The sequence below is a fragment of the Opisthocomus hoazin genome, chromosome 3 (assembly GCF_030867145.1).
Source record: "Opisthocomus hoazin isolate bOpiHoa1 chromosome 3, bOpiHoa1.hap1, whole genome shotgun sequence".
NCBI classification, from domain to species: domain Eukaryota; kingdom Metazoa; phylum Chordata; class Aves; order Opisthocomiformes; family Opisthocomidae; genus Opisthocomus; species Opisthocomus hoazin.
In genome coordinates, this window is record NC_134416.1 from 32,219,795 (window position 1) to 32,291,883 (window position 72,089).

Genomic DNA, 72,089 nt, shown 5'->3' on the forward strand with positions numbered 1-72,089 from the left:
TTATTGCAGAAACAGATGTGATTAATTAATAACTGACTCAAGCTAGCTGCCCCATCCTAGATAAGATGCTTGAAAATTAATCACAAGGTTCTGAAGAACTCTTTTGTTTTTTTAGCTGACCTCTTGTGAGATTTCCACCATGTGGGAGGAATATCAGGACTGGGATATGCCAAGAAACTGCATGGGGAGTATCTCACTGCCACCCTGAAGTGTTTGGTGCTGGGACTGGTAATGTTGAGGGGTCAAAGTGGCTCAAAAACAGATCTGTACACAAAAAAGTCTGTTCATGGACAGATCTAATGGGGAAAAATCAAGAGTTAAATAATTGTCTAATGAGGTCCAACATGTGAATTAGTAATAGTGCTACTAATTGGTTCCAGGCAGCTTTATGCATGCCCAAAACTCTCAGCTCCTCATTCAGGTCTATCTTGTTTTCCTTGGGGTCTCCATCAGATAAGTATTCTCGGAATTCACATGAAGCAGCATTGTGAGCTAATATACAGCTGTTCATCTATGGCTGAATGTCGATGACCACAAAAGAAAAAAAACCCATTGCATCCTTCACTCATCTATGTAAGTGTAGATCCTCTGAAATCACTCCAGCTGAAACAGAGCTACAACAGCCAAGTATTTAACCGACAAAGCAGATTTGCATCATTGGGATGCAACATGGTCCTTAAAGATAATTCATTATCAGTACATTGCAGTGCTCCTGGCCTGGATACTGTTAGGTACCTCTAAAAGTAAATTAGTGTCATAGAATTTACAGTATTCCCTTTTGTACGTGTTTTAAAAATATAGTGAAAGAGGGTTGAAATTTCTCTATTACCGTGGCTTGTTCTGTTGTCCTGGGAATTTTACATTAGTCCAAGATGACTTCTGTTCTGTTCTAAACTTTACAGTCTCCATAAACCTTACAGGTTCATCAGATGAATTTTTTATTGTGGAAAAGAATCCTGTTATCAGTCACGAGCAAAATCTTGCAATTAGGTACACACCTGCAGTCACAACATTCGTCATGACCCCTAAGCCCCAGACAGGAGAAAGGCAAAGTGCTGAAGAGTGTTATTCTTACTAACATTGCTCCTTACTTATCTGCTTTCATGAACATTTGTTGAGATATCTGCCCCCAGGTGCCAATACTTTTGCACGTTTAATAAGATTCCATTAAAACTTCCATTAAATGAGTGGTGAGGCTGCAAGGTCAAGCACTCACTAGTATATGGTGTCAAAGGTAGGTTTGCCCATGCAGTAAGAGCTTTGCGCTTTGCATTTGAGTGGCTGGACTACAGTCCTTCAGGTAATGGTGTAATCACGTGCCAGGTTTCTTTCACAGCCTTAACGAGCACAAGAGCAAAAGTGCCTGTGCTCAGTGACCAAAGCAGTATTCAACAGTCAGTTTTTATCCCCTGTGTCCAATATCCAGTGGCACAACTCTCCAACATGTGCAGAGGTGGGAAAATTGGGGAAAGCTGGGGAAAACCCCTAGCAAGCTAGATGGGGAGTGCTGCTTCATTTACCTGCGAGGGCCCACACTAAGCAAAATAAACCCCTGTCGGTGTTTCAGTCAGGGCAAACCATCCACCACCCGTGGTGATGGTGCAGCAGAAATACCAATATACCATTTCAGTCGCTCCCCACTCTCTAGCGGACTAAGCTAATTAACTCCTTGGAGAAGTGTCTCTTAGGCCTTACACACAGAAGAAAGCAACAGTCCGCCTATTTGTGGCTGGCCCACCACTTCATGTCCGCAGCCTCCCAACCCGAGAGCCGCTGGTGTGCTCAGCCCCCCTGAGGAAGGGGGCCGTGCGATTTGGGAGAGTGCTGGCACTGGGGCTGTGCCTGCACCCTTCCTTCTCTCGTGCAGCAGCATCCTTCTGCAGGCTGCACAGGGAGAGTTGGGGGGGTGCAAGGACAGCATAGGACACACTTTGGGGATCCTGTTGCTATACTGCTGTGTAACTGCATTCCATATTATCCAAAGCCCGCAGTGGTGAAGTAACACCATCCTGCCTTTCATAATTGCCAAGAGTTTCTGGGAATCGCTCTCTCTTCAGAGTAGAGGCATGATAGCTCTCACCACAGGTGGCTGCAAGTTTAAACCATTTATTTGTATTACACTCTGGAGATACCTGAATCCGACTTCAGACACTCTGATCCTGCTGATCTAATCTTTGAATGTAAGTATAATGAAGTGTAGGATCCAGACAGTCTGTTGGACTGGTTTTGGCTGTGAAGGAGTTAATTTCTTCATAGGAGCTGGTATGGTGTCACGCTTCGGAGTTGTGACCAAACCAGTGTTGATGACACAGGGATGTTTTAGCTGTGGCTGAGCAGTGCTTTCCAGTTGTCTGTGCGACACATCACTGGGAGCTTCCAAGCAGCGGTTTTCAGACTAGCTGAGGCAGCACCAGGATAAGGTGCACCAGTGGTTCCCTCTGTCTCCGTGTGTAAGGAAGGGACACTGGATCCCGTCTGCATGACTGTCCTTCCAGCCAGCCCAGAGAGCTGAGCCTGCTCTGCCCCGCTGCTGGGTTTTCCTTAGGAGTTTTGAATGTATCAGGCAAGTGAGAACTATTGCCTTTTCTTTCTCCTGCTCCACCTTCAGATCCAACTACAACAGATGCCTGCTGATCATCCAAGGGAATTCAGTCCTCCAACTTGCATGTTGTTATAATTATGAGTTTGGATGTCCCTGCCTACCTCCGTCTCTTCCTCCATCTCAAGATACAGGATCTATAAATTAGAAAGGAAGGCAGGTGTAGCTGTTGCTCAATAGTTTGCTGCATGTCTGTGACTTTAAATAAGTAAATACAATTATTATAAACAATACTAGAGAACTTCTCTTAAAAATTTCAGGAATTTCAATAAGAATACTTATGTGCTTTAATATACGTTTGTGTTTATATATATGTGTATTAACTTTAAAAATTGCAATCCACGTGACCCATATGAAATGAGATGATAAATGTGGCCATACCAATGTGGTAATTCTGCGGGGCACAACATGATCTCTCATTGCTATGTTGATAAGTGTCTGAGAAGAAAATTTATGTCTGGGGTTTGTTATGCCGTGCACTACATAAATCACTGTACCTGTCAGTGCCAGGTGAAAAAAAAGACTGAATTATAGTTAAACATTTATTTGATCTCATTCTTTTCCATCTGGTGATCACATAAATGCTGTTCTGCATAAATTTTTTTTTTTGAATGAACGCAAGCAATATATAACCAGCACCATGCATTTGTTAACCCTACTGTTCTCCCTAGCCCTGTGCTCTGGAGCACTTTGTGTTCTATCTATTGGTGAAATTTTGCACCCCGTGTTTCTGATCCATCCATCTGGTCCATCCTTACTAACACTGAACAGATGCAAGTTCCTACACATCTTTAAGAACATGTGCCTACCTTATCTATGTTATTTTCAGAAAGTGTATAAATTACTTAGAGCAAGGGAGATACATAAGTATTCCATAAAGAGAGTTAACCATTTTTAGGTACCAAATATTACAGAAACTGTCTAATCCTGTGTCCTCAGTTTTTGCCTAGGAATCTCTTATCTGAAAATTTACCTTCTCCCAGCAGTACAGATATTGGGTTTCTCATGTTTTGCAGATTGCACTCATCAGCATTTTCTAAAAGAAAAGAACACTGATGGGACAAGAGGTGAAATGGGCTGTGTGGAGCAGAAATACATAAGAACAAGACAGGGTGGAGTCATCTAGAGCTAAACACAGTTTAGTCAGGAGGCAACTGTGTGCAGCTCACAACAGCGGAAGCCCATATCCTGAGGAGCCCTGAGGTACTTATGCATTTTCCTCCACTGTTTTATTGCATCTACAGCCTCTGCCCATGGATGAGTCTCTCTGGGGTACTTTACCAGGAAAGCAAAGAATGCAAATTGAGAAAAACATTTCCTCAAAGATGATACACTTTATGAAATGCTTAATATACACTTAAAAAACTTACTGTTCATAGATTTTGAGGAGAAGCAAAGATCAGATAGAGTGTCAGTGATCCCCAGACTTTCTATAAAAGCAGTGTTGCGCTTCATTTGTAACTGCTTCCTTTAAAACCAAAGCATGCAGAGCTCGTGCACAGCACATACTCTCTCTCTCCTTGGGTGATTATCACCAAGCTCTCACATGAACTCACTTGAATGGTGTGCTTGCTGAAACTCAAGGCGCCCGTCGAGAATGAAAATCTGATCCGAGCTGTCTGCACAAGTGTGCTCTGGGGCAGCCTGCTTGGAGCAATCCAGGAATGGAAGCTTCACCTAAGCTTACTTGGTTTTGTCAACTCCAGACTCACTCACTGTGAAATTCCAACAGGTTGGTGACTCTTCTCCCAAGGCAAAGCTCAAGTTTGACAGATACTGACCTTCAGTTGTAGTCTGAAGGGAATGCAGAGTCACACTGGAAGAGCTCAAAGGAAAAAAATAGAAAATGAGGGACACAAAGAACTGGAATGAAACTTCAAGGCTAGGAGCACAAGCAAGGCTATCACTCCTTTACAATCCTTAGCACCAACCAATTTGTCAAACCAGGCTTAAGACCATGATGCTTACTGAGACCAATAGAAAAAAAAACCTTTTCTAAACTTAAGAAATGATCACAAATTCTAATCTATTTCTATAACTTGCGAGTATCCATATTTTCTGTCAGAGGGAGTGTATCTGGTAATCTTCAGTGCAACATCTGTTAGGAGGCACATAGAATTTATATCTAAACATAAAAGTAACCTTTATCAGAATAGTATGCCAGTTCCTGTGTCCTCATTACCTTTTTGAATCCAGAAGGCTGAACTATATCAGAACTGAGACAGTTCTAGCATAGCTGGTAATGAGAAAGTGAATCCGTGTTCCCTACTTGCTGTGGAAAGCCACTCAATAATGTAGTGCACTCCTGAAGAACCTAGGAACAGAAGAGCTAAAAACCAGTATTTCTACAGGTGAAACTATCCACAGTTTGTGTTATTGTTACAGAGAAACCATTTTAGACAAGTGATCACAGGGTGGATATGCTGGAAATTCATTGCATGTTCATCACTGGAGACTGGAGGAGATCACTCCTAGAAACCCTGGAGTAGCTACACTGCGTAAAGGCTTTCACTTGGACTGTGCTCAGGAGAGAGGGGTTATAGTCCACTAAGCAATCGGGTAATAACATCTAGATTTTATTCATGATGCAAACAATTATAAATGCACATCTCGCCTAGACATATAGAACATAACATGCGTTAACTACGGGCTTGAAGTAGCTTGAAACACACGCAATTGCAATTCTAGTGTGTAAGGAGAGAGAATATGCTATCAGATCCAAGATAAGTTTTCTTCTTGTTTGTTTGTTGTTTATACCTAAACACCAAGCAAAACTTAGTCAAATATAGGTGCCCAAGTTCAAAACCTGAATAAAGAGAATTCTTCAGAGCAAATAGAGGCCTTCACATCCAGACTGACTGTTACCCTGGCACCTAAAATTTCAACAGTGTGCAGATGGATATATGTACCCTAGGCTCAGAATTTTGTCATGTTTCTTGCTAGACTCAAGAGGAATAGTGGCATGTTTTTCATCAAACCTAACACAAGGTGCAGAACAAAACCTTTTCCAAATGCAGATTTTGCCACTGTTCTTTAAAAGGATTGCTGGGACACTGTGTGTGTATGAGACCTTGCAGTTGTCCAGCCAGAAGGTGTTCAGGCTTAAAACTTTTGCCAGCCAAGGTTAATATGCTGATAGCTAGGTCCTGGGAGATTCTTTATTATTGAAGAACTGAAGCTGCAGAGTTCCTGAAGAAAAATTTGAAGTACTCAGAGGTCCAGAGAGAGGACACAAAAGGAAGCTCAACTCCCCTACCAGGACAGTTGTGAATTTCATGTGGATATGAGGAGTTCCGTGTCCCAGCTCCCAGAGATACTCTGTTCATTACGCTCAGTGACTGCTTACCATACGTCATTCTGTGGGTCAAGCGTTGGCATGGCTCTACATGCCTTTGCCTGGGACAAATTTCTGTGTTCCAGCTTCCAGATGAAAAGAAGAACCTGCCAAAGGCCATGAGGTACCTCAGCGGTTTGAGCTATTGGGCTCCACTCATAGGCTGAAAAATTTTGCAATGCAAGGCCAATATCAATGTCTGGCAGCTATCTTACACTCTGTAAAGATGCTGTGGGAAACATCCTGGCCTGACTGGACAGAGCAAGATACTGGGAGACACTGAAGTATCTGAGGTGAAACCCATCTGTATCTCTTTGTGGGTCTGGGTCTGCCAGAATAAACAAAGGAATGTATGTCAGTTATGTGGCTTATATGTAGAGCAGACATACACTTAATCTTCTAGGGAATCACCTTTTTCACACAATGATCATCAGTGATCCCTAGCAGAACAGCTGCTCAGACACATTCGGCTCTGGCCTCAGAAACCTCCCACACCAATGTCATGAGTTAAAAGCTATAAAAGATCTGATCTGCCAGGCCTCAGGGTCAAATAGCAGCCTGTAAGTGCTTGTAATAGGGGAGAGTGTGACTACTGATATTCATTCCTCTTGCTTAATGGCCTTATGCGGAAGCACATAGTTAGGAGACAAGGTTTTATAAGAAAATAAAAAATAGTTGACCTTCACAAGAAATGAATTTTTTGCATCACACTTTCTCTTTTGTATTGCTGGAGTATATGTCTCAGTTAAGAATTTGCCTTGGTTTTATCATTTTTTATTATTAAAAAAATACATATAGGAAAGTGTCAGCTCCTGAAACACTGATCTAGAAAGATCTGCCTATTATCAGAGTCTTTTCTGAAAAATCTCATTATTTTTATTTCCTTATGAGAGAACCAGGCAGGGTCAAAATGAGAGTGATATAAAAATCTCCATAACAAAGAACAGGACCTTACAGTTTCAAACAAGAATCATTAACTAAAACAAGCTCACTCTTTATCACATGCTGTCGATTAAATACATTATCTCATGCTTTTCTTCAGCTCATATCTACAGAAGTTATATTGTTACAATTTTAATTCATAAATTTTAGCAAAACAGTACGTCCACAAAAATAGTGTCTTTATCACCTTATAAGAGATGGAAACATTTCTGTGATTATGAAATTTCATGTGGACTGGCTCACGTTTTTCTGCTCTTTATAGTGGCCATTTTGATCTTTAAGGCCTGACAGGTCAAGTTGATTTGTTTACCGAAACAAAATGTTCTTATGTGTATCCATACATGTATGTATCTGGTGGTCAGCCCCTCCTAGACGTGTTTGAATTTATTGGCCAAATTTGATAAAGGAAGAAGTTGTCTCAAAGTTTTTATTTCCTGCAGGTTACATGGAGCAGTCAAGAAGAAGGGAGGGGAACCATGCATGTCCCCTCTGGGGAAGGGCTGCATCCTTTCTTGGAGTCGAGGGAATCCACCTAGGGACTGCATCTCCAGGCGCAGCTGTGGAGGACATTAAGCTTCAGTGGTTTTGCTGCTCAGTCATTTCTTTGAAAGACAGGCCAGAGCAATTATTTCCACTGACAATTCTCACAGGTCACAGAGGCTTCTAAAATTTGTGCATAGTGGATTTTACCCTGATTCACTACCAAATGAATTATTCACGAATGGCCCAATAGTGTTGTCTTTCACCTGAGATGTACAGAAACCTAATCAGTATCAAAGCACTAAGGAAGTGTGTAAGGGTTGGTTGGTCACCACTGGGCAGCACTGACAGAGTGTTTGTCTGTTTGCCTGTCTCTCTGGTTTTGCCTTTATCATGAAATGGGCAAAATAAAGTGTATATACACTTTTAACTGTATACACAGATATCTACAATATTTTTCCTAGGGTATCTCAGCAAGTGTCTCTTCAGATACTTTTTCAGAAGCTTATTATAAATCAATTTTGAACTGAGACCTACTTTACCCACTTTTGATGAAGACTATTAGGAATACCGACATGCATGCCTGCTTACTGCAGGAGCTACCATTAGCTGAGTGATCGAACCAGTCAATTTAAGTAGAAACTAGATAGGTCAAGAGTTTACAGTTACTTTGCAGCCCTTTGCTTGTTTCATTAAATCCATCAAGGATTCAAAGCAGCAAGTTATCTAGTAAGACAACTTACAGAAGAAACTTGATAGCGAAGGTCGGAGCACTTCAGGCAGGAAGAGGACCACTGCTGAAAGGTTCATGAACTTTCACCGAAGTGACTGACTGACCTCCCAATATTTCAGGTCCAAACACATCACAGTTGTTAAAGAAAGGAGCCCCTTCTCATCTAACTGCATTTCTATGTCCTTCTCAGCATCTGAATGGCAAGGAAGGCAGGAATAATTTTGAGGTGAGATCTGCAGAAAACTTGTGATTTTAAATATCTGTCCTACATGTGATTTGCGTGGGGATAGAAAAGAAAGCAGTGGAACAGGGAAGAAAGGAAGAGTAAGGATTTATGCCTAGAACAGAAGATGATGCCTAAGAACACGATCCCATACAATAATGCCAGGTGGTAACACTCCAATAAATGTGGTTTGAAGGTGTGATAAGATTCAGTTTGAGAGAACAATAAAATCTAATTGAAGGACCAGTTGGGACTGCTAGAAGAGAAGCTAAAATTGAAAAAAAAACAGAAAAAAGTAAGAAGGGCAGTGCTGAGCTATTTGGATCTGAAAATATTGGATATTTGGATATTCCTTTTCTGCTCTTGGTTTTAAAATTAAAACCCAACATGTTAATCAGTTGGTCACAACCAGGCTAGATTCAATAAGGGTTAAATATAAAGTTTTACTTCCCATAAACTCTATTTGAATAATGATCATAAAGTACAGGTTTTGATGCTATAACACAAAACATGATTTGAGAAGTCTTTTTTGCCTTACAGATTTATGTGGAAGTATTATAAACACATAAGTGGCATGAAAAATTAGGTGACATTGCTAATGTGATATCTTGTCTCTGAAGAAATGACGTTTGGAGATCTTCACCTACTCTCTGCACATGCAATATAACAAAGAGGCTGTGAGTGTCAGGCATGTTAAATGCTGGAAATAGCTCTTGCGCTTACCTGCAGCACAGAGCAACGTCATCCATGTGTAGGGCAATCATAAACAGCATTTCTGTGACTTTGAAAAGGAAACTGTTTAGCCAGAGTTGAGAATTGCTCACACACTCTGCTTCTGTGAATATTCTTGCCTGATATTAGCTAACAAAGAAGCAAATTCAGAACTACTTAGTATTTCATGGGTTATGTTGAACAAACACATAGCATCCTCCCCAGATGCTTAGCTGGCTGATCTCTCCAAGCCTTACGCTGATCTTGATGGCTTTTCTCTGCGTATCTGTTCAGATGTAGCAAGATAATGTTGTACTGCCTCATCTGATGTGTTTATCTTTAAAGATCAGGTAATGTTCTAATGAAATATAACACAAGCAAAAACATAAGCAATATTTTAAGTATTAATGGGGTGTAACACCTTCCTACATCACAATATTTAAATGTCATTAGCCCTGCTGAAGATAATGGGGCGTCTCACTTGAATGAGACAAGGAGCATACGGACTTACGAATTTTACTTAAACATCACGGCCCAGAAAACAATAGAATCATAGAATCATAGAAAGTTTTGGGTCGGAAGGGACCCCTAGAGGTCATCTAGTCCAACCGCCCTGCAGCGAGCAGGGACACCACTAACTAGATCAGGTTGCTCAGAGCCCTGTCCAACCTGGTCTTCAATGTTTCCAGGGATGGGGCCTCCACTACCTCTCTGGGCAACCCGTTCCAGTGTTTCACCACCCTCATTGTAAACAATTTCTTCCTTATATCCAGCCTAAACCTACCCTGTTTTAGTTTAAAACCATTACCCCTCGTCCTGTCACTGCTGTCTCTACTAAAAAGATTGTCCCCATCTTTTCTATAGGCTCCCTTTAAGTACTGAAAGGCTGCAATCAGGTCTCCCTGCAGCCTTCTCTTCTCCAGGCTGAACAAGCCCAACTCTCTCAGCCTGTCCTCATAGGCGAGGTGCTCCAGCCCTTGGATCATTTTTGTAGCCCTCCTTTGAAACCACTCCAACAGTTCCATGTCCTTCTTGTGCTGAGGGCTCCAGAGCTGAACGCAGTACTCCAGGTGAGGTCTCACCAGAGCAGAGTAGAGGGGCAGAATCACCTCTCTCGACCTGCTGGCCACGCTTCTCCTGATGCAGCCCAGGACACGGTTGGCCCTCTGGGCTGCCAGCGCACATTGCCGGCTCATGTCCAGCCTTTCGTCTATCAGTACCCGCAAGTCCCTCTCAGCAGGGCTGCTCTTGATCCTTTCATCCCTCAGCCTGTATTGATATCGGGGATTACCCGACCCAGGTGTAGGACCTTGCACTTGGCCTTGTTGAACCTCATGAGGTTCACACAGGCCCACCTCTCCAGCTTGTCCAGGTCCCTCTGGATGGCATCCCGTCCTTCTGGTGTGTCAACCGTACCACTCAGCTTGGTGTCATCTGCAAACTTGCTAAGGGTACACTTGATGTTGCTGTCCATGTCATTGATAAATATATTGAACAGCACCGGTCCCAGTACGGACCCCTGAGGGACTCCACTCGTCACTGGTCTCCATCCGGACATTGAGCCATTGACCACTACCCTTTGGCTGCGACCACCCAACCAATTCCTTATCCACCAAACAGTCCACCCATCAAATCCATGGCTCTCCAATTTAGAGAGAATGATGTTGTGGGGACCGTGTCAAAGGCTTTACAAAAATCCAAATAGATGACATCCACTGGTTTTCCCTTGTCCACTCTTGTTGTTACACCATCACAGAAAGCCACTAGGATGGTGAGGCAGGACTTGCCCTTGATGAAGCCATGCTGGCTGTCTCGAATCATCTCCCTGGCCTCCATGTGTCTTAGCATATCTGCTAGGAGGACCTGTTCCATGATCTTCCCAGGCACAGAGGTGAGGCTGACAGGTCGGTAGTTCCCAGGGTCTTCCTTTCTACCCTTTTTGAAAAAGGGCACAATGTTTCCCTTTTTCCAGTCACTGGGGACTTCCCCTGACTGCCATGACTTTTCAAATATCATGGAGAGTGGCTTGGCAACTACATCAGCCAGTTCCCTCGGGACTCTGGGATGCATCTCATCAGGTCCCATGGACTTCTGTATGTTTAGGTTCTTCAGGAGGTCCCGAACCTGGTCTTCACTTACAGCTGGAGGGATTTTACATTGCTGCTATACATAAGAGGAAATCTACAACTTTTTGTTGTTTAAGATACCTAGCATGTATATGAGGTATGTCACACTGTGTCAGACTGTGCAATGCCATCGCCAAGTTATCAGGTAATAGCAAAAAACTCAGATATGTGCCAAACTATGGAAAATATCACTGACGTATGGAAACCCTAGCAACAGCCAAATACCTTCTGGAATATCTGCCTGAGCAGAAAGAGCTTGTCTGGTTCTGCAGGGCCTGTCCGCAAAAGTGTTGTTAGCTTTCCACCATAGCTACCTAGGAAATGTCCGACTGCGTATTTCCTTGCTTGTTGCTCCTTCCTGTGTCATGGTGAGAGGTACCCTAATGCCCAAAAGCTGTGGAATAGGCCTCTTAATACTATAAGCCTAGTGAGATCTAAAAGATGCTGTTAGTATGGATGCTGTGACATTAATATACGTGGTCATTGACGAGACTACTCTCTAAACACAGTGCCAGTGATCCATATTCACCTGTAAAAGGAATCAGTTCAATACATTGTAGGACTTCTGCAGTACAACCATTACACACACATAAAACATAATAACATTTAATGTCAGAAACATCAAGACTATTACAGCTTTATTGAAGAAATTCTCTTGCACTGAAATTCAAATCTTCACCCAGGAATGGGAATCAGAGTCGGTATCTCTTTTTAAATATTCAGACACAGCCTAATTGGAAAATAAAAAACCAAAAACCACCAAGAATGGAAATTTTACCTGAACTATTTGATTACAAAAAATCTGGATACATCTGTGATGAGCTTTCACCAGACTGACATTTTTTCTCTCCTGAGATATGTTTGAGCTTGGCCTTGGAAGCCTAGAGCTGATGTTCAACCTTGAGCCCAGAACAGAAGAGTATTCAAACACCTGTATTTAGTTGTAATAAAAACAAAGAAAAGTTGTGATAAGCAAGTCCAATAAGATCTAGAGAACCAGAGCTGCTGTGAGAAGACAGTATTAGCATGGATAATCTTTATGCAGAGAAGTCTTCTGGCCAAACAAAAATCTTGACCTGTTGCCAGATCTCTGACTATTAACTTCAAGGTCATCATGAGAGAGTGATCTTTTAACACCCTGAATTGCTTGGGTAAGAGGGCTAATACCACCTCACAGTAACAACTCAGGCCTATGGTCCAGGCCTCACCCAAGCTACCTGTAACTCTTTCCAGTCCCTCCTGTTAAGATACCCGGGGGCAGCGCCTATTCATCCAACCAGCTGAAAGTCAGTTGGGGCTCTCCACGTCTCACACCCTCACTGCTGCAGGGCCCTTTCCTCCAGCACTGGCAAACGCAACCTTTCCACTGTTTGCTAAGATCGTTTTTCTTGTTCTGTCTTCTGCGTTGTGTCACCACCTCTTTGAATCCCAAATGTCTTACCTGTCACATTTAACACACATGACTTGCTTTGACATTCAAGGTCCTTCGCAAACTTCTTTCTCCAGACCTAGTAGCTGAAACTGGGAATCAAAGTGCCAGCTCTTGTCACTGATGAACGAGTGTCAGTTTACTTTTTCAAGCAAGCGTGAATTTAGGCATCTCTTCATGCTTGGGAGGTCTGCAAAAAACACTCAGAAAGCTCCTTAAAACTGGACACCTTCAAAAATGCAGCCAGATAGGCTTCTGTTTTCTGATTCCACAGCCTGCTCTGATGGCTAACACCACCCATTGTCTTCTTCCATGGCTTTTTTTGTCTCTCATTTTAAATGTACCATGATTTGATGGGTTTTTTTTAGATGAGGAATTATCTTCTTTTTTCCATGTGTTTCAACGTGGTTTAACACAACAGCTTTCTGCTCCGTGACTGGGCTTTTACACAATGTCTGCTTTAGGAAGTAGTCTGAACCACTAGCAGCTGATATGGACCTGATTTGAAGTACAGCACTAAGGTAGACACATACTTAATTTCACAGGAACAAAAAAAAAGTACCTGCTACTATTTCTACACTTGGAAAGTTGACTGCTCAGTCATAAGGGTCTATTCTTTTTGGGTGATTATTCTCTCACATATCAATTTGTGCTGCTAAATAATGCACTGAATAAATGGGGGATTTGGGGAAGTCAACAGAAGCTACACTACTCATTAATTCTACAGTAAAATACTTTTGAATATACTGGAAGCATAGTCTACTCACAAATATTGTTCTAATATCTGTATTATTTGAAGACTACCTGCTTTTTATATAGTATCAGCATCTTTTTATTTCAATCATGTCTCATAGCTCCTTCAGGAGCAGAGTTTAAATATTTGTGAAACCGGTAGCCAGCACATCATTGGAAAACTTAATAAAGGAATAGAGTTTTAATGAATAAAAGTATCATTATGTTCTTTGCAGTAGGTTTTTTTGTAATAATGTCAGATCTCAATGAGTAAAAATGACCGTGAGTCTCTCTGGTGCTGATGTTTGGAAGCTGACTTGAGCACTTCTAGGCCTGTGTCAGATGTCGTAACAGAAAATCCTACCCACCCTGCAGAGATCCCAGGTGAGATTGCTACCCTAATCAGTGTCAGGCACCTCTCTTAACAAAAAACAGTGACAGAATGTGTGTTTACACAGCACGTATGTGTTATGTTCACCCAAACCAAGCCAGACTTCAGCACGTTCCGTTAGAGGGGTGACGCGTCCCTCTGACGACCGTGGCCAGGGACCATCTGCGTGTCCCTCTGCAGGGACGGCTTTCCCAGCTGACGTCAGCCCTGGTCAGCCGTCACCGCTGCCACGCGGCCGGCTGGCACGACAGAATGTCTGTGCCAATCAGTTCTCACGATCCCAAACATTCCCCACAGGATACTTTATTACAAGGAGCAAAAAACCGCACAGCAGCCTGATTCTAGCCGTAAGGCTATGTTTTTGATGAAATGATGTCATGGAAACCTTCTCCTTTTTCCTCCAGCAAAACACAAAGCACAGAATTTTGGGAGTGAAGTTAGTGTGTCATATTTTGCAGCATTGCTTCAGGCATTACTGTCTAGTTGCATTTGTTTAAATTTTCAAGATTCCTTCACTGTGAGGGGAAATTTGAACTGTTTTTCTTTTTTCAATTAAATCTGAAAATATGGGCAAAACAATTCAGAATTCTTCTCATGGTCTTAACAGCCATGCACACAGTTTCCAAAATACTGTCTTATTTAACATAAAAGAAGGGGTCTAAAGATCTGTCCATTTTTGTACAGATGACTCTAATGACATTTCCAAGGCATGAATTTGGATATAGAATAAATCACATTTAATCCAGTGTAGTCCTGATCTAAAGCAGACTTGATGAGTCTAAATTCATCAGAAATACCTATCACCTGAATGATTTTGACTCTTCTTCCCCACTAAAATCCATGTCTATTTTTATATAAAATTTTAGATTGGTATCTACATCCACCTCCTCTTGCTTGCCTCAGAGACCTCCATAAAGTGAGACTGCTAGCTGATCCCTTCCCTTCCACAGGTAACCTGAGGGTAGCTCCTCCGACCAGCATGATGCTGGGGCTAGAGCAGAGGTGCCCAACGAGCAACATGAGAAAAGGGACTTCCCACATGTTTATCACAGATATCTTTTAGTCTGACTAAGTTTAGGCAGGATAGATCTTACCTAAAAGTAAGATCCACTGGAAGGGGTCTGTAAAACAGCTGCCAAAACCCATGTTCACACACTTTCTCCTACCTGCAACAGAGTCCACATAGTCCAGAGCCTATATTAGCCTACCTTTTGCTAATGATAAATGGTTAGGAAACCAACAGCATGAAAATGTCAAATGACACCTCTTCAGAGAGGTTACTTCGACTTCAAAAGCTAATAAACGAGGATGAGACTGACTTCAGCTTCATTTCCAAAACCCAGACAGTAACTTTGCAAAGTGGGACTGGGAAACCACCGCATTGTTAACTCCCCCGAGATTACATATCCCAGTTTTGCAATGTCATAAATTGTTAGAAAGATAAAGTCTGCTCTAAGCTCTAAGATATGCAACTTAGTTTAATAAAGAACATTACAAAATAACTTGTGTTCTAATTCACAGCAAATTATGTATTTCAGAAAAAATATTTTTTGCTTCAAAATTCCTTTTTCTAATGAAGAAACATGTAAGCAAACAGATACATACTGCAGAATTGATTGAAGAAAAACAGGTAGAAAGCAGAAAGGTGTTTTGGGTATTTTTTTCTCATATTTTCACGCATCAGGAAATTGCTGTTTTCACCTGAGGGCAGGAAGCACGGGGTATTCTATCAGAACTCTGTTCTGCACGGTCAGTGAAGTTCTGTGACTTGCATTCCTGCTCAGAATAACATCAGTTACCAGATACAGAATACTTCCTGATGTTGTTTTGGATATTTACTTAGAAGTTTCTGAGCTGAAGGAATGCTTATGCATCAAACCTTCCTCTGCAGTACAAAGCACAGCCAGCAGCAGGTTCTTATCCCTACAGTGAACACTGTGTTGGGTACTGGTGGTCAAACAGAAAGCGATACTTTGAACTGGCCTGGAACAACCCAGCTGGGAAGAAATTACCTCTAATCAAGTATTTTAAAAAAAAAAAAGTTTTCAAACATAGGGACCTGCATAGGTTTTACTGGTGTAAGTCATCCATCGAGTAAGTGGAAGTATGTACATGTAAGACAGTCTGTGTCAAAGTCAGCAATACATGCATGCAACCTAAACGGGTGTTTACTCCTCTGAATCATTTCACAAACAAATCATTTTACAAATGAAAAGTGCAATGCAATCCAATTGGGAAATCCGTTGGGAAATACCAACCACCACTAAATTAAGTTTCCCAGCCATAACACTACATATCTGAAGGAAGAAAGCGAAGTGAGGACATGGTCCAGACTCTTTCACAGTGGGCAGCCTTGCGGACAGGGCACAGACTCCCCCCATCTCATCACCAAGTTCAGCAACCTCCTCCTGCCCTCGAGCACAGCAGCTCGGGGTCTGGCCACTGCCAGAGCAGCAGCTGCTTCATACTTCCAGAGCTCAACATAAATTACCACTCCAGTTAATGGATTTAGACACAGACTGAACATGTCCACTGTGCAATCAACTTGCAAAGGAGTCGATTCCTGTAACCTTACAAGAAAGCCATTGTCAGAATAGAGTGATCTCACTAAAACAGATGTGGATGTCTCAAAGATGTAGCACACTGAACATGCTATTTCCTTGCTTGCAGTCACATGAAATATTATCAGTACTCTTGCACTTCAAACAAACATCTGACAAATATACCATCCATCATCAATTTCCGTTAAGGTGTACCGCAGAGGATATTGACAAGTCTTTCTTTAAAATTCTGTTGTTTTTACGTCTCTAAAACTGGAAAAAAACACACAGAACAGAAATTCTTAAGTAAATAAATTTATTATTGTTGGATTTTTTAATGCAGAAATACTGTTATTTCACATACAGGCTTACAATCCTGTTTCATTGTTCTTTACACCAAAACAAGAGACAAGAACAGCCTGGTCAACTGCATTTTGATCAGGAGAGTCAAACTGTGGTTTCAGGTATTCATGCACAAATCTCATTGACAGCAGGATCGATTATATTTCGCCAGCAGGAGCAGGGAGGTGATCATGCGCCTGTACTCAGCACTGGTGAGGCCGCACCTTGAGTACTGTGTTCAGTTTTGGGCTCCTCACTACAAGAAGGACATTGAGGTGCTGGAGCGTGTCCAGAGAAGGGCAACGAGGCTGGTGAGGGGTCTAGAGAACAAGTCTTGTGAGGAGCAGGTGTGGGAAGCTGGGGCTGTTTAGTCTGGAGTAGGCTGAGGGGGACCTTATTGCTGAAAGGAGGTTGTAGTGAGGCAGGTGTTGGTCTCTTTTCCCAGCTAACTAGCAATAGGACAAGCGGCAATGGCCTCAAGTTGCACCAGGGGAGGTTTAGATTAGATACTAGGAAAAATTTCTTTACTGAAAGAGTGCTCAGACATTGGAACAGGCTGCCCAGGGAAGTGGTGGAGTTCCCATCCCTGGAGGTTTTCAAAAAATGTGCAGACGTGGTACTTGAGGACATGGTGGTGTTGGGTTGACTTGATGATCTTAGAATAATAGGTTGGAAAAGACCTCTAAGATTGTATGAATTATATTTGCACACGCAGTGAGAATCTGACTCAAAAAAAACCCTGAAAAGATTAAGAACTCTTGCTGTCTTAACACCCGTTTTACACAGAAAAGCCACTTGCATACATAGAGAAAATATATATTCAAGATACAAAGACCAAGTTCTCAAAATCCATGTCAGTTTGAGTGCTACAATATTAAAATGCAAATTAGTCTTTTAATATGGACAACCAGTTCTGACACAAACAGAAACAGCTCTTCCCCCATTCCACAGTTTTAACTACGTATAACTTGGTGAATACAATTTTCAGAACAGACCTCTGTTTCACCTGTCAATTGTTTTAAGAAGCCAAAAGCCTAGTTCTTTTTCGATGGTTATGATGCAATTTTCTATTTTTTTCACATTTTATGTGACTATCAAATACCAAGAGAGTGCTCTCATTTATTTACAAGAATGCCTTGTGCATTAACTGGTGCAGCTCAGAGCAGCTCAGATACGGATAATGCTGGAAACAACTACTGAAAAATACATTTTTATGCTGAAAACAATTACTTCTCTTAACTGCAACCTCTTTAGCATGGAATAAGGCAAACATCAAGGGACATGTGGGCAATAGGAAATGGTTTTGTAGTTGTTAGTAGCATCTTCTTTATTCCTTTGTACTATTAACAAAAGCTAAGCTTAAAGCAGTTGTGAAGAGCCAAACAGATTCTCTACTTCCACTTTAATGGTAGGATTTGCCTAAGTAAATGTTATCCTCTGAAAGTGAAATTCACATTTCACGACTCAAAGTTTCAGCCTTCGGACCTACAGCTGGAGTTATGTCTAAATGCAACAGACGACACACATCAAAGCCATCTCTTAGTTCTAGAGGTTGCCTCACTCAGGGCCACCAAACCTGAGCCAGGTCCTAGAGGAATGATGCGCTCACCATCCTGAAATACCGAGGCTGAGTTGGGCGCCAGTTATCAACCAGGGGCAGATCAGGTTCATTCTCGGCATTCTTGGATAGACTGCGAAGCTTTGCCATCTGCAGGAGATCAAAAATTGAAGTGTCCTGATGAAAATCCCTTGGAATCAAATCCACACTCCAACAGCTAAACCAGGGAGGCTGGTCCAGCCCAAGAAGCTGGGGTGAAAGCCTCCTTCAAAGTTGTGAAAAGTCCTTCACCCCGTCACCACAAGAACTGTACTCATGCTTTTTTCCTAGCAGTAATAATCTTAGAAATAGTCAGGACAGAAAAAAATGGGTCCTATCTAAACAGGATTGTGAAAAGTACTGTCATTTATGTACTGTCTACAGAACTCTGTACAGCCACAGAAACTGTGAGAAGTCCTCAGAAAATGCAAATAGAACAGCCTATGCCTCAATAAACCTCTCCCGCTCTAACCCTGTTTTGGTGCCTGTTTGTTAAGAAGCCTCCGGAATGGCAAGATGTCAAGGATAAATTATAAACTATGTTCATTTCCGTGGTGGGTCTGTAGCAGAGGATATATTCTGCTGCAGTGACACAAAAAAGTCCATTATTAATAACAGGAATGTAAATCTGGATAATGACTCGGTCAAGGTTTCAAATGGTTTGTAAACAGGATCTGCACCTTGACTCTCCTTGGCCTTTTCTTTCAACTAAGGTATGGGTTTTTTTGAGGGAAAGATAGGAAGAGTTCTCCCCATACTCTTCAAAACTGTATAACGCTCTTCCTCTACTGCTTTCTGATTTTCAAAGGATGCAACACATATACCCACTTACAGATACATTACGTTCTTTTGCTGTCAATGCTGTGCACAACATTAGACAGAAAGCGTATCAGCTGTGATTCAGACACTTGACACTTCCCTGTTTGAACGGCTTACCATGAAAAGAATGCACACATTGTCCCATGTGCACACTTGAAAACGTAGCCCCACGCGTGGCACGCATCAACTTTGTTTGCAATTAGCTTCAATACGCTAATGTATCTACCTTTTACAGCTCTGAGTTCAAGTCCGACAGAAGCAGAACCTCCATCTGGGCTGTAAAAGCTGGGTTCACTGGGACTATACTAAATCCAGTTTACGGACTGAGCTAGCTCAGGCATCTCAACACTGCTCTTCACTACATGGCTCAGAAAAGGCAGCTGTCTCAGTTTGCTTGAACAATGATGAAGTCATATTTATAACCAGAATAATATGCATCAGCTGGATTACTCATCTGAAATCAAATTTCAGATTTCAGATGAAGAATAATTTGGAGATGAAAAATGAGATGAGGAGATGAAAATAGTTCATCAGTTTTTTAATACTGATAAGGTACTATTGGAGAAGAGATTGGTGGCTTTTACTGTTATTTGGGGAAGATCTGCCCTACTCAGTAAAAAAAAGGCATATATTCAGGCTATAGCTACATAAAGGTGAAAAAAATAGGCAGCAACTGGACAGAGTTTTTCCACAGTTGAAATCCCATCCTTTCATTAAAAGCAATCTTTACAGCTAGGCCACCTGCCCTACATCTCACAGGGATTCCTGGTGAACTGATTTTTCCTGCAGAGTACTGACTCACAGCAACTGCGCTTATCCTTGTGGCTAATCTGCTATTACCATCTGCCTGCAAAAGCATCCAAACAATCCACTGTAAATGCACATACACTTAAAATAATTACTATTAATGAGGCTGCCATGGAAGTACACTTTCTAGGATTAGAAATAATTGGTAACACAATCCTCTTTTATGAATACATTATTCAGACTGCAGGCACTCTGGAGTGAGGAAAGTCTTTCTATTGTATTTGCATACAGTGCCTCACACACACTGCCATTTCTGCCTGAAAAGCTCTTATCTCAGGATAAAAGCAAATGCCGCACCTGTATGTAGTAATTTCTTCTTCACCTTATATGCTCCATTTTTTCTACAGTAGGGCCAGTTACCAAACAGTGTGTATGCTTCCCAATACTCACTAAATTTAGATAAGCTGAAAAATAGGCCATGACCTAATCACAGCAGTGATCAGTAAGTCTTTTCATGAAGCTGGATCAATGATGTGATTAGTTATTCCTTCAAAAATGCATTTTATATCAGAGATGCTGAGTAATGACAACACTTATCCCAACAAAATCTGTAGCTGATCTTCTATAATATAAACCTCTAAGCAGATTTATTTTGTGGAAACCAGTCAGACCATTTATGTATTTTACACACTAGTACCAGTTTCAGAATAGCTCACGTATTTTAATGTTTGTATGGGCAAGAAACCAGGAAGCATATCAATTCAATAAGATGCAATAAGAGCCACACGAATACAAAGTACTAGAAAATAGGTTTTTTTTGTGATACATGCATATTAATCAACACAACGAAACACCTCACCACTTTGAGAATATAAATTAAAAAGTTATGTGTCTACATATAATATCCACCTAATATTTCAGTCACCTGATTAATGTTCATGTTCTCACTATCCTGGAGTCTTGAAATTTGTGACATTGTATCATTATAGTCTGCTGAGTAGAGGAATAATGTCAGATAAGAAAACTGACTTGTGTGGTACGAGTAGAATCATAGGCTGAAATGTGATGAAAGAGGGCATTCAAATTTCTATAAATGTGATTGAGAGGGAATACGGATTAACAAGAAACACTTCTTTGTGGTAAGTAACTAGAGAAGGCTTTCAAATTAACAAGAAACTATAGTTATCTGATGCTGCTCCTGTTTGTGAAAATTTAGCTGGTATACCTTCCAGAAACACTGGTCTCAAGAACCTGACACAACACTTCCATAATTTGCTTGGTTACATGATGCCATCTAGAATGTGGGTCAGACTCCATCACCAATGCCATTAAATTTGTATTCTGAAAAAAAGATGGTTTTGAAAGAAACATGCTCTAAGAGACACATTTGCAAAGTAGTATGTTCAAAAAGCTGGAAATGCTCAGCTGCATTCCGTGAGAACACTGGACTCCTGCTTCATTCAGTGTGCAATGTAGTTAAGATACCCAACTGTCCCACTGCATTTAATCACAGATAATCACTTTTTCACAGCAGCGTCATTTCCTGATTTGTCCAGTGACCACCCTCAAACACTCATCATAAGCAATGAACACTTCACGTGAGGAAGCTTGAGACAATATAAATGGTTGAAAAAATCCTGCATAATCAAAGTTGTTGGTACAAACCTAATATAAGCTTTAGCTGAATGTGCCAAAGTTCTGATTTAAATGGTTGCAAATTGGTGTAATGCAGTGTTTTAAGCTCTGTGTAAAATAAAAGGTATGAGCCACACCTAGGTCTATCCCTTCCTGCCAGCAAGAGTTAATATCATGGGAACACAGGGACTGCGCAACAAACAGAGAATTATTCTTTAGTTGATGTCACAAGAGGTCTCCAGCTGACGGGGGCAAGAACTCATATATATTAACTACTGCTTGCTGTCAGTCACACTCCAAACTGTTATAAACTCTTACCATCTACACTGCGTTACGATTTTACTGATTTATAAAGCTCTCTGATGTCTGTGGATTTGAAGCACCACGATGTCTGACATGGGCTACGAAACAATGAGCTGTTCCAAGTACAGAAGGTCATTGTCTCCACTCAATTAGTTAATGTAGGAGTCATACAGAGACAGATAGAGAGACGTGTCTAATAGGTTGAATGCACATACTAGGTTGTAGACTGCAGTCCTTTGAAGATTTTTACAGGTTCCCTATGGAGTCCCAAGGTAGTTTCTAAGGCATTCGGTTCTTCACTGTCCTTTTAATTATGCAATTTCTCACAGAATCCAATGAGCATTTTCCTTGTCAAAAGAGTAATATCAGGTTATCACATGTAACTAAAAAGAAGCGGGTAAAATATTATCTATTTGAAGTTTACCTGGTCTGAACTGACAATGATAGGCTCTCTAAGGACAATCCAGGTGATGCACTCTTCGCAAGGTGGAGTAGTGAAAGACCCATGATATGTCCAGTAGTCATGAGATTTAGGGAAAAGAATTGAAGGATCGAAGTTTGGAAAAGGAGCTTCTTTACCCTTTAAAAAAAACACAGCCAAACCAAATAGGAAGCTCTTCCACAGCTCTAGTCAAGATTAGTTAAAGATGCAGCTCTGGCATTTTAAGAAACAGAGAGTGAAACAGATACTTCAAAGGTATGAACTAAGGAAACTAAGCCCACATCTACACAATACATAATAATGCAGTGTAAAGGTAAGTGGACTGAATAACCCTCACAGATGGACCTAGAGAAGCTTGACACAACATACAACTCCATGAAGCTACTTCCTGTACCTGGGCTACCCCATGTCAAGTGACATCCAGTACCAATGTGCTTCACTCACTCCGGTGAAGAAATACTCTTCCTTCTGGACTCCTTTCTTCTGGAAATTATGCCTATCTATTGAATATTGGATTAGGTCAGCGTATAATGAAGTAAGACAGGTACTCTAGATTTATAATATTTGCACTAATAACAAACAAGACAGCTTATTAAATGTGAGATTCTTATCACCTAATGTTATCTGAGACACAGATGTCTAGTCAATGGCATTTCCACAGCTCCACTGGGCAGCCTATTTCAAGACCAAATGGACCAATTTCCAAAGGTGCCTTTCTTTTGTCACTGACCACTGAAGAAATAAGACCCCATGCCTGGTTTTTAGGTGAGTAAAGTTTGGTGAGATGACTCATTTTCAGCATATTACAAGGCCCATAAAGCCAAAGAAGGCGCATACATAAATGGAAGAAGGACTTTTCTTGTTAATGAAAAGCTACCCATGGTTTTATTCACAAGCAGATTCTGGCAATGCTGTAGATCAGAATTTGAAATCTAGGAAGTCATGCCACTTGGTGTTTTTTTTTTTGTCCTGAAAATTTGCAGCAATCTTCCTATAATGAATAGCCCAACATCATTACCTTTGTTTTGATAGCATTTATTTCTTCAAGAATTCTCTTCATCTCTGGTTTGGGAGTTTTCCCTACCTGTAAAGGAAGAAAGCAAGAGCTAACCCAAGAGTTCTGCTTGATCTGCTTCTTTCTCTTGTTTTTATATATGTGGATCTAAACATTTATCAACTACAAAATGACAATGCACTAACCTAACCTATCACCCCTACCAGCTTAGTAAGCTATGTCTTCTGTCTGTCCCCTCTGTCTGTACCCCCTGTCTCTACCCCAACAGATATTATGTTCCAAATAATGAAATTATATCAGTACAGAAACTCAGCATCATGGGTAATTTCACAATACAGCTACTCCTGTTGACATTGAATTTTAGCCTAACAAAGATAAATAACTCTTCAGACTCTAGTACAGAAATTGGAAAGTTTCATTCCATGGAATGGAATCCAGACTTCATGGTCAGATCTACTGTTTGCAATTGATCTCAACACAGATGGCCATCTTTCTATCTCTAGTGAATATTAATTAAACAAGAGAGAGCAAAGGCCAGTATTTCTGGCTAAGACTGCATGCTCCCAAAAGGATTTCAAAAAAGGATGGATTACATGTATTATCTGTGAGTTAGTTTTGCCTGGGAGAAAGTTCACGAAAAGCCTAGGAGCAGTACCCGTCCTTGAAATCAGTCCATGATCAGCATAGAAGACAGCTGACTGCTACTGGTCAGAGGGCCACTACTGACATCGTGTCCCCAAAGCAGGGGCAAATACATCTGGATTTACAGTTTCCACCAGCCACATAGTGACACAATAGCCACTGGGACAAGTGCGTGTAGTTTCGGATACCATTTGACATAACATGACTCATGCTCTGTAACTTGAAAAGCATGCATTACCAAAAGTCAAGCCCTTCAATGTGGTATGATCCCTAGAAAATATATTCAGAGGGTTTCTCTTTTTAAACCCTGGAAGAATAGAAAACTCTACAGTAGCAGTACAAAGGAGGGTTGCGTGCTTCTACTTACTTGCAAAAATATGGCCAAAACGGCTATTCCATCAGTTCTTCTCACAGCATCAAGGTAATTACTGTATTTGGGATTCCAGTGTAACAAATGTAGCTGGAAACAAAGAAAAACATGCAAAAAACCCCACAATTACTAAATATCAAGCAATCAGACTGAATTTAGAGTTCTTATACATGAGAGAATTTGAGGCAACAAAGGTGAAGGACTAGGCCTTCCAGAAAAAAAAATATTAAAAAAGAGACAGCAATTAATATACAAGTTGTATCAGCCATCTATTGTTATTAGACTACTATTTGCTTTAAAATAAACTACAAACATCTTAATACAGAAATTGCAAAAAAGAACAGAAATCTCATCTTAAAGCTGAAGAACACAGGCTCGTAGACCTGTTGGAGCAGGTCCATAGGAGGGCCACAAAATGATTCGAGGTCTGGAACACCTCTTCTATGATGAAAAGCTGAGAGAATTGGGGCTGTTCAGCCTGGAGATAGGAAGGTTGTGGGGAGACCTTATAGCAGCCTTCCAGTACCTGAAGGGAGCCTATAGGAAGGACAGAGAGGGACTTTTCACAAGAGTGTGTAGTGATAAGACAAGGGGGAATGGCTGTAAACTAAAAGAGGGGAGATTTAGATCAGGTATTAGGAAGAAATTCTTCACCATGAAGGTGGTGAAACACTGGCACAGGTTGCCCAGAGAAGCTGTGGCTGCCCCCTCCCTGGAAGTGTTCAAGGCCAGGCTGGACAGGGCTTTGAGCAGCCTGGTCTAGTGGAAGGTGTCCCTGTCCATGGCGGAGGGGTTGGAACTAGATTACCTTTAAGGTCCCCTCCAATCCAAAACATTCTATGATTCTATGAACATAGAAAACATGCTTAAGTAAGCAGGTCGAACATGAAGTTCAGAAGTCATCTACTGATATGTGATTCATTTCCATCTGGCTTTCGAATTACAGAAATTCTAGCAAAGAATCCATAAGAATGTAAGCTCTGTGTATTATTAGTCTACAGTTCTCATATTCCCTTACAGTCCTGAAGTGGTAGAAAATCAAGGTAATACATTCTTCCTCCGTTCTGTTGCTAATATTTTATAATTATGCTATAATACTGTACTCTTAGAATACTCTTTCAGTAAGTTTGCATTGCTTCTCAGTAATTCAGTCTTGCTGTCCTATGTTTCAAGCTATGTTGGTTTGAGAACATGGAAACTTTTGTTTCACATAGTATTTTTATTTTCTTATGCTGTGAGAATTATTTCAGCCCAATCCACATTTATATGAATCGATGGGAGTGAGAAGAAAATGTCACAGATAAACAGAGTTATAGAAAGAGCTCCTTGAAAAGCAGACAAATGAGAAATCTTGCCCCACCTGAACAATAATGACAAATGTTATTTTACACCCTATTCTAAAGTAAAAACTGGTGAGTCTTACCTCTCCTGCATATCTCACTCCATTCACAACATGCTCAGAGCCATGGTCATCAGATGAACCCCAGTGAAAGTGAAGCTGACGCAGCCTGAAGACTCCTGGAAGTGGCCCACCTCTCAGCACTGCAATTGATAATCTGCATCAGCATTAGACTCGCGTCTCTTCCAATTTTTTTAAAAGAAATATATGTATTTTAAAACATTTACATACATATTTACATATTCACTGCACAGGTGTTCTACATTCTAAGAGTAATGAGTACATCTTGGAAATCTGCATTGACTTTAGCAGTACTTCAGGCAACCACCTGCAGCTATACGCACTTACAGGCACATGAAAATTATCTGTGTCTAGGCTTCCGTTACAGTCAGTAGAGATCACTGTTTTAATTCAGCTGTATAAATGTGCATCTAGTACCTTCTGGGATATTCCAAAGACACCTGGACAGGACTGTAAGGTGTGATACAAGATCTGCACTTTTCTAAAGCAGTATCTGGAGTCAACGTGAAATAGATTAGGTTATCAAAAATGGCGTGAGATGCCTATGTTTGGGTAACTGAAGTAAGACCCTGATTAGAACAGTCAAACTTCTAGCGTAATTCTGCTTGCCTTAAGGTAGATGCTCAACAGACGGTGACCTGGATTGCTCTTTGGACTCCACGGATGAAGTGTGACTCCACCTCTGTTGATGCGAATGGGAGTTTCGAGACATAACTCACCTACGTTTAAAAGCTCACATAAGACACCTAAATTTAGGTGTCAGTCTCCTCCTGAATTCTTTCTAATATCTACCTATATCAAAGCACACAAAAACAGCCGTGATGAAGACCAACTACCGAAGTGCTAGATGATAAACATTCCCATGTCTCTTATTGCAGGCTATGACTTATTTGTTTAAAAACACATGAAATTACTGACGCTGCTTCTGCTATAATGGCTGTTCCATCCAGCTGTGGAAGAGGAGAAAGAAAACAGCCAGAAAAGGAATCACTGAGAATACAAACTATTTTCCTAAAGCAAAGTTCAGCCTGTGATGAACAATACCCTGTATTCTAAACAATCTTACCATTTTTACTTTATATATCAAATGAATGTGGTATATTTGAAAGGATCTCGCAATAGAAAGGGAAGAACTTCTTCATGTTCACCAAATATTAATATCCAATTTTCATTCACTTTATTTGGAGATAGAAGTTATAGCATTCCTAAAAACCATTCAGCAGTTCTCAAGAACAGGTCTTTATATGCTACAGAAAAATATCCCTAAATCTGAAAAGGAATGAAATCCATGATCATCTCAAGAAATAAAGTACTAAGAGTATTCTTTACTGAACATTAAGAGCAAGCTGTTATTCTCAACAAATTCCTTTTACTTACTCCCACAGACATTCAGTACTGTGGCTGATACAGACAGAGTAACAGTAGTAGCTGACAAGGCCATCAATCCTCCATTAAAATAGATCTGTAAGACCAAATAATCCAGTTTAAGGTAAAAATGTGTCATTATTTCCACTGATGGGCCATCAGCAAACATATTCGATTGGGCGTTAAGTGAAGCTCTGCATCACCTCCTGCCAACACATTCCTGGCTTCACTCCTCTATAAATAGACAGTACCTTTTACTTCGCACACTGTAAGCAAACAGAGCGATGCAGGCTAAGATGCCTATAAACCAACACCTCCTGAAGGACAAAAAGGTGTTTTCTTTCTTTTAAGTTCAAGTGTGTAGTAAAAAGAATAGAAATACATGAAATGACAATGTCAGGAAATGAAATTTCCCTATGCTTTAAAAAAGATAAACAAAACAATTACAAGAATGAAGTTCTCCAATATCTAAAACAAAAAAATCCCAAACTACGTCTGCACAGCTCAAAGTCAGTAAAAGAAATCTTTTTTCTTTAAAAAAAACAAAAACATGTGGCTTGGAACCTAAATTCTAAGGGTATCTTTATCCTCTTGGGTTTTTGTTTTTGGAAAATACTAACACAAATAGACATTCATGCACCAGTGAAACAAGGAATATGAGGTAAAAGTTTATAAAAGAAATTACGGTATCTTTAAATTGTTTTCAGTGTTTTCAGTCGTGTTAAAATATAGATTTATTTTTATATATTTACATAATTATATGTAACAGAATTATTCTAACAGTTATTACATAGGAAATGTTCACCTTAAATATCCGAGAATCACAGTTTGAAGGCTGTGATAGCTGTTTTCCTACCACAAAACACTTACGAAAGGATGCTTTTCTAGAAGGCCTCATGACTCAATGAGCTTCTACCTATGACACTGAACGAAACAAAAAGCAAGAGTTTTAAAAAAGGAGCCTGCAGGCTCACTCCCTGATATACAGGCAGCCAGATTTTCTCTTAGTTCTCTGAAATACTGTGTAATCTTTTTCACATGGCTAGCTGAACGGCTGGACATACTTCTGAATATTGGAAATGTGGCATTTCTGTTCCTCTTTCTGCTCTACAGGAAGTAACAGGAAGGCCACAGCACATTTACCAGAATGTAACTCCCTCAAACTTGCTGTCATTAAAGTAACACGGCCCAACAGCAGGAATATACAAACCAACCCGGGAGGAGAAAAGCATTCTCCCAAGGGAGAAAAGTGTTCACTCCTTTTTGGTGCCTTATTGCAAGCTCTCATCCCATTGCTCAGTGACTAACTCTTTCTATACGGATTTGCACATCACCCTACACCAGTGCCTGATATTAGACGTAAAAAAGTCAGTCTGAAGCGCTTGCTCAAATTCCATGTCCCTCCATCCACACTGAAGAATGGTCTGTCACAAAGCAGTCCTACACAGACACACATGTGCACATCACTTCCAGTAAAAAAGCTCACCTCTTATTTGATCCCACATAAACCAAGCAGCGTGAGACAGAACTGGCTCATAAAAGAATGGGTTTTTTCCACTCTCAATGTAATCCCTGAGGCAGACGCTTTCCCCAGAGAGGTCAATTGTTGCACTGGAGGATGTAACTAAGGCAAGAAAACACTCCGTATCTCATTCTGTGTGTTCACACAGCAAAACAAAGTTGTGATGCAGTTTGAGTGGAGATGACCACTCCACTTTACCTTAGCTAGCAGGGTGACCTTAGCAACAGAAATGTGACAAAGAAGGTTTTGAAATAAGTCCATCCACTTGCTGAGCAGCTTAGGAAAGGGTCTGGTTGTTAATCTGCGCTAATGTCAGTCATCATCTAACCTCACCAAAGTAAAACTGGCAAAGTTACGCCTACGCAAATGCCTCCCCTATTTGCTGGGAAGGCATACTGTGAAAGTCAGGTGGAAAACCACAAGAAGCACTAAACAGATTCATGAGGTGAGCTGTGCTTATAAACATGAGAAGAACTAACTGTTCTTATAAGATTTATGATCGTCACATCCTGCCAAATCCATAAAATGAACTGGTAAACCACAACTAAAGTAAATTAGTATGGTATCGCTGCATGACAATTGAAAAATATACATTATCTTTGCTATGCTGCTTTGTAACAGAGTCTAACAGTGCAGTACAAAACCCACAGCTTTTTAATGTCAGTGCCATATTTTAAATGTTATAAAAAAGCCTCTACTTGAAAGAGGATTTCTGTACTGAAACACTCTAACTGCAGGGATAAAATGTATTTCGTAAAAACTTTTCTAATGTTTTAAACAGTTCTCACTGAAATTGTCTTTAAGCAATCACTGAATAGATATGGAGAAGAATTACTTCTTTTATATTTGAACTTTGTATTCTCACGGGGATGGAGGAGTGCCTGCCAGAAGTCTGTCAGCATCCCACCCACCTTCGCCTGCACTGCAACACACCTTTTCCAGTTTTGTGCCTATTGATCAGAGCCTGTTCAGCAGTGAGCTCCCACATCATCTCTGTTTGTGATCCGCGGTAGGGCTGAAATCCCCATCTGCAGGGGCAGAAAACTGACAGTACACTTCGTAACTGTAGCCTCAAACAATCGCATGGAGGTTAAGTTAACAGAAACTCAACACCAAAATCCCCTGTACCCAAGCCCTGCAGTGATCATATTAACACAGAGTACCTTCATGCAGACACTACAGATGATAGATGTGTCAAACAACGAAGGAAGAATTTAACTTTGCTGCCATTTGCAGTATGCAGTACGGCCATCAAGTGGTGTGTACCAACAGCCACACAAGCACTGAGATGTAGCTGTCCTATTCTTGTAACGACAACTGACTTGTTCCAATGTAAATTCAGTACACAAAATGTTCAGGAACTTTTTGCAGGAATCAACCAAAATGTGTCTATTGACAAACTTCCCACAGTTTTAATTAAAGTTACTGGGGTTTGTAATTTTTTAGAACCAGTCAACAAATAAATGTTCATTCACCAGAAGCTGGTAATCAAAATTGCATTTGCAAAGACAGATGAGATTTCCCACAAAGTGGTACTCTAGCAAATGCTGTTCGCAAGCACCAGTTGTGCTGAAAGAGACCGATATGCCACAAGCTTTCTCTACTTACAGTTATGGTCTCTTTATATTATTTTTTTTCATCATCCACTTCCAAAGGCACACATTCCTTCGACAAGAGATCAAAAGATTCTGCAAATAGCATCAAGGTAACCTTGTAATAAAGTGTGCCTGCACTGAGTTACTCCAAGCCCTTAAATGTCATCCATCAGAAAATTAGTAAAAAAGAGAAGCCAACGTTTGGCGGATGAACTTTCACAGAAAGTGTCAAGGAGATAACAGAAACAAAGTAAGGAGATGAAGGAAGGCATCCATTTGACACAGCCTTCATGACCCAACTGCTGCGTCTGGGTTCCAGTACAAGACTTACTTACCTTTACTGTTTCCTAAATATTTGAATGTTTTGATGTCACCATCTATCCACAAGTATTATAAAGAAAGCCAGAGTTGAAAATTGTAAGGAAGTTACAAGCTACAGATCTCACACAACATTATGACAATGATCCCACCAGGTAGGTAGTCTCAGGACACTTCTCTGGCACAAATATTTTTGGAATTTTAAAAGCAAATGAACTCTCCCAGTAGAAATAAGATTGCAGCCCTAATTCGAAACAAAACCAGAGTCACTGCTGGATCTAAAAGAGTATCTGAGTTGCCACTCAGGCCAAAAAACATAGCACTGGTAAGCTGCCAAAGCACCCAAGTTCTGGTATGGGTTTTACTGTGGCCATCACAAGGTGGCACAACGGCCTAGGAGGTTTTGATTTCATCTCCCAGCTCTTTCCTGGATATTGAGACACCAGTCTCCACCTGCAGTGATTTTACAGTGCTTAAGGTCCTTCCTCCACATAGGTATGGTAAGACAGGCAAGTGAGTCCACAACAATCAATTAACTTGTTCAGACAGGCAGCAGAGGCATGACACAGCTCCTAAAGCAAATACCTGTCACTAAAGCCTTCTGCTGTATTGCAGATTCTTAAAGTTAAGCAGACTTTATAAATAGTTGGAGACAAATTTTCCAATTCCTTCCATTAGACTAACTCCAAAGATAACAGCAATAAGGCCTTTTTCAACATAATATATTAATTACATTGGATGGTACTTTTCCCAAAAGCTTATCTGTAATCATTCGAGTTTAAGAAACTGTCCCAATGGTGAAAATTCAAAGTATTCCTGACATAGAAGAGAAAATGGAAGTAAAACTGGGAGACATCCAAAGTAATTCATTTTATCACTCACCTTCTACTTCATCTACCACTAATGAAAATCTAGATATAACTACAGATACAGGTATGACTACTAACTGAAAAAACTACGAAAATAAAGGAAGCCCTTAGTTTTCTGGTTAACTCAGAAATAATTCAGACAGATAGACAGTGATAAACACGTAGACAGATAGATAGATAGACAGATAGAATGTCTTAAAGAAATGTTTCAATGAATAAAAGCTTCATTCCTATATGATTGCTATTACATATGTACGTATTATGGAGCAGGTGGTTCCTTTACACAAAAAAGAAGTCATTGTACATATCCTAAAAAACTTTAAACACGCTCAAGTCAGTAGGAGTATGCACAGTGGAATTCGTCCTGCAATTAGCATTATGCTAGAGAAGGAACACCACCCACAGACTCTGCAGGCAATGGTATAACAAAGGAGACGTAACAATAAACACTGAATGTTGCTTGCCTTCAAAGAGCTGAGAAATACACCTACTTTTTTTCCAGTGAGTCACTTTTTATTTCTGAGATCTGAACACAACAGTTACTGAGCAGTTCATCCGAAAAAAATTCAGAACATTCCAAAACTTTCTGCTCGTTGCAGCCACCATGTTGCATCCAAGCTGCAGATTGCTGTGCCTGAATACTCCCTCCTGTGCAAAATCTGAGTAATTATAACTTTGACGTTTATGCAGAAGATGCAACCATTGATATGTCTGATGCTGTTCCAACAAATACCAGCAATGGCAGAAAACGGTAAGTAATGGTCATAGAGGTCTTCTCACATGCCACAGCTACATCTTTTTACTGATGTATCATGTGATCTGACATTAACAATATTTTTATTCAAATAACACTAAAAATTCCCACTTTGGTAGAAAAGTAATCTAATGCTTCACTGCATAGTCATTAGTGAGTTTTGACAGCGTATTAACTAGTCCAGCCTACATACGTTTTGATCCTCAGTTTTCACGAAACTCAAGAAATTAAAAATTCACTACACTGAATCCATGCCTTCAGATATTTAAGATCAATAAACCTATTAGTAAAATTCCTCCTAGGAATTATAGCTGTCAATCCTAGTTATACCATAATAGAAATTTCAACTTTTAACACAGTTAAGAAGTAAGTCTGTACACTGTGGAAGACAGACTTTTCAATATTTTACTGAAATTGACATTTCTTTTTCCTTTTCTTACCATCCCATGTACTATAAATAATAACACTGTTCTGTTGACCTTGACCCAAGAATAGAGTGAGGTATGTGTTTGATTTTTCCTTTTTATCTTAGTACTAATGCAATTTCATACTTCTTTCAGTAATGTTTTCTCCTCTGAAACATAGCCAACAGTATTAACATGAAACGTCAGTGGTTCTGCCAACATAAATTAAATATTTCTAGCACCTGTTCAACAGAATGGACATATCTCTTCAAAATATATAACCCCACTAACTCTTAAAAGCTATGTATTATTTATGCAGCACATTGCATATTGTCATAACGATGAGTGGATGAAAGATTTTGGGCATTAAAGCTGAAACACTGGAATTTCTCAGCTGTATAATCCTTGTTAAGACAAAATATCATGAATGCCAAATGGAGTTTTCACTGATTAAATACTGTGACTTTGTGGCAACATCTGGTTCATAACTTGATTTATCAGAAATTATAGAGGTACAGTTTTCAAATATTGTACCTTCAGCCATACACACAGTTAAAGATGCTCTGCTGGGTGTCTCAAATAGTCTTGAATGGAAAAATTCAGTCCTCATAAACAAAGCCTGGGCTGCATGCTCCTGGAAAGCAGCACAACTGCAATGGCTCTTGCAAGCACAGAACCTTACACCTTAATTCATCCTGCACCAAGCTCCTTTGCAGCTCTCTGTATCCCCTAGGATTCTACCTATGGACTTTAAAAGTAGTCACAGGCCTTTCCCACCAGTTGTGCAGGGCACTGGAGTCACAGAAACCTATACGACACACACAGGCAGTAGACAGAGACCTTCTGACAGCCACGAGCATTCAGAGCACACTCTGTCTTCCAAGAGTCTCTGATACATAATGACAGCTTGAGGTGAAAACAAAACTAACCTGATCTATCGAAAGAATCATCAAATACAACTCTGCAGGTTTTCCCATTATTGAGGATGGTCTTAGCTGCACCGGGATCATAACTAGCAAACCATGGTAGTAGGGAGCGATCATAATGCACTTCTTTGTTATTGATTTCAATAGGTGATTGACGGCGTCCTTTGGCAATTGGGTAATTTTTGTGCCACTGATCTGGTCCTAGAAAAAATACAGAGAAATATCTTGACAACATTTTCCAGTTAGGTACAAGTTGTATTATAATAAATGCAAGCTTAGCTTTGCTTAGCTATAGAACAACAACAAAATGTATTAATGAGTAGGTTACTAATCACCTGGTTGTTAGTCATGGCCTGTCAAGAGTTTCATGGTCTAAAAAGCAATCAGATCACTGTAGTTGGAATATTAGATACTCTAAGTCATTTGGCTGAATCTAAACTCTCGCAGCAACCTCAGGACTTTACTTATCAGGAGACTGACAACCCACCAAGGAAGGAAACTCGAGGTGCATAGTCCAAGTGGCTAGAAATACGGTGGGATACACCCAAACAAATCAACTGTGGCAGCATCTACCCATCTGCAGAGAGAAAAGGCCACTGGTATCTTAAGAAGACAAAATGTGGACTTAATTTTCACCATGGTTTTATCAAGAGCTTCACGTCGAAAAAGCCTGGCTGAGGAACAGGCCCCTCAGGCTTCCAGCCTCCGCAGGCGGGGGGATGGCGGTCCCGCTCTTCCTGCACCACGGCGAGCCCAGAGCTGGACTTGAACGCTACGTCAACCTACAACTTACATTAGTAGGAGGAAGACTGACTTTATTTACCTCGGAGACCTCAGCCACTGCCTCCCCTTCCACACCGGCGAGGGCGACCAGCCGGGAGCCCTCCTTCCCCCTCCCCACGCACGGCCTCGCCCGGGCGTTGCCGCCGGGACCCCGCGCCCCACTCACCGTTGTCGCCGTCGTAGCCCCACGGGTAGTAGCTGGGGTTGATCATGGTGCGGCTGCCGCGGCCCGGCGCCGCGCCTCAGCCTCTGCGGGGGGCTCTGCCAGCACGGCGGCCTCGTCCCACGGCCGCTTTTTATAGACTCCCTCCAACTCCATGCCCTTCCCCGCCGCCGGCCGGCCGGGAGGGACCGCGAGGCCCCGACCGCCGGGGGCGGGGAGAGCCGCGCTGCTAGCCCGCCGCGCTTGGCGTGGAGGGCGGGAGAGTCTCCTCAGGGAGGGTCCGGCTGCCAGCGGGGTCCGCAGGGGCGGCGCGGGGCGGCCGGCCCAGGGGCTGCGGGGGAGGGGGCCCAGCCGGGGCGGTGCTGGGGAGGCCTGGGGAGGGGAAGGGGCTGCTCCCGAGGGGTGGGAGTAGGGAAAAGCACCGATGTCCGGAGCCAGGCGCAGGCGATGTAGGAGCATTTTTCAAATTCAAGCGAGATCTGTACATGTACACAGACAGACATGTAAACCGAGAAGCTTAGCCTGGCTGGTTCCAGAAATTAAATTTCTGGGTCACTGGCAGCGTGGCTGGGCCTGTGGTGGCTGTTCCCAGAAAGCCCGCTCGCTGCAAGGCCGCGCCGGGCTGGCGGCGGCTGGGTCCCTGCCGAGGAGACCGCGCCGGCCGTGGGCTCCCCACGCCATGTCCAGCACGGCCGGAGCCGGGGGGTCGGCTGGGGGCGAGGGGACGGGTCCAGCAGCTTCTGCGTGCCGGGGTTCCGGCACCGCTCCCCGCCACGCTGTCGCCTGCTGCCTTCGGAAGAGCAAAAAGTCGGTGGCATTAATCGCCCCCGGCCTTCGAAGAGGTGCTGCTTCCTACCGCGCGGATTCTTGGGAACTGGAAATCATTAAACCGGCCAAAGACCCAGCTCCCGCCAGCTCCAGAGAAGGTCTTTATTACCAAATCAAGCATAGGATCTGTTTGTTTTGCTTCAGCTCTAATTCTCCTTTCATTTAGCAGGCTGCTGAGCCTCGAATGGACTTAAAATTGTAAGCATGCTTGTTAGCGTTCACGCGTTCCTTCTGTGCCTTTCATGGGACACACAGCAACCAAATGACTCCTAAAAAACATTTGTTATTCTGACATACAGGAAATTATAAGCCAAGTTAGAGAAGACAGACGCTAGCACCAGGGGTGTAAAATGGATGAGGGGCTGGCTAAGCAGAAGACAAAGACATTGGACTGAAAGGTGAATTACTGTGATGTAAGTTTTAGTAGACTTTCTGAATAAGAAGAAGAGAGATTATTTTGTTTGATAGCAATGAAGTGGAGACAAAAGTACAAGCTGGTTAAAGAAAAGTGCAAATGGCACAGGTTGGAAGCTTGGCGTTGCTGTACAGAAAAGTCCAGTACCCCTGAACACTGTGTAAACTACTGTGGGTGAGGTTTAGCAGCACAAAGTGCAACACGGTGGTCCTGCATCGTGGTCTTGGCTGATACATTTTTTTCTAATCTGAAGTGGAACTGAAAGAGAGGGAGGCAGCGTGGGATTTGTTGATCGTAATACATCAAGAAGCATTACCAGGTGGGAACTGCTCACAAAAAACCAGGCACAAACAGGGGGCATGTCACTGGAGCTGGAGAGACGCTGGTATGACCTCCTCTGAAGCAGGTTTGTTGTCCTCGTAAAGCTGAATTAGGATGAATTGGAACAGGTGCAGGGAAGACCAGGGAACTAAAGAGCCTCTTTTACAAGAGGAGACTATAAAAGCTTAGTGTGCATAGCAAACAAATGGTAAGAGGGGAAGTGACAGCTGCCTGTGTGTACACATCATCTGAGAGGTAAACACCAAGAAATGGGAAGAGTTATTGAAGCTAAAGAGCAATGTCAGCCAAGGAACAAATACATACACATGTGCTGTGAACAATTTGAGGCAAGATAACAGCTGAAGGTTTGGAACCACCAAGATATTCCAATAACTTTGCAATATTAGAAGTGGAGATATGGACAAGGTACACAGGAGCTAAGTTTTTATGCCCTACAGAGCACATACTATTTCACACCTCTTTCTCAATTTTCACTTCCATTTCCCACAATCTTCTCACTACGATGACCCACAGACACATCTCCAGATCCAGAGCATCTGCCAGTAGCTCAATGGACTTGCCAGTCTTCCAGATGGAGCTATACTGCAAACATGACCGTAGCCTTTGTGTAGTAGCCCAGGATTAGTCAAACCTATTTCCAGTCCAACATTTGCTCGGATGGAACCCAGCTCTCTTTTTTTTTTTTTTTTTTCCAGTTTCTCAGTTTATTTTTATAAAAGCAGCTTTATTTTGCTGCTCAAAACCAAATTAGCGTTAAGTCAGAGAAACCATAATGAGAAAATGTCTCTGGGAAGAGGAGAGGAAAAGAAGTGAGAAACAGGGTTCTGGTGCCTCCTCTATTCATGCATTGAAGTTGATCACTTGGTCTCACCTGCCACATATAAAGCTTCCCCGCTCTCCCCATTTTCCCAGTATGTGCCTTGCACCCACCAGAAGAACTTCCTTGTCCAGCCAGAAGGAGAAGGATGGCAAGAAGACAAAGTCCTGAGCAATCTAATCTAATCTAATCTAATCTAATCTAATCTAATCTAATCTAGTCCAATCTAATTGTTTCAATTCACTCCGATTTAAACAGGGACTGTTCTAGATAAGCCTCTTCTAGAATGATTTTTTAAGAAACATTTTACAAACATATCACAGAAATATTAAAACTCCCCTAAATCAAATCTGAAGGCTTATCAGAATTTCACATCCACATCAGGACAGGAATCATGCCAGTGATGTATCAACAACAAGGGAGGTAGTTTATAAGCCTGGTAGGGCATAAGCCAGTTTTGTGCATAAAGGCATCACTTACACGTGCCAAATCCTGGAAGACTCCTGCATGGAGGAGAGGCATCAGTAACAACAAGATCTGCAATGGAGAGAGGGGAGTATGCAAGCTAGCAAACATCATGGATAAGCAAAGGCAGGGATCAGAGTACTTTGAAAGAAAATTAGTGAAAGATATGAACAAAGCTGAAGCTCAGCATGGACTATATTAACATGTTACCTTAGCTACCAAGATTGTTTTCAGTATCAGTGCTAATTTCTTTAAAGGTGCTTTCCTTTAGCACTTCTTCCACTATCCGTAATTGCACTCAGAGAAACAATTAACACTGTTCAGTGATACTTACCTACCTTGTAAATGAATTTTTTGATGACAAGGATAACAGTGAAGAAAGAAAGAGGAAAAAAATCCAACCCACCCATGACAGATTTCTACTTTCATTGTTTCAGATCCATTAGTAATTTCTAAGGAACAAGCTATAGCCTCACCCAGTTTTCTTGATAAACAGTCACATGTGATATAAAGCCCTGTATCTTTTAAACCTACTTAAATGGACAAATTAGAGGTTGTACTTTACTGCCTGGGTAGGAAGACTCAGCAGATACTGAAATTTCTGTGCTGAGCTCTGAGACACATAGAGCATTTTTCGAGAGTCACCGTTTATTCTGAACTTCCTGGCATTTAGACAATCTAAAAGGGACTGTGGAAGGAAGGCAAAAGCAATATAATAAAAAATTTGAAGCTTAGACACTTTAACTTAGATTTTTAAATCAAGTAAGTAAGTTACTTCAGAGGAAAAAAAGATGTCCTGTGTGTATCTGCTTTCACTGAGCTCTTTTTCTGTGGGACTTGAGGGTCGTCAAGAGTACCAAATGAGGCAGGAGACTTCCTCCTGCCTTCTTCCTTTCTGATCCCCTTCCTTTTTCCAGGCAGTGTTCTTACCGCTTTCCTCCAGATTTCCCTCCTTTCCCCCAGCCCGAGTACACTGTGTCCCTCAACACCTCTCTTCAGGTGAAACGCTCACTCGCATCCTTCTCAGAAAAGCCCTGTGTGGAATCCTTTAAAAATGCTGGCCCTACTGGCAGGACATCTCCTCTTTCAGTAAAAGAAAGCCTTTAAAAGTCCTTGCTGGGCTTTTCATTATCAAACATGGCCTAAGTTCCCTGCATATTACAGACAAGAGAAGTGTTTTAAGAAAATATACAGATTGACAACAGTCAAAATGAAGTTTGGTCTAAAGTGGAGGTTGAAGTAAAAAAGCTTTCACAGAGCAAAGTGATATTCACCATTGGAGAACAACATATCCCTATCTGCCACAAACTACATCATGATCTACTCAGCTATGTTTCCAATTCAGAGACTACTAGATTCAATGAAATACATTTTCAGGCACTATGTCAATAAAAGCTTTTAAAGTATGGAGAAATTACAGAAGAAAAATAAGCAAGTATATTGCATATGTTAACGTGTTCTCTATGTGATTTTTAAGGCACTTGGACAAATGTTTTCCCACTAAATACTGATGCTTCAATGAGCAAAATGCTCAGATATGTGTCTTCCCTGTGAAATTGTGATTAGTCATTCAGGTTTTTTATTCCTCTACCACAGATTTTCTGTATATGCATTGCTAAGACTAGCATTACTTTGTAAGTTTTAAAGAGGATGCTTTTTAATGTGACAACAAAAGGTAATTCCTTTGGATCCCAGAGAGGGTCCTCATTTTTTTTGAAAATGTGTATTATGCACACATATATTTGTAGATTGTATTATATTATAGTGTTATTATTGTTGGTATTTGCTCTTTGTATAGCAGTAGCAGGCAGAGGCTCTATCATACTAGATATTTTACAAACACTTTATAAGGCCTTCTTCAAAGGCCTAAGAGACAGATGGGAAGCAGGTAGGCAGTCAGGAGCACTGAGAGTAGCTCATAATTATGAAGCAGGATAATGAGACAATTAGAAATAGGATTCCAGGATTCTTGATGATTCATCCCATGCGCAAAATCACTAGAACCTTGACTTCCAAAAAGTTTTGTTCTCCTAATTTCTTGATGAGATATAGAAATTTATTTCAAGGCGGACCACAGGTTAAAAGTTGGTGGGTCCCATCTGTGTGTTGTAACTAGTAAATCTACTGCTGCTTTAGATAATGGTAAAGTCAGGTTTACAAAAAAATACAGATTTAGTCTCTAATTTAAAATCTATTTTAAGAATAATAGTGGAGTTCAGACATGAAAAGCAGTCAAGAAATGAAGCTAAAATTCACCAGACAAGATCTATCCATTAAAAAAATAAACAGGTAAAAAAGCAACACACGGAATCCTATAAGCTTTCTAGCTAGATAGCCATTACGGTGTTACTGTAAGTGTTATCCAGATGGCATATCTGCTGAAGTGTAAGTCTCCATTCGACAGTGGAGCAATCTGCTCATGTGTGCTCTGACACGGAGGCTTAGAACAGTAAGAATTTGAGCTCATCTTTTCATAAAAGCAAAATCTGAATATATCTGCTGTGAAATTTCTATGATTTGGTGGCTCATCTTCGCTAATGTATAGTTTATATCTATATTTAGTTTACATTGACCTTAAACTGTAAGTCTAAAGTGAAAAGGACTAGTCAAATATTAAACAGGTGATTAAGTTTACCAGTATAATTTTCTAAAGCTTATACAAACCATTTATTCTCAATCCTTGGTATTATCTGATTTGGTAAAATTCTCAGTCTTAGAATCTGAACACACATAAGTAAAATCTGGAAGAGAAACCCACACTCTTTATAAACTTAAAAAGCAGTCCCACTTCCCAGTCTGAAATGCCCCAGCTCTCACTCTTTCTCTGACCATGTTCACTGTAGCATGTCTTTATCGGAAGACATTTATGATTCAAACACCTTTAAATATTCCATTAAATGATTTAGATGTAAGATTAACCTGAGCACTTTTAGAATTATGGTCCAGATCCTGCCCCTTACCTACCTTTTTAGAAGGACTGAAATATTTCAGAACTGAAATAGTTCTGCAACATAGCTAGTGAGAGGCAAAGTCCTAGGGCAGAAAGCGCAGCATGCATCCACATTCCTTACATGTCATGGAGAAGTGCTCAACAAAAGCATCTTCTGTGTCAGTGCACTAAAAACTCTGAGGAACACGGTGGGAGGGTAGGTCTACAATTGTGAGGATCCATCAGCCAAAGCCTTGATGCTACTGATGGTGGTGGGGACAAAGATACAAAAATGACTTCCAAAAATAGATAAGAGGTTGTGTTTGCTCATGTTTCATAACCCACTTCCAAAGAGTGGAGGAGGTTGCTATTTCTAGCAATCCCAACATAGCGATTCCTCCCAAATGACTTCGTTTAGGCTTTGCTCAGGGGACCAGGAATTAGTGCAAGATCCTTGACTGATTAGCAAACCATCATGGTCATTCACTTCTCCTTACAGATGCATAAAACAAAAGATCGTTTACTCAAGAGTGTGTAGTCTCATTTTGAACAAGTACAAGAATAATTCCAGTTCAAAGAGGCAAAGGCATGTAGCTGGCCAAGAGATTTAGGTTGGGCAGTTCTATTTACTTCTCATACATATGCTTGGACTTTGCACTTCAGCTAGATATTTTTCCACATAATACTAATCACCATTAAAACTAGGGCTTTGTGAGGAGAGGTGAAGAAGTGACTTGAAGCTTACTCTGAATTTAGGTCCAGGACATGCACAAATATGTTTTAATAAAAGGCTATGTGCATTCAAAGTATCAATCTAAGAATGACTATATTTATCCATAGCGCAATTGAGTCTTCATTCCTGGATCTAGACATATGCATTTCCAGAATTTGTCAAAGCAGAACGTATAAATATTGCTTTCATTATAAATATGAAGGTACATTTATTCTTCCAAATTATTCACATATTTCACAGAAATCTCAGCAACTGAGATGCTTTCATCACTAACTACAGAAATTTCCCATATTAACATTTTGCTGAGAACATGAGAAATAAGCTATGCAGCTACAGCACTACCCAGCCACACACAGGGTCAAATTATAGAGTTAGTAAAAAGACTTTTAATGTATAACCATATAAATTCATGTAATTGCCAGCCTCCTTCTTTCGTAACAAAAGAGTAAAACTTGGGAAATTTTTGTGGTACTTTTGTAGTTCCTGTGATGAGGTCTAGGAAGAATGAACTCCTGCTGCATTAGGTTATTACAGGATTCTTGTCCGAAGAAACTTGTTCCTTGCATGTTTTGTGTCCAGAACTAAGTGAAGAAAGAAATATAAAGAGTGATTGAGAAAGTCCGCTGTTAAAATAGAAAAATTCCTTCTTCCATTGTGAGGCAGATAAATAGCAATTACAAGTAGGATCAGACTTACCTTTCATCACATGCTGCTACGTATATAGCATACCCAAACGCCAGTTTTGGCTTATTCATATGAACACTGATACATACTGCATCTTTAATGCAAGCAATTTTTTCCCAGACAGGAATTTCTTCCTTTTCTCTGTGCCTCTTCCTTCTCATCCCTACATTGTTTGTATGAAGGAGAACAAGGCAATGGAAGAGCATTGCTCTAGAGCTGAGCCTTTGCCAAAAGGCTGTGCTTACTAAGGCTGTGCTTACTTCTCTAAGGTTATATCTATATTTGTAACACTGAATTGCTTCTGCAAGAGACCAAGAATGAGAACTCACCCATTTACCTCTGTTTTACCCCAAAATAAAATTTTAATCTGGTATTTACAAAATGGAATATAGAGCAGAAGGAATAGATAAGAGATCTGTGGGAAAGTTATCCAACCTATCTGTGGTTCCCAAATTGTAAGCAATGAGACTATGGCAGGTGTTCCACACCATCTTCAGAGATTGCATCCAGAGCCTTTAAATGTGAAGTTTGTTGATAAGTACACATAACAGCTTAAGCAGAGAGAATCTGAGAGCTGAAGGTCCTCTGGATTTTTTTGTGGATCGCCAGAAGAGAGCAAAGAAGTCATGCTTCACAAAAACGGCTATCAGCTGCTTCTAAAGAAAGCTGGCAAAGTTACCTAGAATTTTACTTGAAGAAAGGAAGACGCACAAATACTTCAGTTGTTTGACTTTTACTGAATATAACCCCCCCAAAAAACTTGAAAATGCCCAGAAAAAGTAATTGACTTAAGAATATTTAAGTAGACAATATTTTCCCATTTGTCATTTCATTAGTGCAACTTAACATAGTGGTGTATTGATGATAAAATGTAGATAGAAATGATACCACAAGGATTTTGTATTTTATCTTCAAAACTAATCGGAGGTATTACAGCTGGCCATGACATGGTCTTTTATGGAGTGAATGAAGCACTGCTTTTCAAAAAGATACAGTCAGAAACTGTCATCCTAGTCTCATATCTATACATGAAAGCATCTGAAAGGGATAAAATCCCGGTATTATTAGCTACTAGGAAAGCCCTTTTACTGAACTGCTGGTCCACTACAGTTCTACAGGTATTTGTACAGTAGGCATGTTATTCAGTAAACCTGAAAAATGCATATATGTAATAGAACAAAAATATGAGGGAGACGTCTTGCTGACAAAAGGGAGGCATTTGGGTACATGCAACTTCATATATATAAACTTGCCAAAAACTAGACTAGAAAGATCCAACCTCAGAACTGCAGCATACTTCAAAAGTGTGTTGGGATCGGCATCACATAAGCCAGTTGGCTAAGCATTGTGACATCATCTTGATGACATTTGTCTGTCTGTCTGCTTGGAAGTAATGCGATAACTCTGGAACGGCTAGCACCATAGCACTCCGGCAGCTTGAATACCTCTGTGGTTTTCTGCAGATCAAATAAACAGCCAGCTGGTCACACCAGTTAATGCTGCACTGCCCAGCTATAAACTGAATGTTTTCCCTATTCATCTTCCCAATTAGGCGTATTTACTGATAAATCACTGAGTGATTTATTGGCTGAGCAGGGAAAAAGGAGAGGGAAATAAAGGGAAGAAGAGAGATGTGGGGCCTCTATTGTGTAGCAGAGAGAATAGCCTGAACAAGGGACATATGGAGCCCTGGCTGCAAGGAGAGTGGGAGCTGAGTATGGGAAAAGGATAACAGAGACTGATATAAATTACGAGGGTAAGCAGAAAAGAGAGAGAAAGGGGACTGAATAGGAAGGGGCAGCAGTGAAGAAAAAGATGGAAAAGGATTTGCGGCACAAGAATTATTTGCATGATAGAAGATACGCTGGTTGCCAGGAGTCCGTAAAGCAGAAAGGAGAAAAGGAAGGCAGCTTACAATATCTGTGAGTCCAGTGCATCAGTAAAAACAGTAATTCATTGGTACAATCCTCCAGCATGCTCAAAGTCCCCATCCTTGAAATTTTGTACATCTACGGTCAAAAAGAAAGAGACAAGTCAAAGACATTTTGCTAATTTAAATGAAATTAAGGTAGCAACTTATTCAGATACTGTGAACAAGATGTGGTCTGACAGAGTATCCATTATTGTCCTGGAGTGAAATTTCATTTGCTTTATTTACTGGCAAAACTTCGGTGACCTGAACAGTGGCACAAAATATACCCTCAGCAAGTTCAAGGCTGAAATCATGGGCCGCTATCCAGAGGAACCCAGGCAGGCTGGAGAAACGGGCTGTCAGGAGCCTCAGGCAGTGCAAAGTCCTGCGCCTGAGGAGGAGCAACCTCCCTGCAGGTCGTGCTGGGCCAACGGGTCAGCGGGCAGCATCGCATGGGAGAACGTGGAGATCCTGGTGGACACCAAATGGAGCACAAGTCAGCGGTGTGCCCTTGCTATGCTACACATGGAGCTGCACTGGCACGAGCGTAGGCAGCGGGTTGACGGGAGTGATGATTTCCCTGTCTTCAACACTCATGCAGCTGGTTCTGGAGTCTGATTTTGAGCCTGCTAGTACAAGAAAGACATCGAATAACAGTTGTGAGTGCGGTGGAGGGCCGGCAAGACGGTTAGTGGGCTGGAGCACAAGCCGGGCAAGGAGAAGCTGAGTGCGTTGGATTTGTTCAGTCAGCAGAGTAGGTGAAGGTATGCCTGCTTTAATTCTGCTTCACCTCAGTCTCTGACTGCAGAATGACTGCACCATATTACAGAACAGTTTTGGAATGATTGTGTTGTGCCTAGTACAAATATGAAATATAACATACCTTCTATGGAACTTGCGGAAAATAATACAACAAAAAAGAAGCTGCAGAAAGCACCATGCTGTTTTGCAGCTGATCATAGCGCGTCTGGCAGTGTGCAAAAGGCATTCACATGGTGCTTTTCATTCAGCACGCCATAGTTGGTGTGACATGTCACAGCCAAGAAGCCACTTTGTCATATGCCTTCCACTTCACTGAAATTCGTGCCAGGCTATGGGAAACATGGTAGGCATGAATGGAAACCTATCAACAGCCAGATCTTTGTCTACCAAACTAAAAAGAACAACATACTGAGTTAAATTATGTTGCTATTATGTCACAATCCCAGTTTTTTCCACAGTTGCTATTGTTGAAGAGCAGAATCTGATACTTACAGACTTAAAGTAGATAGCTCTATGAAATATCTTTCTGCCAGGATTTATTCTATTTTTATTGCTCCTTGTCTACAAAATCCCAGAGCTGCCATGGAACACTCTGCTCCACCACTTTCATTATTTAAAAGTCCACATGAACAAAAATCTATACTGAAACAGGAGAAAATGCAAATTTTGTTAGTGTCAGTAATTTTGTCACATTCTTAGGTAAAGATTTTTGTATGTGGATGAACTAGAAAATGAAGCCAAGTAAACACATCTAGGTGAACGTTAAAAATGTGTTGGCGCTCTTGGCTGGAACGTTGGGTAAAACACTTGCCATGTTTCAGCATATGTTCCCATCTACCCACTTCGCAATGCAGGGCAGCTACAACACATAATTGTGAGCTCATTTGGATACTTTCTGAATGCCCTCCAGCCCTTTCTGTCGACTGCATTGTTTTGCCTGCTACCTTTCAATTCCTTTCAAAGCCCTGGAAAACATTTGCTTCTGCATGCGCGCGCACACACACACACACACACATCACCCATGTTTAATTCTCAGAGCCAACAGGTTTGCTTCATTGAATGTGCAGCAGGCTGGGCTGAACAACCAAAACATACTCAAGCAGTATGTTACTAGATGGGCAGAGGACCATATTAAGTTCAAGTTAGCAACTTGCATCACTACATTAGTGGCGATGGCAATGCAAGATAAGCCAGAAACATGCATTTCTGCAGAGAGATCTCATCTGCAGAAGTCTGCCTGGTGCTCGTGAGATGGGTTAGCCAGAGCTCATAGAGTGCAGGGAGCTCACAGAATACTCCAACAAGTCTGGCGACTCTTTGTCAGCCTGCTTGGACAAAAAATCTGACAAGTCCACCTTTGCTCTGCCAGTGCAGTTTGCAGCCTGCAGTGACCATCTCCTGTGCAAAGAGAAGCGTGCTTTTCTAGGTCAGACATAGGGAAGCAAGAAAGCGTCACCAGTAGAAAGATTGATGACGGAAGGGCACCCCAAAATCCTGCCAAAATTCAAAGAAAATTGAAGTGGGAGCAAACTTCAGAACAGAGCCTGGTGCTAGACGCAACCCTGGCACAAGTTCAGTGGTAAGATGGACAGCCATTGAGACAGACTGCCAAAATACTCTGTAGATCTTATCAAGTACATACAGATAGAGAAGCATGAGGAGGAACCACATCCACAGCAAGACCTGATGCTGGATGCATAACACTGAGCCATAGATTAGTTTGGAAACATAAGCAAGAGGGGTTTCTGGGCTGTGGCCAGTGTAATTGTGTATACGGAGTTGCATTTAGCTTCTGTTATGGTGAAGGCTGTGCCGTTTCCATCCCCAGGTGCAACCCCAGGCATACTCCAAATCGCATCAGTGTAAATAACAAAGTTATTCGTGTGCTTTAACAAAGTGTCCATATAGTGATGGAAAAAAATAGAATCAGACCATGAATTCCAGCAAATACTAAAGGTATAAATGGATTATACCAAGATTCCCAGTGAGAAGGAGTAGACGGGAAAGCTTTCTGCAGGTAATACTGCCTGGTGCCCAATCCATCTGGGCTGTTTGGCAAATCTCCACATCCTAGCTTAAGATTATGTGAATGTTCTCACATATTCCCTCCACCAGTTCCAGCTAGAGAAGCTTGACATTTTTTGTGCATCAGACAGACCGACAATGAGTTAGAAGCTGAGGCAAGGAGACGTTCAACAGCTTGTCTTCTTCTGACTGCTTATAACCATGCATTGCTATGATGCTTATTTACCAGTCGGGAATTTTTCCGTAGGCATGCATAAATGGATTTCTGCTCCTTTTCCTGCCACATAAGGTATTCTTGAGTTCCCTTGCTGACATGGAAATACATGCACTTATATCCATAATGTCTATCCGGGAAAGAAGTTTTAAAGGATGGCTTTTATTCAACAGTTCAGTTACGGTAAATATTGCCAAGTGAAGAGGCTACGCCTTGAACAGGTGCATTATGAACTGGACCTTACAATCCTACAATATAAAGATACCAATGCAAGTATTAAGAAATGGATACACTGTTTAACTTGAAGTTTTATGATTCTATGCGTAGTGTTGCCTAGATGCTGCTGTGAACTTGTTCCAGGCAAATCTTTTCTGAATCATATAACTTCTTTCCCTGATTAAAGACATTTCAATACATCAAGAAAAAGGAAAAAAGAAAAAAGAGAGCTCTAATTTAGTGTTGCTTTTCATTCAGCATTTAGAGAATTACAGAGCAAGCGAATACCAGAAACGTGTTACAAAATGGCGAACCCTTCAGTTAGCTCCTGTGCCAAGCGAGCACTGTGCTTCCAGCATGGGTGACAGAGAGTAACTAGGACAGACGAGCTCAGCAATGTAGCATGAGCAGCAGATTTTTTCAGGTTTCTGAAAATGGCTATTGACTGGCAATGTTCACTTTTGTTAAATTTAACTAATGCAATTTTAATTATTTTATACTATGTAATACTAACCATTAAAAGTTCAAATTGATTGGAATATAAAACAACAGAAAGCAAAGCTCAGTGTAACTCAGATCATATCCCTGGGTGAAAGGTAACAGTGAGGGTCCAGCAAGAAGTTCATTTATAAACTACCAGGCAAGACTCTCTTCATCAGACCTTTGCTCCCTCTCGCCTCTAAGAGGAGGAGGAGGAGATACCTGTACACACAGCAAATATTATGATTTTTGCTTTTTAAGGCTATGAGAAGCACATATAAGAACTCTGGTTGGGAATGTTCAAAATATTTTATGGGATTTTTCACAGTGGCATTGAAATAGTTTGATGATGGACACCAGTATGAGAACATAACTATTTTCGCTGTTAATTAATACTGTGTCATATTCTCTTTAATCTAAGTCCTAGCACAATTACTACTTTAAAGGCAGAAGACATGTTCCATATCCTCGACTTTATTTCCATTACACTGACTCCATGCCTTTTTCAGAATTTTTCAGTGGTGGAAGCTATAGCAAAGTGCCCTAAGACATTAGGCATGGAAAGTATTGTTTCTAAACTTGCATCCCCTACCTTTCCCAACAGAGACAATGAAATCAGTGTTTCAATTATAGGTCTTACACACTGTTGGGCAACAAATCAACTTTGATCTGTTTATTCAAGGGTCAGTAACATTTGTTTAGCTATAAATTTAGGTATGCTGCAGACACTGATCCCATCCATTGCGCAGTGATGTCTGACGAGAAAAATTATTCCTTGATTATACTCTTTCTCCAACAGAGATTTATTACAGACAATGCACAACACTGGGAGCTCTTAAATTAGGGCTTAATGGCTGGCAGCCTGCCGTGTTAAGAAAAAAATATAAATCACTGTTCTCTGAAAGGAGCAAACTTAAGGGAAATGTCTTTGTTTTTTAATTCAGTGGGGAAATTATCATAACCGTGAAGGATGACTGAGACATCGTGTGCAGAGAGAAAAGGGCTATGTGAACTGGAAGAGCTCGTCAGACAGGCTATTACTAGTATGCAGGGCAACGTGTCCTTCAGTCCTGGTCTCATGATTACGCTAATCAGCAACCAATTTGGTGCATATCGGAGGGAGATTTTTGTCTGTAGCTTCTTGTACCTTGTAACAGGATTCTTTGGGAGTTGAGGAATGGAATTAGCTGGACTTTTCTCTGCCTATAGAAGAAAAAGCACTTATATATGTAGATTTTGCATGAATAAACATGCAGGCAAAATATAAAAGCTTTTTAGATAGAAATGGATACCAGCCCATTGCTATCAGTATTTATTAAAACACAGGATATTACAGCTGAAGAATAACTTGAATAAACTGCTTTGGTTTCAATGCTGGTTTGGTTACTTCCTTCGGACTAGAGCAATCTGCACTGTGGGGCAGCTCAGAAATGTGAATGTTGTGGACCTGGCTCCCCCGTGTGGGCTGTGGAAAATGAGCATTACAAGTCCAGCAAGAAGCAGCATTCTTCACCTCAGTTTTCAGTAAGGATATTTGCACTGTCTGGGGGATAAGGGCAGGATGAATAGCGGGAATATCGGTAAAAAAAAAAAAAATATTGGGAGGAACTGGAAGAATTAAAAATTTTATTCCAGTAAAGCTTTGTTTTCACCACCACACAGGTCTGAGAGAGCTGGCCCATGGTCTCGCTGGTGTCGCCCAGCGAGAAAGCTGGTCTAACTCCAGGAAGGAGTTTCGAGCTCTTCAGCAGTTTTCTGATAGATCTTCTGCGAGATATTGGTAACGCAAAAGAGTGTCAGTATGCTACTTAAATTTGCCAAAGGCATATTGTTTCCTAACAACTACTATGTGTTTCTGCTTACCGATGGCGTGAGAGAACTGCGAAAGCAGGAGTTAATGTAAACCTCTGACTTGGAGAGTGAGTGAGACTTACTTTAAGCATTCCCGCACAGATAACGTTCTGTGTAAGTGCTCCTGCTTGTGCTAAGTCCAGGTATGGTTCTGTAGTGCAACCACTTCTTCTGCATACCTGGTGGCATCATCACTTCCAACCTTCATGTTGGATTTTCTCCTAGAAAGGCAAGATGCCATCTCCAGGGAGATGTGGTTAAACAGACTTCTTAACAGAAGTGTTGCAATTTATTATGCCAAGCTTTTCAGTTTTCTGAAGCAGAGACAACTCCTTCGACTAGATGGAGTTTGCACTACTCTCCTACTTAATTTGCCATCTCACTTAATGACAATTTTCATTCTCATATATGTATTCCTATCAGTCCTTCATTTGCACCCACGTTCTTCACAGCCATCCTTACTGAGAGTGAGGTATCTTGATTGCATAAAAGCTGCATTTCTTTCTTCTCCATCTTCCTTTTCCATGGCTGATTTTCCATCTATGTGTATTTTATCCAAAAGTAAAGATCGACATGACTTCTGACAAAGTTCACTTTACTTATATGATCTCTGACACCAGAGATACGCTGTTCTTGGCTAATGATTTGTCACTTACTCCCAACAGCCTTTTTGGCCATTATTTATCAGCAAGTGCAGTGTTCCTTTTCTGTGGTTTGCAGTGTAAGTTCCAGAGATTTTGGAAGTTTTTTTTAGACAGTTTGCTGTCTTTAAAGAACAGCAAATGTTTTCCTCATTTAAGTGCATGGACTTTTTCAGTTCAGTTAACACATACACACATACTGAATTTACACACTGAATTTACACACATACTGAATACTTGCCTTTTTGAAATTAAAAGCTTTGAAGATGCAATTTTATCTGTTCTTCTTTTAATTTGAATGGAAGCAACTTGCAATAATCAATGCAGGATTCATTTCAAGGACAAGCACACTTGTTCACTGAAATCCAAACTATAATTTCATTGCACATAATATCCTGTTGGATTCATGATTAACTGATAAAGCTGGCATTTGTTACATACAGGATTAAGTGGATTCTACATATTCTTGCAAGTATTTTGCTGTCCAGTCCAAATACAGAAAGTTAAATTTTCTATAATAACAATACTCTCTTGGTGTTTATTTTCCTAGTAATATCACAAGGTCTCCATCAGTACTCAATTCTGTTTCTGTGTTTTACTGAACATAACACTTTACAGCCTTTCTGCCTCTCCTTCACAAATAACACTGAACTGGTCCATTTAATTTTATTGCACATTTTTGCAAATCAACATGTACAGCAGCCCTAAACTGAGAAGAAGATACTTTTATAAACACGTTCTTAAAGAAAAGTTGAGTGCGATTTGGTCTGTAATTCATCATTAGCTGTAATTTTGGTCTGTAATTAATCATTAGCTGTGCATTAGCTGTAGTCTTTTTTTGGGGGAAAATATTGTATGTTCTATCCAATTTTTTGCTTTGGAAATAAAATAATTCCTGAATACATGCTTTGTGCTGCCATATTGACAAAGATAAATGCTAAAATTCATTGAGATGAAAAGCAGATAGATGAGGTGGAATACACACTGTATAGCTGCTTCCTTTGCTGAGGCATGGGACAACATGTCTCAGGAAGAAATAGTTTTATTTTGCTAAACTCACTGACAATATGGACATTTTTCAACTGATTACTCAGCAGATAAATACCAGCGTGCAGATCCAGGAGAGTCTTTATTTGAGATACAGTAACAATAATATATATTCTTTTCATTTTGCAGTAGAAATGCATAATCATAACTGGTTGTATACCCAGAGTCATACCAGGAATTCACAGTTCAGTTACGAATTTACACCCAACTGAAAGATGGCCACAGCTGGTGGGAAACTTGTTTCAGTTAATAAAGAAGCTTTAAAACTGTGGGAATCATCTTTTAATTTTATAGTAATTGCTCTTGTGAGGTGTAGGAAGCTGGGAGGGTTTCGGTGTGTGTCATAACCTAATAGGTAGTAATTCATTTCAGTCATTTGCCTGCCTTGCTGAAATGAATATATACAGTATATACAATATATACTACATTAAAGTAGTCAAGGATTTAGTGCGCAACAGTGATTAGGGTAATTTTTACTTTTTTTTTTTTTTTTTAGTTCAGCAGTGCCCAGAGGCTTTTTTCTCTATTTAAGATAGATGAGGCAGCAGGATCAGAGTCCGCATAACATATTCTTAGTTTGTCACCAAGGTAATCGCTACTAAGATACACTATTCATAAAAGGGAGAAAAGCAATGGAACAAAACTAAATGCACTTTATTCTTTGAGAGGAAAAAGTGTGAAGCATATTTGCACTGAGGTTGATGCTTTTGTGTAGTAATAGTTTGAAGACAGAATGGAATCAGAGCAAATTCATGATGGAATAATATGAATTTCAGACTGTATTTTCCTTTGTGCCAACATACAAAGCATGGGCTTGCTGTTGGAACCAAAATTACTATGTCAGTAAACTTCTAAACTGCCTTTCAAAAGCAGTAAACATACAAATAAAACAAAGTGCACTCAGTATCCAATTTTGTGGGCAATTAACATACAAGTTCAATTTGTGTGCTTAGAAAGTATAAATTAATCAGAAAATTTCAGAATGAGGTAATAGTTCAGCTAACTGTTTCATGTGCTTCTTGCAAGAAACCAAAATTCATATCCAAGATAGTGGTGTTCAAGATCAGACATGAACATATGAATTTTGGGAAGATGTAAGAGAATGTCTGTGTCCAGGCAAGAAACAAACACCTTTTTCGTACCTGCAACAGAACAAGTGATACTGTTCTCATGTCTCGTTTTTGAGGATCTGTTTGATTGGATACACAGAAATCAGGATGAGAAATTAAACTGAACTCCAACAGCTAAAAAGGCAATTGCAAGAGTGTCTGTCCACCCTTCTATTACAAGCACATGTATCAAAGAAAAGAGTAGCAAGGTTTTCTAGTAACGTTTCTAGATGTTACTTTCAATCATCACTCAGCAATAAAAATAAAACAAGAAATAAATTTTTTATGTAAGTCAATTTATTGGTTCTCTGAAGACAGAAAAGCTGTTATTTCAAGTGCAGGCAACTAATCTTGTTTTATTGCCCCAATAACAAGAGACTAAAACATCACAGTCAGTGGCTTTTAGGTAGAATGACTCAAACTCTTGTCTCAGTTATTTGTGTTGAAATTTTCTGAACACCAAGATCAACTGCATATGGATATGAGAAGAAATTTTACATGTAAGACATAGTACAGTAGAAAAAAATGTTGCTTATGAGCTTTCTTTAGAAGCATTTTTATGTGTTGAGAAGATGTACAGATTCAAGAGTTTAAAGAAGATCTAAGAGACGCTTAAAATCAATACCTTTGCAACTGCTGCACTCGTAATATCAAAAGCTGATCTTCTGGTAAGATTAAACCAATGCCAAAGCATTTGTAAACAGGATTCAATGAATACTTCTGTTTCTGCTGACATGAACTTAGATTTTAAAATGAAACTGCTTTATACTAAGCAAAATACACTTCTAATAAATTGAAATACTAATTCTCAATGAGAATTCAGCAGTTCTTCGAACATTTCTAAATGAATACAAAGGATCAAACTCTGCCCTCAGTTTAATTCCTGAATTCTCACTGAATTTTGCTGGTAATAACAGCAGACTTTGTCCCACGTTGCCCATTCATTAGTTCCCTGTTGGAGCACCATTTTTCTAGTAAAGGTGAAAAGAGAAAAAGTGAAGGAGAACTGGGAAATGCCTATTTCTAGACATTTGTAACCCTGCTTTTTTCAGACTTTGACATATCCCTTATAAATGTTGCTGTGAACATGGTTGTGACAACACCTCCAGAAGAATGCCCTCTGCCCACCTACTGATGAGTTAAAGGAATACAGACAATCCAGAAACTTCATCTGCATGAGGCTCTACGCACCACCTTTGACCATCCAATCTCCTGTACGTACAATACTGAATAATCCCCCTGATGGTGAATATAACGTAGCAGATCTTTACTCACATAATCTGCATGTGGGTTCAACCTAGATGGTACCTGTGTTATGCTGTTTAGGAAGGACGCTGAGATGATAAAGTTTACATGATGAAGGACAGGGGAAGATGATTTAGAAGCTTCTGTCTGCCAGTGATCCTTGCTAGGATCATATGTGCAAGCTGATGTGTCTTCCCAGAAAGTAACAGAGCGAAACCAGACTCCACTTAGAGTCTCTAACTACATAGAGTCACAATTAACAATCACTTAGGTGGCTTTACCTGGATTTTTCACTAGTGGGGAAGACAAATGATACATATGAGTAACCCACAAAGACCCTCTCCATATGCAACAAAATCCCTGATAGGTGAAATCACTAATATGCAGACTAAGATGTCGAAAATAAAAAACCAGGCAGAGCATCAAAACTAGAAATCCATCATCCTGGGAGGTAACATAGCCAGAGCAGCAGAAGAAAGGCACTTTCCCCTCAGCAATACTGAAGTTGCTATACTAAATACAAGGCAACATGACACCAGTAGCACTCTACAGCTGGGTGGGCGAGGTAACAGCAGTAGTGAAAGAAGAAAATATCAGTGGGCAGCAGGAGGACATGGCAAAGACAGCAAATGCTGAAATGACAGCAAGGTATCTATCTTTTCTTCTTCACACACAGAAGCTGAGTATGCCTGATTGTATCCCCAGAATACTAACCTAATCTTGGATAACAAACTATGAACCAGAGAGGGAAGGAAAAATCTGGTATGTTATAGAGGAACTTACTCTTTGGATGTTTGCACTGGAGGTGGGATATCTGAGGGAGATCACTACTAGAAATGCTGTAGGAGCAGGCATTTTACCTCCTGTTCATGTACTCTTGACCCACTATTATTTCTGCTTTCCTGAACTACTGGTTCATTTTTTCTGTCTTTACTACATTTCCTTTGAAACTAACTTCAAATATTGAAACAGAGCCCATTTTTCTTTCAAGACCACACGGCAGAGAAGTGACACTATCACAAATGCTGAGGCATTTGTGGTCAAGAATCACGTATATCTCACATTTCCTTATTAAGTTTAGTATTTGCATACAGTATTTTTTCTGCTTTCAAAATCAGATTCAGTTTTACCACTCAGAATTTCAAGCTGAGAAACACAGATCTGGATCCAGAGGAAAAGCAGTAGACAGCAAAAACTAGCTACACTTTGGGATGCAGGGATTTTCTCACTCAGGTTCAGCAGAGTGAGACTTGAGACTTCACTTGAATGAGGCTCTCACGATCCTGCCCTTCACAGGCTGAATAGGGCGACAGTTATCAACCAGTGGGTTCACAGGCTCGTTCTCACCATTCTTGGAAAGGCTACGGAGCTTCGCCATCTGCAAGGAAGAAAAATTACAGCGCCCATGTGAATTCAGCTGGAAGCAGTGTGGACCTTGATGCCTAGAACAAACTCTGAGACAGAAAAGGAATTTTCTTATGTAATAACAAGCATACTGGTAGAGATTATTGGTAGAGATCACTGCGGCCCAACAGCTTGCCATGTTTCTGTGGATCTTTAAGCTCTTCATCCACAGAAGAGTGCATCATCTGACCCTTGCCTTGGCTTCTTTTGGGTTTTTCCCCAAGCCACACTCGCAATGTGGAAAAAGAGTGGGGGCCTCCTGTGACCCTGCAGGAGATGGACAGCAGTCACATCACTTGTGAAAATATGGCCGCCCATGAAGGATGATGCACATCTGAGTCTGTGCAAGGTAGCCTGATAGAAAAAGCTAGTCTGTAGATGTTCCTATTTTGTTCTGTAAGGCAATGTATGTCAGATGGATTATTAAGTTCAATTGTGAATTCAGCACTTAGCCATTGTTCTCCAAATTAATTTAAATTCAGTGTTGTTTTGTTAATTGTTACCCTTTCATCAGAATGCAAAATAAATCTGTTCTGAAAACAGCCAAATTATTAACAAGGCTATACCCTGACTTCTACTGCCGAAGCAGAAAATAGTATAAATAACCAAAACTTTTAATGCAAGAAGTAAAAACAAGATCACCTTCTTATCCAGATTGGATTTCTATTCTTTTTCCTGTGTAAATGCACATTTGAGGTATATGAATACAACTAGTACATTAATTTGTATTAGTATTCAGGTTTGCAGGTTCTAGCTAGTTTGATCCTTCTCACTGGCAGCTTTTAGGAAGTCAAGATCTGGACCAGCGATTTCGTAAACTAATTAAACCACAATGACTAGGAAACCAGCTAAATGTTAGTCTCGTTTGCTATTTAATGGTGAAGCACAGAGAATGAACTGAGGCTGCTGTGATGGCTGAATTTTGTGGCTTGGAGGCACTTCTGCCTGTGCAGGTTTTCAGAACTTCAGGAACACTCTTGCTGAAGCTATTCCAGGTGGTGTCAAGGAAGAGAGCCTCATTCTCAAGGTCAGTTTTACAGTCCATTTCAAAAGTCCATTCTGCAAGCAATTTCTCACAGTCCTCAGCTAAAACTTTCCTTACCAAAAAAGGCAAGGTCACATAGGGCTTGCAAATCACCACACTGACATACTGAGGCACTGTTGAGAACTGGTAAGTGAGTAGCAGAATGAGCTGGAGTTTACCTGGTCTGAGCTGACTTCAATCGGCTCCCTCAAGAGAATCCAAGTGATGCACTCCTCGCAGGGGGGTGTAGTGAAAGAACCGTGGTAGGTCCAGTAGTCCCGAGATTTGGGAAAAAGAATTGAAGGATCAAAGTGATGAAAAGGAGCCTCTTTCCCCTTGAAGAAACAAAAAAATAGTGCTCTGCAGTAACTCTAGGGATATGCACTTTAAAAGACATCAGTATCTCTGTTATTATAAAGGAAGTAATTAAATATCAAGATTCATGCAAGAGATCGATCTCCTTCCAGTCAAGCATTTGCCCTGCGATTAACAATAACTGACATTTTGATTCCATTAATAAATGAAAAGAAATTACAAACTGAATTGTGTGGGACCAAAGCAAATTCATTGTTACATTTTTCTATTCTGGAATTATCAAAATTTTGTTTTATTCTGGGTCACTGGGGATAGAAGTTAATGTCTGTGGTGCTGCAAGTACTGGTACCCTTTTTGTCCAATAGAACAGTGGCCAGGCATTAATACCAGATTCATTACAGTCTTCTCCTCTATCTGAAGTAATTTAGATCTGCATCTCTCTCCTCCCAAAACTGTGCTCTAATTGCATTGTCATGGTGACACTCTCAATCATCTTGCTGGCACTGCTACAATTAATGTAAAAAAATGTAAATGTTTCCTGGAAGACTGCTGGATCCTGAAGGTCTTACAACTAAAGGTGATTATTACCAGACAAGGGAGAACAGCAAACATCAGACAACATTTCCTGAGAAGTTTTTGTTTTCCACCCAATAAGATACTCAAGACAACATCTCCATGGATTGTGATGAGACTTCCTTGTCCCCTCAGGGTGACAAGAATTAAACAAGAAAGTTCAGTTCTCTATTGGTATTTATGATGCAGTTCTGGAAAGCAAATGCTATCATTCCTAATTCCTTCTCCTATCATGGAGAATCTTTTCTAGGTGGGAACAGAATATTACCTTACAAAGTGCAACGGGAGGAGCTGAAATCTTTTACACACATCCTTGCACAAAATATGGGTAGAAAGAATAACATCGAGACTCCAAATATATCTTTGTGACACAATTATTCTGTAAGTTCAATATGAGTTTGCAAATAACTTCACAAACAAAACTGTGTCTTTTCAATAAATACAGTACAGCGTCCAAGAAACTCCTCTGCCTGTAATGCATCATAGCAACTGAAACTGCATGTGTGATAAATACACAAGGCATACCATTCATTAATCTTTCCTGAAAAAGAAGTAATCTTGGTAAAATGTATGTGATTACAGGAAAGAAAATAACTACAAGAGATAAAATGCAAGATGTGGTTGGTTGCATATGCACCTATCTTTCACTGCTTTTTTTCAACTGCTGCTTTTCCGAGAACCACTACAGAGAATATCTGTATGTAGGAAATCAGACTTCTATTTTTAGGCAGTCTCAGATAGAATGTAATGGAATGGATATCACTGTCATCTTGTGGTCATTGTATGACACAGTGTTTCATAGGGTGATTGATCAACCTTTTTTTAACTGTGGCAAAGCTCTTCTGCATGTAAATGGCCAAAAACAATGATACAGGGATTATGAGAGAAAGCTGAATCTGTACGAAGACAGGTATCATTGATACAGTGGGGGAAGCAATGGGTAGGGTGAAAAAAATTACCTTCAATTCCCTCAGCAGAAAGATCTAAATTGTACCTGAAGACTAAGGAAAAGTTGAAAAAATAAAATTAATATGACTCTGAGTGAGGAGAGAACAGATTTCAGGGTCAGACTCGCACACCAGTGGCAATGCATACATACATAAATTAAATGCAAATAATTCTGCTAAATTTGGAAGAAAATGCTTACAAAATCTGTAAAATTCAGTCTAAGTGATCTGGTGGTATATTCAATACCAAATTAAAAAGGGACTTTTCTTTTAGCACCATTAGAATATAAAGCTTATCATGAAGTAGAATTGCTAAAGTATACCTAGACATGAGGTTTATGTTGACTAATAATGTTAAATAGCAATAGATGCAGTATCACAATGCTCTGCAAAGAACTCCCTTCTGCAGCTGTATCTATGCAATAGGTATGGACTTTGGTCCTTAGAACATGAGTTCAACTGGAAAACAGAATATGTTTGCAATGCTATTCACGCTAGTATCATAGGAAGACAGAACCTAGGACTGGTGCAGAAACTGTACTGTGTAATCCTTTAATAAATTAATTCAGTTCCATCTTAAAACTAATGCAGTTTTTAATGTCTCTTACACTGACTGGGATCTTGCTCCATCATTCCTACTAGTTTCTTCTCATTTCAGGCTAACTAGATTTCTGACTCATTATACGCATTTGTTTTGGCCACTGCTGTCCTCAAATTCGAAAAGCTTTTAATTTCTTCTTGATATATGCACACTAGCGTATTTTTACAGAGCAGCATCAGTAAGACTAACAATTGTGCATGCAAGGATTGACACAAAATCCTCTACAACAAGAATACTTACACAAGTGAGGAGTTACATGTATACTTAAGTAAAAGAAAGTGTCCTGCTCCACAGACCAATGTATCACCTCTGGTGCTACTGTTAGGCATCAGAATGATGCCAAAAAGAGTGAATCTGAACTTGACCCTGCTTCAGCAGGGGGGTTGGGCTAGGTGATCTACAGAGGTCCCTTCCAACCCCTACCATTCTGTGATTCTGGGAACTTCTGATTTCTGCTTCTGCTGCTTTTCAGCTACATTATCTCACAAAAATTGCTTTGATACCTTGGTCTTAATGTTATCAATTTCTTCAAGAATTCTCTTCATCTCTGGTTTGGGAGTTTTTCCAACCTATAATGCAAAGCACAAGTACTGTATTTTTTTAATCACGTTCCACAGCATTTGAAAAAAATTCAGTACATCCCATCTGTCAAGTTCGGCAGCAGTACTCTCAGCATGTCCAGTACAGGCTGACACAAAATGATGAGTGTTAAAAGAACATCTGGAATAGCAGACTGAAGTAACTGACTTTGCAATTAAAAAAATGTGTGGAAAGACTCTGCAAGGCATCTCGCACTGTCTGAGGAACAAACCACTCAGTGTCATCCACCAGCCTAGCCCTCGGCTTCTGGTTTGAAAGCAACCCACAACCACCGTGAGCTGTATGAGCCCTCAGCAAAGTGTTGACAGTCTGAGCAGCTGGAGTTCCTGCAGACACTTCAAACATTTTGCAGTACATACACAGTCAGATCAGACTTGATGTAAGACATATGATGAGATTGGTGTCATGACCTCCTCAAGCTATGGGGTCACTTTATTGCTTGTGTTTGTGACGTTCAGCACCTCCAGAAGCTTTGACATGGCTCTGCATCCCAGAAGAGTAGAGACAGCATGCATAAGACATGGTGTTACTGCCATGTCTTGTTCCAAACCAGATTAAATTCCGTTCTTCAGGAGATAATTCAATCTCTGTTTTAGCAATACCCAAAAACCCAGTCATGGGACGTGACAAACGCAGAGCAAAACAAGAGCTCCTGTGCCAACAAGCACAAAGGAAACAGGGAGAGAAGGCCAGAGAAGACAGAGTGATACTATTTAACTTATCTAAGACCTTTTATCTGACCTTAGCATGGTTGATAGGAACATAATGTTGTACTATATAAGCTGTGTGTTACACGATAAAGTTTAGCCTAAAATAGGCCGAAAGAAATTACGAAGGAAGAATAACTGAAGGACATAGTCATAGCAGAGAATCTGGACAGGTGCTGACCTCCTGCCACTTTCAGTTTAAACTAACCACAGGAAAAAAGGTCAGGCTGGCTCACAGCGTAACAGAGTTAAAATGGCATTGAACCTAGCCTGTCCAGGGACACTGTGGCAAAATTAGTTACATCCTCTTGCTATTGCTTGTACGAATGCAGCTTAGTAGTGATAAAACAATAAAAGGAGAACTATTCTCTGACACTGTGTTCAAGCTGAATTGCCCACCTGCTGGTACAATGACAGCCACATAGCTGAAGTTTGTGTAATTTATCACTGTTAGACTGTCTGCCTATTACTGCTTCTTGGTGTCCTAGACCACATGCAGATTTGATACTAGGATTGCTTTCTTGCTGTTAAGTTTATAAAAAAATCAGTTGGAAAATATCTGTACAGTATTATTTTCCAATGAAGCTGCTGTATTTCAAGGTTAAAATGTCCAGCGAACTTCTTTTACCATTGATTCTTTCAAGTACTCGGTCTTTTTGGAGCAGGTTCGTTGATCTCTTTTTGATTCCCAGCTCATGTGAGGATCAACAAGAGACTGAGGATGGGAACCAGCCAACATAACCTTGCTGACAGGTAGAAACAATACCTGCTAGCAGACAAAGGGCAGGAGGAAACCCTCTTCCTATGCAGACTGTCCTCCTCACTCAGTACACAGTACAGCACAGAGCTGGTCAGCTGTCAGGGACAACGTCAGCAAGTGTCCCGGGCTTGAAGCTGTGTGTCTCTTGTTCAACACCAGTCGTGGGATGTGCCACTGGTGTCACAAACGGTGTCAGAGGTCGGCTCTGAACAGGTTAGTGCATGGAATCCGGAGGGGTCAAGGGCATGTGTGACTTCAGTCTCTGCACCGCTTTGAATGTTTTCCTGTAAAATGGTACAGTGCAGGGAAAAATGATGGGAACGTTTCCCCTGGCACTAGAGAAAGATGAAAAATACAGAAAATTATAAAGACTGAATGATTGCCACTTACTTTCAGAAAAATGCCCACAACAGCCACACCATCAGGTTGTTTCAAAGCTCCAACAAAATTACCATGTTTTGGATTCCAGTGCACCATATGTAACTAAAAAATCAATGAAACCTCAGTTATAAATGCAAGAAATTGCCAACAGTGCAATCTTACAATCTTTTACATTAAATTAAGAACAGTTTCCAGTACACGGTAAGTAAAGGAACGGACATGAAGAAGAAAACCATGTGTAAGTATTTCCTATTCCCATTTCCATGCTTCCATGCACTCACACTCTCTGTAAGCATCACTTTGCATTTAATTGAAGTACAGAAGAAGGTAAACAGAGTTTGCCACACAATACCTTTAAAAATTAATCAGATAATTCAACTATAAACAGTTTAACGCAAGCACGTGGCATGCACACACGCAGTGCATAGAACACTTACTGACATGCACTTCATCTCAGGTAGAGTTTTAGATCCTCAGGTTATGCAGATATCAGCTCAAGGATTTACACTGGATTGTATGCAGTACATATGTTATGGTTTTGTATCTCTTACTACTTGGCACATTGTACTAGAAAGTGGAGGTAGTAACCCGGCATTCCTTTCTCATTTCTACAATGCTGTATTTTCAGGATATATTTCAAGTTTTTACATTTCCTTCCAGAAAATCTCTGGCTCCTGCATACAGCTACAAATGCTGCAACCAGCAGTGTGGAATCTCCAAATAAGTAGTGTCTGGAACATAGCGCCATGCAAAAAAAAATAGGAGTCTTGTGTGTATTTTTAATGCAAATTTTTGACCTTTTTTTCTTTTAAACACAGTAACTATTATTTAAAATCACAACAAAATAATTTGCCCTAAATATGCATTAATATATTGCTCTCTGTTCCTTTTCTCTTGAGGATACTGATATCAGTGTTAAGGATAAAGGTGGAGCAGCCACCTATCTTTAGTTAGATTCCAGGAAAAATTTCATACATTCCAGGCTTTCTTCTCCTGTCAATAAATATTTGAGTACTGCAAACAAAAACAAAATAAAATGTCTGTGCTTGAACTAACTAAGAAGTAGCTTGAGAAAGCAGAATTTTTCTGTCTAGTTGGCCACAGAAAGTAGAACACTAACACAGTTTAGCTGTGGCTAAGGATTGGGAAAGCAAACCCCAAACCATCACCCACAGTCATCTGTGCAATGTTTGTGCACACTGATCCTGCAAAATATCTGCCCAAATTTTTTCCTAGGATAGGTGGGCAACGCCCCTGTAAGCTCTGCATCTTGAGGGTATAGGTGGAAGGCAGGAAAACACTACTGCAGACTTTTTGTGGGCGTAGGCATACATTTTGAGCCTATTCTCAAATAAGACAGATGAAGGAGGTAACATTTGCTAGTAATTCACTAGCACCAATAGTGAATTCACTTATATTTTCACCTGAAGAAGTCTTCAGGGCCTTGAGAAGCCATTAATTTTAGCAGTTTTAGCAATTTGGACAACAATATTGTGGTAAAGTAAACAAAAGTTTACTTTAAAAACCCCCCAAACATCTGTTTTCCACAGTTCCCAAAAATAAACACAGAGATTTTAAAGCACAGATGTTCAGAAACTAGAAGATACTCTTTACCACTCAGTTTTAAGGTGGATCTAATTTTGAATGTCAGTTTATCAAATGTGCTTTTAGCAAGTTTTTCTATTAATTAGTAATGCTTTGTGAAAGTAAGTAATTCAAGCTATACCAGAAATGGCTAAAATCCCAAAAAACATCAGCAGAAAACAGATCTTCCTATTTGGAAACAGCAGATCTCTTTTATATCAAATATGTTCAAAACATTCTAAAACACCAGCAAAAACTCTTGCTTGAAGAAGCAAATTCCATGTTAGTATATACTTGCAAAGATACATTTGTTGGCAGATGCAACTTATCGCACTGCATGCTGATGAATATTCACAAGTTTCATAGACAGGTCTCAGAGAAAAATCCATAGCTAAACACTTGCAAAAGGGAGAATGGTTAATTTGTTTGGATGCACAATCAGTCAAATTCCAGTTAGTACGGAATACTACTGCTGAAGATAAGTCCTACCTCTGCTGCGTACTTCAACCCGTCGATAATATGCTCCGAGCCGTGGTCGTCGGAGGAACCCCAGTGCAAGTGCAGCTGGCGCAGCCTGTAGGCGCCCGTGAGCGGCCCGCCCCTCAGCACTGCAATTGATGACCCGCATCAACGCCAGCCGACAAAGCGCCGACACGCACGCTTACTGAACGGGGACCCACGCTTGGAAAACGCGGAGCACCTCTTGCGCATCCGGCTGGTTGCTGTGGGGGTCACAGCGCTCACCACTTTACAAGACTGGGGCTGAATTCTGTTATCGCTCAGGAAGAATCCTTTTGACATGAAAACTGTGGGGGGCTGCTCTGAGTCAAACACAGAATCAAACCCCAGAAGCCCAACAAGCCCTTGGCAAGCAGACACACTATAGTTCCTGATGTGGAGAGAGAAGGAAGGAATTCATAGCTGATTCCTGTCAAGAAACGGGCTGTTGTGAAATGGTTGGGGATAGAACTGTGAAACTAACCCAGAGGTTCTTTGAAGTGTACCTCTAGTCCATGACTAGCATAGCTTCTACAGTTCAGACAACTAAACAGTGGTTACAGCATAGCCTGCTGCTTCAAAGAAAACAAAGATCTATTTCTTGAAGGTAAGGGAAGAGCAGAAAGTTTAGGTCAAATGAGTTTGAAAAGAGTTCTTGAGCAGGCAAAAGCTGTAGTCCACCTTTAACAGTGCCACCAATGAAACAAATTAAGAAGCTATTATTTCTGCTGTTCTTAGCCAAAGAATGCTGACCACGCATCAGCCTGACAGTTCACATCAACTCTGACTTTCAAAACATCACACCTGCTCTTTCAGTTTGGGGATTCTTTAGAGCAGGGACTGCTTCGAGGGTAAGCTCTCAAATACATTTTTCATTCATTACCTAAGGCAGGAACGCGACGTGTTTCCTTACACAGAAAGCTGATAATGCAGTTCACAACTGCGGTGCCAGAAGACCTTGTTTAAATAGCATTCAAGTTTGAACTTCTACCAATAGCTTTGAAGTTCAAAGTTAACATTGAAATAATATTTAAATCCTCTTGTGCCCAATGGTCTCAAATTAATTCTTGATATCATATGTGTTGGAATACCTACACAGAGCAAGAGGTTTAACTTTGCAGTTTCTCTTTTTCGTTGGCATGTGTCAAGCCATTGGGGGGGGCAGCAACAAAGCACTGTGTTGAGTTTCAGACATGCAGTTCCTCTTATTTTTTGAGTTTGTTCACACATAAATAAATTATCAAAACTAACTCAATACAATATTGGATAAGCCTTCTATAGAAGCCTTAAATGGAAAATTTAATGTCACATAGTAATAGCAATTATTATTATAACTATTATTATTATTGTTTCACTTCTGAACCAAGGAAAAATGAGGCACAGACTCTAAGGCCCAACCCTCACAAGTATTTGCTTGCCGTTTCACACTGCAGTCAATTCCAGCTGAATTTGTCATCTACCTGCAGTTACAAGCTAAATCAGTATCAGAGCTGGAAACTCATTTAGCAGTCGTTTCTTACAGGTGGCTCTTTCCAGAGCTCCAATACTGTGAAGCAGTTGGAAACAGCCCTTCATAACAGTATACAGATATCTCTGGCATAAAAATAAATCTTTTTATCATTCAACATTTTCCATGCGATTAGATTAAAAAAAGGCTATTCTCAAGCTAAATTTCTTTTTCCAGTTAAAATTGGACCTGTGACTACAACTTATCCTCAGCTGCTGCCATCACAGAAGCCAGGAAATGAAGGCAATGTTTATGAAATGCTTTCTCATGTGTTTTTTCAGAGCTGTCAAACATGGTATTTGATTCCAATCAGCCCCATCCCTATGAAAGGCTTGAGCCCTAAACTACTGTCCAGCAGCCTTCAGAAAGTGATTAACAGCAGCAGGGAAATAATGTGCACACTGGGTGTCCAGAGGAAACCCAGAGATGATGGGGAGGGGAGAGGCGGGGATGGAACAGAGGGAAGATGGTTCAGAGGAAGGGCTCCACCAAGGGCTGCACCCCACTTGGCCAAAGCAGGGTCTTTCTCTAACACAGTTCCCTGGGCAGACACGTTCGTGAGCAGCCTCCCTCTGTCTAAACATTTCAGCCTTTAGGAAGGTGCAAAGATAGAGCAGAACCACCGTGTGAAAACGTTCAGAGTCAATTTACCTCCCATGCTTTGAGTCGTGGCATTGATTTTATGCAGCGCTTGTGGAAGAGCATGCTACGTTATAACAAAAGTGCAATTTATGGTTTGTCTGAGGCCACCGTGTAGAGACTGCGATAATAAATACTAAAGCACCATACAAATACATAACAAAGAGATGGTCCCTGTCCTAAATAGTTTAGATTCCATCTGCGAGATGTGGAAAAATAACAGGTAGCTGTAATGGGAAATAAAGGAGTCCAGGGAAACAATGAGCTCATGAAGATAAACAAGAGAGACAGCAATCTCTCAATGTGCTGCAGATACATCTCTTTAATTATATAGCTTACTAAGAAGAAAATCCCAATACAAATGTGATCGAAGCAGATGCAGAAAAATACAATTATAAGTACTCTGTTTTCCATTAATTAGATTGCTTTCCTTCTTGATAAAGGGCTGATCAATACTGCATACTCTTGAGATGTCTTCGCATTATACAGTATTGTGAATTTAGTATTCATTTTGACTGTTGCTGCCTGTCTGCATTCAGAGCTACACATTGATACAGCTCTGCACTCATGTTTTGAACAATTTAACTCAGAGATGTGAGACTGCTCTCTCTCAATTAAATAACAAAGCCATTTCATAGCTTTCCAGAAGCTATGAAATGCTGTTTTCATAAATGCTATTTTCACAGCTTTTTCGGACTGTGGAGAAAGTATCTGAAGAATTCCCGCACAAACAGAAGAAATCAAGATCGCAGCTGGTGGAAACATATGTATGAGCGTTGTGGTTACGAAGTGCCTCAGAGCAGGCACCGAACCCCATGAGTGACACTGTCTCCCCTTACACAAAACCTGAGGATGCAGCGTCTGCGTCGAAGGAGGTGACGTGGGGAAGAGGAGTCCACCTTCCAGATGAGTCTGCATTTCAGGGGTGCCCCTGCAGCTACAGCCTCCCTGTCCCACCTACTGTGGACATAAACAAGGCTGGATTCACCAGAATAAACCCCGGGAGTCCCTTTTTTATGCACCCAGATGACTTTCCTCTGCTGGCCTGTGTAGGCCAGATACCACGGGATGCATTTTGACTCCCAGCACTTTGCAAACCTCAGTTCCTGGCAACCCCCAAAAGCCGAACCAAAAACCCACCTGACCGATCAAAAGTGTCGTCAAAGACGACTCGGCAGGTGCGCCCGTTGTTCAGGATGGTTTTGGCTGCCCCGGGGTCGTAACTGGCGTGCCAAGGGCCGAGAGAAGTATCGTGCCGCACGTCTTTGCTGCTGATCTCAATGGGCGACTGCTTGTCCCCCTTGGCCATGGGGTAGTTCTCATGCCAGTGCTCGGGTCCTGGGGGGAAAGGCAAGGGAAGGGACAACGGGCACAAACTGAAGCATAGGAAGTTCCAGCTGAACATGAGGAAGAATTTCTTCACTCTGAGGCAGGCGAAGCCCTGGAACAGGTTGCCCAGGGAGGTTGTGGAGTCTCCTTCTCTGGAGATATTCAAGACCCACCTGGACACAGTCCCGTGCAGCCTGCTGTAGGTGCCCCTGCTTCGGCAGGGGGTTGGACCAGATGACCCACAGAGGTCCCTTCCAACCCTGACCCGTCTGTGAAAGCTCTCCCCGGCCCGGTGGCCCCACTCACCGTTGTGGCTCTCGTAGCCCCACACGGACTGGGCCATGGTGCCGCTGCCCGTGCCCCGTCCTGTCCCTCAAGCTCGCCGGCGGCTCCAGCGGCGCGGTGCCCTCCTCCCTCTCTCCCTCTTCCCCGCCCGCCCCGGGGCGATTTTTATAGCCCGGCGCGGCTTCGCGTCCTCCCCCGAGGGGTGGGCAGGGGGCGGGCGGCGGGAGGCTGCGAGGTGGGCAGAGCCATCTTCTGCCCCCCGGGGCGAGGCCCAGGGATGCCGGCGGGACCCAGCGGCTCGCCCCGTCGCCCTCCCGCAGGGCCCGCCTCGGCCCGCCCTGCCCCGAGGGCCTGGCGGGAGCGGCCGGGCGGGTGCGGGAGCCGGTGCCGAGCCTGCGGCGGGAGCGCCCGCAGCCCCGCGGAGGGCCGCGGTGGAGGGGCGGCTGCGCGGGGAGCCGGGCTGCTGCACGGACACGGGGGCGGCCCGGCCCAGCCTCCGCGGCAGCGCGGCGGGCCTGGAGCCCGCCCGGACGGTTCGGGGCGAGCTGCCGGGGCGGCCGGGCGAGCTGCCGGGGCGGGCGGGCGGGCTGCCGGGGCAGGCGGGCGGGCTGCCCAGCCCTCGCAAACGCGCTGCGTCTGCCCGAAAGGGCTTCTCGCGGCCCGCGAAGCCTCGCCGCTGCGCGCAGCCGGCGCCGCCAGCCCCCGAGGAGGCCGGGCCCGGCGGTTCGGTCAGGTCTGGATCTGGCGTTGCCCGGCTGATCCTCCGCGCGGGGAGCTTTCCTCCAAGTGCGTTTTCTCATGTTGGGCAACTTAGCGGCCGGTATTTCAGCCAGGAAAACAGTTGTTTTTTCAGATGATGGAGAGTTAGCGACGGGCACGGTTGTGTTGGTTGGCTTCGTCCCCGTGCCTGCGTTGAATACTCAGGGCTTTTCTTCCAAAGGCCAGCTTCCCCGCGGTCTCCCTTCGCTTTGTCAGCCGGTGTTACCGCTGCTGCAACTGTATCTACCTCGATCTAAATACCACCTCGAACTACATACCTCCAGCTAGATAATATCCCAAGCGAAATAGTTGGGAGTCAGCCAAGCAGCGTTGCAAACCACGGAGATTTCCAACATTGTTGCAGCGAGCTTGCTTGGATGCTGCTTGTACCCGTGAGCACTGGAAAGAAGCGTGGAAGCAAATCTGCAGCTTCCAGAGGGTGTAAACTCTTCGTGTTCGTGAGGTACGGGGAAGAGCTTGAGAAGCTGCAATATACGGAGCCTAAGATGATTTTGGTCATATTTCATGTTCCAGAACCAGCTGGAAGATAAAGGTTCCCCTTCTAGCTTACTTACATAGCTAGGATAATAAACAGCTAAATACGGACTTTGCTCAGTGTAACTACAATGGTTTCTTTAAACTTCTTGAGTAAATTCTTGTTGCTTGGAGGTTAATCGTGAGTAGACATGCCCCCTTTGAGAGAAAGGTAGGGCAAGGTCTCTCACTTAGGAGTCTGCATCTGAAAATATTTATGTAGAGATGTAAGTCATATCTTTACATAGAGATGTGTCAGATTGAAATTCACTGAACTTTAGAAACTTACATGATATGAGAAGAGGCGTTCCCCTTACCATCTTTAAATATGCAAAGGTGCGCTGATTTTCAATGTCCTTCAAAAAACGTAATTCCTCATATCTTCCTTAGGCAGAATTTGATTAATAAAATACTAGGAGGTGATTTAGGTACAGTGGTATGGAAAATGACATCTTTTCACTTTCAAAAGAGAACTCCAAAACAACAGAAAATACAACCTTTTACTCTGTTATCAATCAAATGGATAATATCACATTTGTTGCAAGGACAGGCATGTAAAATTGACACATTTCAATTTTAATTCAAAAAGCTTAGACATTAATCTTTGTGAAATGGTTTCTACCTCACCTTCCTAGAGAGAAACATTTGTGAGCTCATGAAATTCTAGCTGGAGCAGCTCATTTTCTGTCTGTATAAACAGCTTTAGTGGGCTTGTTTATTGAAGGCTTAGAGAGACTTTTGATCAACTTCAGGTATACGAGGACTGCTTATTGGAGCCACTGATGGAGGCAAGGGACATGATTTGTATTGCACAGAAAAAGGTGCAAGTCAGTTCTTTCCCTAGTGTTTCAATTCATTGCTCCACGTGAGAATTTACACTGTCTTCTCTATTTAGGAGCCCCATGCCTACAGCAAAAGTCTTTATATTTCAGCTTTCCAGTGAGCTGGTCCTGTTGCACCCAGAGGAGCAGCTCTCGTCACCGTCTGAACGTTGCAGCTTCGAGACGCTGACTTACGCGGAAGCGACAAATGCTAGGATCAACAGTGGAGGTACTTGGAGTCAGCCCCAGGCACTGAGTCATGTCACAGAGATTCATTGACTTTGAGGTGGTGGTATTCTTTTCCTGTTGCTTTCATCATCAAAGGTAGGGCAAAAAGAAAGTGTAGTAGCTTTATCTGCATTGAGATTATCATAACAAGATTATTTTTGCATCCCTTAGGACCTACCTTTGCATTTGTCCTTTTGTTCTGATATTGGCTCAGAAATTCATTATCATCTAACTTGCATAAGATTGCTTTCTCTAGAAAGTAAATACTTCTGTTATGAAAAAGCCATTATAACTAAGAAAAGGCCACAGTTTTAAACATTTAAGAAGAGTGGTGTTCACTAGTACATTCGCAGATGCATTGCAGTGATTTGTTTCTGTTTTCTAAACCTCTGACATGTTTAGAAAGCCAACAGCCATCTGACATAGCAAAGGCAGGAGCATAACCAGATCAACCTGTACTATTCATGAAAAACTTCAGGATTTCTTCCGGCCCAGCTGTGGTACCTTCACCCACAGTAGCGCAGCGTGCCACTAACAAAAGCGTCTTTCCAGAATCTTCTGGAAAGAGATTATATGATATCTGTTGTTCAGGTGGACAACTGAGGTACAGCATTTTTAAGGATGGCATTCATAAAAGTCATCCTACATCTCTTATACACTTTAAAAATATCCTGGCTGAAATTGTTTACCTCTGAATAGACAAGAAGACTGCAAAACAGCAGGGAATGCAATATAGCCCTCCTTTCTCTATGCTTTAGTCAGGTCATACTCTCTCAGGAACATATCTGCATGCAGTCATACTCGGTTGGTAGCACTGTAACACATAGCAGGTTGACATCTGTTTCATCAGAAATTGGAGGTTTGAGAAGTCAGAGAAGGTGAGAGGAAGACTGGGGAATTGAATCAAACTGACCAACACAAAAAGCAGATTTCAACGGCATGGTTAATGGCTAGGACTAAAAGGTATTAGTAAAGTCATTATCTGGATTTTAGTTGCAGAAGGAAAGCCATACATTTGTTTGTAGTGCTCTGATTTTGTCCTAGTACTAATTAAGGGGCTATAGCTATGGGACACTCTCTAATGGACTTGGAATTCACATCCAGTCTGCTTCTGCCAAACAAAAAACGTAGTCATGCTCATCTCACTTACAAAAATGCCTTACCTGAGATCAAAGACACTTTCTCTGAGTAAGGAAAGCAGGAATAAACAGAGCCTGGAAAATGACTGAGAGCCATGGCTTTACCCAGGGCACACAAAGGATGTGCAGAAGAATGATGCATGGAAAAGTGACTTACAGCATCTTTGGAGGCCAATACCTTGATATGACTAGAACAGCCAAAGTGCTGCTCCACCTCAGCATGCCAATTTCCAGCAGTCTCCAAGGGCCAGTGTGACAGCTAGGAATGGCTGACTGTAAGGGGACACACAGAAGTAAATACGCCAGCAGGACTGAACTCAAGAATTCCCCTGCCTGAAGCTAAGCTTTCCAGGTTCCACCATGCTCAGGGCTATTTCCCACGGGTGATTTCATGCAAAGGGCTTTACCAGAGCACAGAACGTGTCCACAGCGAGCACATTGTTAAATGAGCAAAAGCATTTACTTAATGCCTGTGGCCAATCTAAATATAAAATATATTCCACTATATTTAATAGCTTGTGGAAGAAAACAATACAACAGAAAGGAATCTGATAATACACAAAATGGAAGGGGTGGCAATGTTTTTTGACATATTGCACATTGCATGCCAGGCAGTGCAAGAAAGGCATGTCACTCAGTGCTTTTGATTGAGGGATGCCATGATGGCGTGCACAGCCAAAAAGCCAAATTGTCATATGCCTTCCACTTCACTGAGATGCCATGCTATGGAAAACATCGTAGGCATGAATGGAAACCCCCATTGACGGCCAGATCTATGTTGGAAGATCTGCCAAAGGAAAAAGAGAGGCATACTGCGTCAATTTTGTTGTTTTTATACATGAGTTCTTTAGCAACATTTACTTTATTTGATGAAAAGCAGAATGTAGCATGTCGACACAAACATTAGGCAGACTTTTAATGCATCTTTCCGCTTCAGAAGGCATATAACTCAGCAGTCTGCAGTTGGGGCTCTAGGACCTTGCTTGCAAAATCCCATCATTCTCTTGTTGTGGCTCAGAACATACATTGTCATTAGCGGAACTTAATATTTAGTGCATGAGATACCATAAACATGAAAATAATAAGCCAGACTTCAGAGTTGGTGAAAAGAACTGAAAGGTAAACTAGTTTTCCTTACAGCAATCTATTGAAATGAGCATAGACTTAAAAGAGTATCAGTAGGAAAAAACAAGAGTAAATTTATTAAATATCACATACAGATCTGATACAATAAAAATATACTGCCTGTATACAGGTTCCAGGTCTGAAAAACTGAATTGATAAACTCTGCTGGGAGATGACTCTTCTCTTTTTCCCATAGGGTTTTGCTTGTGTGGCATTCACACTGAAATCCAAATCTGAGCTGGCCTGTCTACTTTTATACTCACTGGCACAGTCTGACTTGAAATAATCCAAGTATGAGAATCTGACCTATACTCTTTACTTGTATAAACTCTGGACGTGTCTGTCTGGAAATTCCAGCAGTCTGGCAACTATTTTATATCAAGGTAGAGTTTTGTGTATGACCTTCATCTTGTGTGATACTCTGGCAGTAACATCTACCTGGGAACAGTCCTAACCAGACCACAGAAATGCTAAGATAAGGCCAGAGGAGTTAATAAGAGCTTTATAAAAGACATCTCAATGATATATGTCACATAGTAAATGATGCAGCAAATCAGAAATACTTCACACATATTTTCCAGTAAGACACGTCCTCCTAAAAGAGAATTTTATAAGAAAATTATTGGATGTGCTTCCAGCCCGTGAAATATGCCCTTTGCAGGCAGCGGATATTTCAGCTCTTAATCATCTTCCAGAAATCTCTTGAGATGTCTGTCTCCCAAAGCCCTGAGAAAGTCACTGCTTATGAATCCATACCATTTGTGCACTTTGAAAGGTCAGAGCATAGCATCCCATTTCTATCAACACCTGTGCTTCTCTTCACTTTAATGGAGTCAGGATATCACTCTGAGACCACAAAACACCTTTGAAAGCATCATCTGTGGGTCATAAAAAGATAACTTGGTGTGTGGAAGTATAAACATTTACATCTGCTATAGCAAGAGTAAGGAGTATGTAATTAAAACTGAGGCAGTACAAGGAACCCTGTGCTTGTCAAATACAGACATGTATTACCAGAAGAGAGGGAAAAAATATGTAATAAAATACCTTCAGTAACCAAGAAACATTATTGGCTGGAAATGTTAATGTTCTTTTCAGAAAAACAGTTTAAGAAATTAACAATATATCAAAAACATTTTTTTTAACGAACTCCACAGAAGCAGACTAAAAGAATGATTCTAAGGAGTGATCCAGAGATGTAATCTTTAAAAATCTGCCTGAGCATACAGTGAGAGAGCAGTACCTCATTTTGCAGTTGGTGGTACGTTACAGTCTGATGGACAAAATCCTCAGATTCCACCCTCTGCATTCTAAGCCTCGTGTCTACGAATTTATACCGGTGC

The 72,089-nt window shown here is 41.2% G+C and overlaps 2 protein-coding genes across 6 annotated transcripts; both read right to left on the reverse strand.

The window, feature by feature from the left end:
• Positions 1-16,570: 16,570 nt before the first annotated feature.
• On the reverse strand, positions 16,571-34,558 carry LOC104339443 (carbonic anhydrase 3). Of its 4 annotated transcripts, none has more exons than XM_075415912.1 (7): positions 34,275-34,558; positions 33,329-33,526; positions 25,576-25,694; positions 24,150-24,242; positions 23,144-23,209; positions 22,108-22,263; positions 16,571-18,290 (listed from the first exon to the last, which is right to left on the reverse strand). In XM_075415912.1, the coding sequence occupies exons 1-7, from the start codon at positions 34,318-34,320 to the stop codon at positions 18,171-18,173; spliced, it is 798 nt and encodes a 265-aa protein (XP_075272027.1). In that variant the 5' UTR covers positions 34,321-34,558; the 3' UTR covers positions 16,571-18,170. The 4 variants fall into 4 exon arrangements, with proteins under 4 accessions (XP_075272027.1, XP_075272029.1, XP_075272026.1 ...); XM_075415911.1 differs by lacking the exon at positions 16,571-18,290 and adding an exon at positions 18,308-21,086; XM_075415913.1 differs by lacking the exon at positions 16,571-18,290 and adding an exon at positions 21,011-22,030.
• Positions 34,559-50,686: 16,128 nt separating this feature from the next.
• LOC104339444 (carbonic anhydrase 3) lies at positions 50,687-66,398 on the reverse strand. Of its 2 annotated transcripts, XM_075415915.1 has the most exons (7): positions 66,162-66,394; positions 65,667-65,864; positions 62,372-62,490; positions 60,308-60,400; positions 58,354-58,419; positions 55,594-55,749; positions 50,688-54,364 (listed from the first exon to the last, which is right to left on the reverse strand). In XM_075415915.1, exons 1-7 carry the CDS (start codon positions 66,196-66,198, stop codon positions 54,245-54,247), a joined length of 789 nt encoding a protein of 262 aa, XP_075272030.1. In that variant the 5' UTR covers positions 66,199-66,394; the 3' UTR covers positions 50,688-54,244. The 2 variants fall into 2 exon arrangements, with proteins under 2 accessions (XP_075272032.1, XP_075272030.1); XM_075415917.1 differs by lacking the exon at positions 65,667-65,864 and having other exon boundaries at positions 50,687-54,364; positions 66,162-66,398.
• Between the last annotated feature and the right edge of the window lie 5,691 nt (positions 66,399-72,089).

What these genes read in the sequence shown, in the direction of transcription:
- LOC104339443 (XM_075415911.1), bottom strand. Translation starts at nt 34,320, where the DNA reads ATGATCAACCCCAGCTACTACCCGTGGGGCTACGACGGCGACAACG. An exon ending in TGATTCTTTCGATAGATCAG is followed by an intron (nt 25,695 to 33,328) that starts GTTAGTTTTGTT and finishes TATCAATTGCAG; the next exon opens with TGCTGAGAGGTGGGCCACTT. An exon ending in TAAATGCTATCAAAACAAAG is followed by an intron (nt 22,264 to 23,143) that starts GTAATGATGTTG and finishes TTTTTTTTAAAG; the next exon opens with GGTAAAGAAGCTCCTTTTCC.
- LOC104339444 (XM_075415915.1), bottom strand. Translation starts at nt 66,198, where the DNA reads ATGGCCCAGTCCGTGTGGGGCTACGAGAGCCACAACG. An exon ending in TTGTGGGCATTTTTCTGAAA is followed by an intron (nt 58,420 to 60,307) that starts GTAAGTGGCAAT and finishes TTTGCATTATAG; the next exon opens with GTTGGAAAAACTCCCAAACC. An exon ending in TTGAAGTCAGCTCAGACCAG is followed by an intron (nt 54,365 to 55,593) that starts GTAAACTCCAGC and finishes TCTTCCTTGCAG; the next exon opens with ATGGCGAAGCTCCGTAGCCT.